Here is a 72,089-nt window from a genome sequence, read left to right on the forward strand (position 1 = left end):
GACATAGGCCTACCATCCCAATAACTAAATTCCAATTTTAAAAAAGTTCACAAAACTTAAGAGAAATCAGTCCAATAGTGTAGCATGAGGGCCTGCTTGTTGGGGTTTTTCTCCTGCCCAGTTCCCACAGCTGGTAAGCCCCAAAAGCTCAGGCTTCTTATTAGCTCTTGTAGCCTATATTAACCCATTATTCTTATCTGTGTAGGCCACATGGCTCAGTATCTTTTTCAGCAGGGTAGATCACATCCTGCTTCTTCAGTGATCTGGGCAGGACTGGGAAGAATGGGCTTCCTCCTTCCTAGAATTCTCCTGTTCTCATCTCCCCACCTCTACTTCCTGTCTGGTTGACCCACCTATACTTCCTGCCTGGCCAATCAGCATTTATTTAAAACATGATTGACAAAATACAGACAATTCTCCCACACCACAATAGAACAGTATGGACCTTATTTGGATTTTATTTGAACAAATATAAATCAATCTTTCCTTCCTTCCTTCCTTCCTTCCTTCCTTCCTTCCTTCCTTCCTTCCTTCCTTCCTTGACCCATGGTCTCTCTATATAACTCTGGTTATCTTGAAACTCAATATGTAGAACAAGCTTGCCTTGCACTAAAAGAGATCCGCCTCCTCTGCCTTTCGAAAGGTGGGATTAAAAGCATGTGCCACCACACTCAGCCTGAACAAATACAATTTCAAAACTACAGTTATGAAACAACCAAGAAACCTGAACTTTGATTGCATATTAAAAGAGAGTAAGGCAATTTTGCCATCATGATGGTATTTAAGGCTTTAAAAGATGTGTTAAGTACATTCTTTATTTGAATATGATGTTTGTTATCTCATATCTTATTCAAATCAAAGGAGTACAGGGGAATAGTTGTCTTGAAGAAGTAAGATTGCCCTCAGCGCCATTATTGCTGAAGCCAGGTGGTAATGTGAGCTGGGAACTAACTCATTATACCACCCTCTGTACGGCTGGGTATGTTGACTTTTTTTCATAATAGTTTTTAAAGTATTTACTATGTATAAACAATTGACAGAAAAAGAGAAATCTAGATCTGAACATGTGAGACCTACAAGCAGATGTCAAGAGGTCAGAGTTTGTGAAAGCCACAGCCTTAAGATTACAAGTGACAGTGGAATAGAGTGGCACACACCTTTAATCCCAGCACGTGGGAGGCAGAAGCAAGTAGGTGTCTGTAAGTTCGAGGCCAGCCTGGCCTACTAAGTCCCAGGACAGTCAGGGCTACATAGAGGGACCCTGTCACAAACAAAAGAAAAGAATCACAACTAAAATTAAAAAGAAAACCCCCACAACGGATAGCATGACAATAATATTTGGCAATTCCTGCTGGTGAGAAAAAATAAGAACATTTGAGAGGCCCAGGAGTCCCCTGGAGCAGGAAGAAGAAACACTTAGACCTTGAGCAAGCAAGTGCTCAACTAGGCCAGGACAGAACAGGCACCGCCTTCTGGAAGGAAGGGCTATCCAGTAAACACCAGTCAGAGGGATGACAGGGTCTGAAGCAGGGAGGGAGCAGGGGGAAGATGAGGTGGTGACTTCACGGTCACTGCTGACATCACAGGACAACGCTGAGCCGAAGAACAAGTCACTACAAAGTACTGACTGAGCATCTGGTACCCAAAATGGTCTCGAAGGCCTAGCAGACGAATGAAAATGAAAAAGAACTGACTGCGGCATAAATATGTCTCATAACAGAAATGAGCATGACTGCGGCATAAATATGTCTCATAACAGAAATGAGCATGACGGTTCCGGGCCAGAAAGGAACAGTGAAGTAGGTGGTAAGATCACTGAGTTGGGGGACATAACGCAAAGACATGTTTAGAAGGGGCTTGTGGGATTGGAGGCACTTGCCGGGCATCCACTGGACAAGCTTGCTAGAAGGTACGCTCAGAAGCGCAGCCCTACAGCCAGCAAACTGGCAGTCCCGCACAAAACAATGACTCTGTTAAGTTTGCTGGAAGAAATAAAAATTCTGTCTTTTCAGTATAATGTTTGATTGTATTGGCATCTTCATCAAGATTAAATTTTTGGTTTAAATTTTTCCTGAGTGCTAAAGTATCCCAATTTAATGCTACTGTAAAGATTTTCTGAAATCATCTAAACTCAATGTCAAATCCCCTGATGTATCATTCAAATGCACCGTTTAAGATAGGTTAAAATAATTTGTCTGTAAATGCATGTCTCAGTGCACTTATCAGGATGGCGATAATTATGATAGCATACTGACTGTGGCTACCTGCCATACGAATAAATATTATTTCAAAGATGGAAATGTAATAAATCTTTTTTAAGGGCCATGTAACGAGAGACAGCAGATGCAGCTTTGTTGATATAACAGAGTGGAAGTAACTTTGCCAAATAAAACAAATCATATTTCTCTTGAAAATTTTGTACTTGAGCTCCAAATGCCATGTTTTAGAATTTATAGTTTTCTTATAAACTCTGGGAAATTGAGAAACTCTCTCCAAAGGTCATTTATCAACTGGTCCAAATGTGTGCGACACAGCAATGGCTCAGATGCACTTCAAACATTTGCTCCGTATGGTTACACTGCAAAATGCAGTTCTCAACACCAATTGGCATCAACGGCTCAATAAGTAAAACATGCCATATGGCATTAAGTTCATACAATAGAAACAGGGACAACACAGTCTGCTGTCTAATCACTATTCACAGTTACAGTCGTAGGCTGAGAACATACGCAGTGATGCCACATACGAAAGTAAACGGGGGTTACGACATGATCATTGGATATTTGCATTCCAACTTTGTGAATTTATTAGAATATAGAGTTAAGAAATATCCTTGTGATGGACCATTTTCAATTCTGTGCACTTGGTAAATAGGAAGTTAACATTCACATAAATAACCTCACTGACCTGAGAAATGAACTAAAGTTGAGTGATGGTATCGATGGGAACCCCCTCACAGAGATAGGAAATGGAAGACTGCCTCAAGACGCCCATTGCATAGAATGTGTGCTTTTGTTCTTATCTAAGCAATGTGCATGATACAGTACATGCCTAAACACAATCCGCTATGATTGGTGTTGCCGTGGATCTGTGAAGAACAAATCTGTAAAATCATGGCATGTGAAAGCTTTAACACAGTGATAGAAAATGGCAGTGGCATGGTTCATATCTTCAACTGACAGACTGATGGTGATTATTGCAAGGACAATGCCCTGCATATGTCAAACGATTTGCAAATAATTTATGTCACCTTCCGTTCCATTATTGTTTTTGCGGAGGACATAAACTGTGTCACCAATATTAAACTGTCTGCAAAAAGAGCCGAGCTCAGCTTTCTCCTTTCTGGGAATACAGAGCCATCTGCACGCAGACAAACATGCATATGGCCATCATTTGTCCAACACCTTACACAGTGTGAAGGTTTTTTACTTGAAATGCCAACCTATGTGGCAGATGATGTATGTGTTTCCTCAGTCCTGTGATTACCGGGCCCGCGCCGCTGTGCAGCGCTCTCACCTCATCAGTTCCACAAGCCGCACTCCTAGGTGTGTGAGGCATTTGCAGCAATATGGCTTCTGACACGCGGGGAGGGGGAAACGTTCCGCTGTGGATATCTGACTCCAGATTTCGCTCCAATCAGGGTCAGAGTCTGACCCGCAGAAATTAGTGCGGGTAGAGATTTAGGACTCAAAAACAGCAATTTGAAAACTGGAATGAATATATTTTGATAAAGGGGAAAGCTTGTTGGCCCTGCTTGACTGCTGTGCCAAATGCCTTCGAAATGACCCGCATTTTGTTCCTCTGGAAGGGAAGGTACGGGGCATATTTGTAAGCAGAGCAGGCTATGGCTGCACCTACAGATGCCATTCATTTTAAGGGTTTGCTATCACTAGAGACCTGGTTCTTTCCTTTGAAGCGCCGTGACAAGGGAGCACCTCTGCAGGCCACTGTAGTTCCGGGAATACGTCAACAGAATTTTCATCTTTGTGTGTGTCACATCTGTGCACTACCATGAACACACACATGAGCGCGTGAGCACACACACACTAAATATTTTTGAGTTGTAAATACATTTAAACTATTGAGATTGCAAGTTTTATTTTTCCTTTTAAGGAATACCTCTATTTTCCTCTTAAATCCAGACATTCAAATCAAACAAAGCCCGGCTCCTCCCACATTATTGGTCCCCATCTCTATCAGGGTGGGAAAGGGAGTGACAGGGGTAGCTAACTAAGAATTAAAGACTGTCCCAAAGGAATCTGTATGGACACCAAATAATCCCACACAATCATTTTTATGGGTGGAGTGTAAATTAATCTGAAACAGGTAGGATTTATTTTACTATAAAATTTACATGAACAAATGTATCTCTCTAGATGAAGATGTGTGGCATTTTATTCTCCTCCTCCACCACTGAACATTAAAAGCTTGCAAATATGAATTTCGACGATTGGTCCAAGTCTCTAGTCTTAATTTAAAAATAAGTTCTAAAACGAACCTGGCCCCTCCAGCTCTTGACACAGCGAATATGGTAGCAAATGCAGACACTTCGTGGGTGTTCAGCATGCTTAGAATAAATTACGGCACAGTGCTCAGCCCTGAACAGGACATTTTTACCACCCGCTCTACAGAACTGCTCAGGGAACACTGGGGAAGAGGGGAGAAGGAATGTCAGAGCCAATAGACAGGGAGAAGGATCTCTGAGCACAATACAGTCATTGCAAAGCATGATCACACAGCAGCATAATCTGTCTACACTGGACCTGCGCCAGACTAGACGGGTAATCGTGATTGGTAGGGGCTCGTGCAATCCTCCCCCTCCCTAATAAACTACAGGCAACTGATGAATTCTAGGGGAGGGGCAATCATTGCTTTCAGTTGTAGAACAGCCCACCAGGCTCCAATGGATGGTTTCAGACACCCAGAACATCCTGGTTAAAAGCAGAGGGTCACAAAACAAACTAAGAAGACAGGGATGCAAAAGAAAAGTGGGGGATCGTAGGGAAGAAGTGAGATAACAAGGACGGGAGAGAGGCTAGAGAAGGGGGATGAGCATGGAACACGGAAGGAGACGGAGGGAGACTAGGAGGGTCTGGAGGGAAGAGATGGAAGGGGGAAAATGATGCAATTATATTCTTAATAGATTTTATAAAAATAGAAAAAAGGATAAGCAACTCACTATATATGTATGAAATTGTCAACAAATTTAATTAAAAAAAAACACTTAAGTATTCTAAAAACAAACATCACATATAAGATCAGTTGTTTTGGGATCCAAAGCCATCAAAGCTGTGTTGGTGGTGCTTCAACACGTCCAGAAAATAAACACAATTGAAAACAACAGGTGATGGGTACAGGCTGTAGTTAGATGGTAGGATGTCTGTCTGGCACACATAAAGAACTGAGTTCAATTAACAGTATTTTTTTTTAAGGCAGTTAACAAAATCTCCATCATTTGTCACTTGTGATGACCTGCTACTCTTTCAACTAACAGCAAGATGGGGAAAACAGAGCATACATATGTTAACAGTAAATTTAGAAGAAAAACGAGTGTGATGGATTTAGGGAATTTACGTTTAAGGAGTCTGTAAGATGTGGCCAGCAACACCCTGGGATCCTATTCTGACAAGTTCAATTTACTTGTAAAATGAGCATGGTCAAGGCTCTGTTTCTAGACCTTTTGTTCTCTTACCACCTTAACATACCAACTACATGGCTATTGAATATCTTATGTTGTCAAAGAATCCTGAGCAGTTTTCTTAAACTATGGAAATAATGCTGTTTAAAACTGCCTAGTGGAGACTTTCCCATTGCATGTGCATCTCAACACACCCAAAGCTGGTCTCCCAACTCCTAATCTCTCAAGAATGATGTTCAGTTTTCTAACACTGAGGCTCTGAGCCCACTTTACTTCATCACATCCAATGACCTATTGTCTTTGTTAGCTTTTCCATTCAGAATTTTCTCAAAACTGACCTCTCTGTGTCCTTTTTCTTTACATCTTCCTAACTCGGGTACTTTGCTACACAAGCTTAAGCTAATGACCGCCATTTTTTTAATCCCTTGGTTATGGGTGGTTTTAGGACAGTCAGTGCTGTTACACAGAGAAACCCCGTCTCGAAAAACAAACAAAAAAATATTTTCATTCATTTATTCATCCATTCATTGGTGCTGGGAATCAAGCTCAGGGTCCGAGGCACGCCTAGATGTATTCTATCACTGAGCTATAGCCCTGGCCCTGGCCCTGGCCCCATTTTTGTCTTATCTACATGTATAGATTGAGACTTGTCTGGTTTTGCCTGTCCTTCAAAATTCAACAAATAAAATAATGGGCACTACTATTACATTTCCAATCTTGCACCTGCAGCGCTTTGGCCATATTAATCTTTCATTTCTCGCTCAATCCCACTCTGATTCCCGTCCTTTCCCTAAAAGTCCCCCTTCTATTTTTCACACCCTCCTCCCAACACCCCACAGGTATTTATTTGTCTTCTGAGTCTGGCTTATTTTAACTGGATGATCTCCAGTTCAATCCATTTTCCACAAGCAACATAATTTTTTCCTTGTTTGTAGCTGATTTACAGTAATCCTCCATTATATCTGTTTGTCACGCCTCCCTGGCTGGTTCTGTAACTTGGTCCTTGCTAAGAGTGCGGTAGCAAACACAGATGTGTGGTATCTCCATTGTAACCTGACTTGGATTCCTTCGGCGATACACCTCAGAAAGGCAGAAATGGATCGCACGGCAATTCAATCTCCAGCTTTTGGAAGTGCTGGCTGAGTTGTCAGTGGTGACTTTCATATTTGTGATTTCCATCCTGCAGTGTAACAGGAGACCAAGTACAGATATCCTTGACTACCCTTCTATTAAAGATGCTTTCAATTTATTTTTAAAAGTTAGTTACTTTAAGTGCTATATATAATCCTCCTTATTAATCATTGTCAAAGTAGCTTAAAATAAAGTTACCCTTTTTCCTCAACTATTTCAGGAGTGAATTTCTCATTTGATACATTGCATTCAGATTAGGTGTACATGGAGATGTTCTTTAACTACTATTAAAGAAAGTAGAAATGTGTTATTAACTATAGTAATTATCAGATACATTATAAACCTTTGACAAAATCCCAAAAAGGAAATTGTTTATTCCTATACACACACACACACACACACTACCTCACAAGATAATTTCTAGTGCAACAATAACGTTTAGCAACTCAATCTGTCATGCAAGATTATTTTCTTCTCATTTGAAAATGGTATTTTTCAATACTTTTAATACTTGTTGAAATCCATTTTCTCAAAAGCAAACAATACAATCCTGTGTGTGTGTGTACACACACACTGGAGACGTATATATATGCCCTTAGCACATTTTCAAAGCCCACTGTCTAGAATGTGTTAATAGCCCTCCCCGTCTCCCTTCCTAACCATCTTAACTATGATCACTGCGTGCACACCTTTGTCTCATTCTTTCCGAGAGCCATTTCTAGGCCTACTTCTACCAATTGATTTTTCTACTGCTTTCCTTGTACTTCTTGCCCTTTCTCATTGAATTCCAGACAGTGACTTTTACATTATTGGGTGCTAGAGATTTTTGTGTTCCTTAACTAATTCAAGGCTTTGTTTTAAAATGTTACTTAGGATCTATTCCTTTCTCTCAAAGTTTTTCTCTTTAGTAGAGGCCTGATTTGGCCCTAACCGCCATGACCTGCACAGCTTTGGGACTGACCTGGAATGCCAGGGAATGAAGAAATAGACACACACAGAGAAGATGGGAGTGGCTGGGCCGTGGGCTCTGAGAGAGCCAATAAGAACCAGGAAACTCGGAGCATTAGCTGAACCAATTCTCTAGTCTCAGTAGAAGGTGTGTAGGGGAACAGTCTCGGGTTGCAGCTGTCTGGGAAGGTGAAGTTGTGGTTGATAGTTTCTGTACACACTGGTTTTAGCTCTTAACCTCTAGTAACATCTGTGTTTGGAGCAGAAGGCAGCTTTGCCATTCCTCTTAACCTGCCCTTGGGAAGACATTGCCACCCTCATGGGTCTGAGGCACTGGGGTCCTTGATATGTAATACACATTCACTCAGGATTCACTCAGGACTTCACCCTCCACATGGGCACTAAGGCACGCAACATCCTTCTGAGCCATCTCTCTGATGTGTGTAGGTGGCCTTTCTACACTCTAGCAGGGACTAAACCATGGGCAGCCTTCTATCAGCAGTTATTTAGCTGTTCTTTCTCGGGCCCCAGGGGGTTCTCTGTAAGCATAGCAGAGCCAACACTGGAAGACTAAAGACCTAGATCTTCAGAGTTCCCTATGCGGGTGTCTTCCCGTCCTTTCCCTAAAAGTCCCCCTTCTATTTTTCACACACCTCAGCACTCCACTGACTTCTCTACCAAGGAGACTGCTGGCTTCCACTTGGGTTCTCATCTTCTTTGGGTAGCCCGGAGATGCTCTTTCCTGCAGACAAGGCTCACTGTCCTTTATCTTGTCCCACGTCTGAATCCACCATTCCATGTATTTCATCTGGTTTAAGTTATTTAAGACAGGATGAGCCTGGTTATTATTCTACCATGAATAATATCCTTATTATTCCTATCATGAATGGGGGGGAAAGTTCTTAATGTCACAATAAAATATAATAAAACTTGAGGAATCAGAGTGAAACAAACTTCCTTATTTTGAAATTGTCAGAGAAAAAGACCCACAAATGAAAACGGACCCTTTTTGAAGTAAGCCCTTCATCAACAGCACCCGGCAGAAATACTGAAGATGCTGGTATTTTTACTTGACTGGACCTGGTGGCAGATGCCTGTGATCCTAGTTATGTAGGATGTGAGGCAGGAAGGTAGTAAGTTTAAATACAGCCTAGACTACACAGTGAGTTCAAGGCCATCCTGGGCAACTTACAAGCCCATGTCAAGACAAAAAAAGCAAGCTGAAGATATAGCTGAGTGGGAGAGACCTTGCCTACAATGCAGAAAGTCCCAAGTTTAAGCCCCAGGAATGGGGCAAGTGATAATTTATACGCATCAGAGGTCACTAAACATTCTAAAGGTGATTTACCTTTCCTATTTCAAAAATCATTTTAATATCTTATCATCATTTCAGGCCAGTTGTGGTGGTATACAACTCTCATCCAGCAGAGGCAAGTGGATTCTATGAAGTCAAGGTTAGCCTTGTTTACATAGAGGTCTTGGCCAACTAAAGATACACAGTGGAAAAAACAAAACAAAACTTGTTTCAATCACCATTTTAATATTTTCTAGTATAATATTAAAACGAGCTATTTTCCCAGGTCTCTGTGCTTTGGTAACAAAGAAAACCAAAACAATGGTGTGACTGCACAATTCTGTAGAGAGAATCAGAAGGGGAAAGTAATCAAACAAGCAAAAACTGGCCTGAGCAAGCTGGTCCGCTTTTCTCTTCCGGGCCCCACTTTGTACGGGTAAGACCAGATAATGAGTAGCACTTTTCCTTTGTAACAATTCATTAATCAGAGAAATGATCCTTGCTAGTGTTTAGATGTTTTACTTAATTTGGTACCTCTGGCCTGCTGCCCCACTCGTGCCAAAATTATTATTTCTCACCCAGCAGGTGATAAATAACAGCTTCACTCGTGATTAATACCGTGAATCCTTCAACCTGACTAATGCAAGGGGAAGAAAGCAACGTGAGGCCTGCAGAACAAGTGGGGGATGATTGTGAGGACTGTGGAAGCAAGCGCTGCTTCACTTGTGGGGGGGACGACCACAGGAAATGAGGCGTCCGCCAACAGTCCAGCTGATCCTTCGAGGCTTCATTAAGCCCATGGCAGCGATATGCACCTCTGCAGGCCCAGTGCTGGTGTTTTTACTCCTAACACTAAGTCCTAAGTACCTTCAAAGAAAAGAAGCCCCCAACTCACTTCTGCCTGCATTTAAATATATATTAAATGGATGACTGACCAAATAACAAATGAGAAAATGGAATTCTTACCCAAGTATTAGACACTGTAACATGGGTCATTTGAGAGCTACACACAGTCTCTGGTGAGTTCTGAAATACTGCAATGATGCACAAACCCACAGCAAAGTTAACATTTGCTGCTGGAGAAAAGGAAAGTTGTTTGCAATGGCCACTAACTAAAGCCACATGATGCCATCAACTTTACTCCTATTGATTAGCACTGGACACCAAGCAAGTACCAGTGGTCCTTAGCTAGGCAAGGGTAAGGAGACTGCACTGCAGAGGAAGCTCCCTTGCCTCCTCAATAACCCCCTTCACATAGCACATAGACTATATGTGAATACACATACATCACTAACAAACCTGGATGACCTGGCACACACCAAGGACACACAAACTCTGTGACCTTGAACTCACAGAGATTTGTCTGCCTCTGCCGCCTGGATGTTGGAATTAAAAGCATGCACACCATGGCCTCTGGTACTTCACAGTTCAATCCCAAGTCAAGTCAATGGGCTCATAAAGGGAGTTAATCAGCTGAACGTGGCAGACTAGTAGCTCTGTTGTATTTTTTTATTTTAATGCATTACACACGGATGAATTCTAGCATGGCACAGCTCACACCACTAACACCTGTCTCACTCTCCCCATCACTGGTCCACCGTTCTGACCCGTCTGTGGCTGCTGGCTAAACGGAGAGACATGGAGCAGTGACAACAATGCATGAAACTTGAACAGAGGAATATGACCATAAGCAGACGTCGCAAGAATCAGAGACTAAGTATCGATTCCTGCAACTAAAAAATGTTTTACCTCTCTTAGCCAAAGCAGTGTGGGGTATAGCATCCAATCACTTTAAAACTGCACAGTGGAACAAAAGACAAGGAAACAGAATAGGGGACTGAAACCCAGCCTGATATCAGATTTAACCAGAATCTAAAACAAAAATCACCTCTCTTAACAGCCAGGTATGGAGTAAAAGCCCAACAAAAAGTGAATAACGTCAGTACAGAGCTGACTTTCCAGACTCTTTCCTTACCTAGGAGGAAATACAGGACCTAGACAAATAACCAAATGTAAACCAGTACTCAAAAATCCAAAAATCTCAATGCAGGAGGCCAGCTGAGTTCAAGTTCAAGGCCAGCCTGGACTACCTCCCAAAGCTAGTGACTTTTAAATGAAAGTCTCTGCTTCTTAAGATGAAGAGAAGAGGAAGGGGAGAGGGAAGGGAGACAGTGGAATTATCAAATTTACTTTATTGGGCTGTAATTTACATACAATAAAAGTTTGATAAACATACATACCTTATAAACATTAGAATCAGAGTAATTTCCCATTACCCTTCAAAAAATGCCCCTCTACATACAGTCCATTAAGAATAAAAAATCTGACTCCAGAGCTGGGCGGTGGTGGTACACACCTTTATCCCAGCACTCGGGAGGAAGGGGCAGGTGGATCTCTGTGAGCGAGTTCCAGGGCAGAATCAAAAGCTACAGAGAAACCCTGTCTTGAAAAACCAAATAAATGAATAAATAAATAATCTCACTCCAGGCAACTACTCAACTGTTACTATGGATTTACTTCGATCTAAATTTTACATACTCATGCCACTCTCTTCGAGTACTTACTTTACACAACCTCGGCTGTTGAACAAATTAAAACAAGCACTTTAGGAGCTGAACTCAGTAGCTAAGAGTACTTGCTGTTCCCAGGTTCAGATTCGAGCACACACAGTGAGCTCACAACTGTCTGTAGCTTCAGTTCCAGGGGATCTGGCCCCTGAAGGCACCAGGTATACACTTGGTACACACAGAGTAGTATTCACATATACAAAACTTTTAAAACCTTTAAACAAACAGAACAAGTGTCAGCAAACACCTACAATCCAGTACTCTATTCTCATTCTCTCTCTGTCTCTGTCTCTCTGTGTGTGTGTGTGTATGTGTGTGTCTTGGTTTCTCAGCACTCTATGGAATAGAAAAATGAAGCTAAATTCCCCTTTGAAAGTGTTAGTCTGAAGCCTGGCAGTTGTGACACACACCTTTAATCCAAGCATTCAGGAGGCAGAAACAGGCAGATCTGAATTCAGGGCCAGTCTGGTCTACAGAGTGATTTCCAGGACAGCTAGGATTACACAGAAACCCTATGCAGAAAGGGAGAAAGGTGTTAGCTTGGAGATGAAATACAAATGAAGCAAGAAAGACTATGTGGTCATGGAGCGGGGAAGGGCTCCTCCCAATGGCCCGCTCATCCCGAGAAGCCCATGGCAGTCAATGACTGAGGAGGAAGGGAGAGAAACTTCTCTCTGGGGAGGGGGAAGCCATTGGTAGGCTGACCCACAACCCACACTGAAAGACCTCACAAACATGAGTAATTTGACTTAGGTTGCAAAAAAACGTTCTATTATTTTAAAGACAGGAAGTTATGGGGAGATGGGATATATGTGGGGAAAGGGGAAGTACTGGAGGGAGTGGGGGATGCACATGACTAAACTATTTGTACACATATATGAATATTTTAGAAAATTGTGACTCCTTTTCCTCTTTTGTAAACTGGTGATAATCATCATTAAGTGTTCTGTGAAGATGAACTGAGTTGGAAATGTCTGGTAAAGAATAAGAAGGTAGTATCAAGTAACTATCACTCCCGACATGTTAACAGATTTACATCTCGTTCTTTACATCACCACTACTATGAGGGATGACGATAGATAAGAAGTTCTCATCCTCATAAAATAGTTCTTTCAATCCATCCTGCCCTAACGAAACATCACTTCAATTCAGGAATGAAGACTGTTCAATGTGTGCCTCACTGGACGACCAACAGTCACCCCACTTTCTGGGCACACTGGTAGAGAATACTTTCCCAGGGCCACTTTCACCATGTGCTCCGTAGTCTCACTGCACACATCAGGCGCTTTCCTTAGAGAACTGTTTATTCCACGTGAGTAAGTTCAGTGAGTAGCCAAAGACAGTAAATGAAACAACCACAGAGCTTGAGTTTTATTTTTATATGCTCATAAAGAAATAAAATGTCAAGATATAGAATACAGTGTAACAAATCAAACAACTCAAAATGAAGGTAGACACAGACAGCACAAAGAGCATGTATATGACATTATGCAAATTTCTGAGGTTTCAAAAAAGTGGTTTTGGTTTTGAAATTCTGAAACTTTTATTATACTGTTCAAGTAATTCATATTTCAAAAGTTAGATTTTTTTTATAACTAATTGACATACAACTCACGACAACCTGCCTTTACCCCGATCTTCAAAATAGTGCTGTTCAATTCTTCTACAGAATGCAAGGAGGTTGCTATAGTTTTTCACCTTCTCAGAAAGTTCATCACTGGTCAGCTGTGTGGTGAGAATGGTGTACAAATGGCCAAACACCAAAGCATCAAGTTCAGTAGGTCTAAAACAATAATGATGAGAAAAGCTAAGGCACCTCATTTTTACATTAGAAAGTATTCTTTTTTAAAGAACATTTTATTCATCAATTTGAAAAGAAAAAGTCGCAGAAATAAATCCTACTACAACTTGATGGAAATTTTTTTTCATTTACAGAACATGAAAAAGATAACATTAATTGCATTCATTTTTAATTTATTTTTATTTCATAAACGTTGGTTCTTGCATGAATGTCTGTATGAGGGTGTCCAATCTCCTGGAACTGGAGTTAGAAGCTGTTGTGAGCTGTCATGTGGGTGCTGGGAATTGAACCCAGGTCCTCTGGAAGAGCAGCTAGTGCTCCTAACCACTGAGCCATCTCCCTAGTCCTAAATTCATTATTTTAATCATGAAATAAATATAGTATGTTTCCAGTGTGGCAGAAACTATGCTAGAGATTAAAAAAAAAAGATATTCTAAGACATGGAAAACAAGTGTGAATGTGTGCACTTGCACATGTGTGCAAACACACACACACAGAGCAGGTTCTCCACATACCCATTACAAGAGTCAATAAAAAGGTGATATGTGTCTTATACCACAGCAAAGCTGCACTCACTGAACTGTTTCCCTCCCCAGGGTCCGTAAGTTTTAAAAGCAGCAAGCACTGCCCGAATCTTTATAGCACTAGACCTCAGCCCACTGTCTGCAGTCTCCGGGTTGGCTGAGTACATGAAGGCAGGAAGGTAAGTACACTGTAGGATATGAGATGTACAACCTGGCACCTGCCTCTAACTGCAGTACTCAGGCTTAGTCAGTAACACTGTAAATTGAAGGTGATCTTGGGTTATACACCAATTCTTGTCTAAAAATAAAATGGAATGGAAATGTGTACTGTGTGCTCACATTTAAGTAGGGAGTCAAAGGGTAGCATTTCTTTTTAAATAAGAAGAGTCCTTGGACTTAATAGCACCATAATTTTTTCATCATAAATGAAGAAATCAATAACAAGCAGATCCTTACAAAGAGACAAGAACACGAGGAGATAAATGCAGAGTTAAGATCTTCACTAGAGTAATATAAACACTAACTGTCCTATATCCCTAATATGTCTTAAAAAGAGATATCTATCTTACAAGTGGGGACTGGCTTTCTTAATACACATTTATGAAAATCATCCCTCACTTCTTATATGGCTGGGCATTCTTTATCAATAAATGAAGGCTCTGAATAAGGTCAACAGTGAATCTGTGCTCAAGTTAAGGTGGGTCAGAAGTACTCTGAAGAGATCAAAATGTCAAATGCTAAAAGTATATACTCATATATGGAGATATATATGGATATAAATTTATATATAAAAATAAGCATACAAAAACTGTTACATAAGACAGTTACTTAAAGTTGCTTTTGAAAACCGTTGGGAAATAGGATACAACAGCTGAACCAAACAAAGCACATTTTTTATAATCCATAAAATTTAAGACAATGTCTACTTGTATGGTCCTGGCTGGCCCAGAATTTTCTATATAAACCAGTTCATCCTCAAACTCACAAATCCACCTGCCTCTACCTCCCAAATACTAAGATTAAAGGCATTCTCTGCAATCCTTACAAATTTCAGTGACTCATGTTAATTGATTCTGACTTTTACAAATTATCAATTCCCACAATTCCTTCCTTTTAAAAAGTACTTGTGAGGCTGGAAAGAAGGCTCAGCAGGGGTAAGGCACTTGCTGCCCAGCTTGATGACCTGAGTTCTATCCCAGGAACTCACATGGTAGAAGGAGAAAACCAGCTTCTCCAAGTTGTCCTCTGACCTCCACACTTGTACTATAGCATGCCCTCTACCAACACATACATAAATAATTTAAGTTTTGTAAAATAAAGTACACTTGTGGTTATGCAACAATATATATATTTCTTAAAACTCAAAACCATGCTCATAAAAGTACCAATTTTACAAAATGTAAATTATGCCAAAAGAAAAAAGATAAGCAACCAATTCAGAAAATCCTACAGCTCTTATGAAAGACAAGGACAAACCAACAACAACTGAATTACACAAGCCATCAAGATGGCTCAGCAGGTAAAGGCACTGGCTTCCTGATAATACAATCTCAATCCCTGGGCCCACATTGTAGGAAAGAACCAACTCCCAGAAGCTCCACCCATGTGTCATAGTACACATGATCCCTGTACACACATGAAATAGTGAGCTTTAAACTGCTACTAAAGTATGAAACTCAAGGCCCTTTCTGTCTTTTTTCTCAATTACTGTTCTTGTTACAAAACTTTTTTCCTCTTTTCCATTTGGTTTCTTTTAAAAGTTTTTTCTCAATATCTCCAGTAGGTAAGTAACAAACAAAGTTGGTTTTAATTTTAGGAAGTAAAAGTAGGATACAAAGGAAAAGAGAATCTGTCACTGTTTAGTATACGTGAGAGCCAAGGGTACAAGTCAAGGCTTCTAATAAGAATCTAACCTATGTATCTTAAGCCAGTACCTTACTAGTTAAGAAACCATGTCTCATGAAAAAATGACTTCTGCCACAGATAAATTAAAAAAAGTTTTGCCACAGCAAAATAAAAGTACAAGTTACCTTTTCCTAAATGTAGATTCTTTCCATTTAATACTGATTAAATGAAGGGCAGACAGACATGTGGCATACACCTGTAATCCTAGCACTTGGGAGACTAAGCAACAGCGAGCAGAGGTTTGAGGTCAGCCTGAGCTACATAGCAAATTCCAGGACTACACAGTAATAGCCTTATCTACAAAAATTAAATAAAAAGGATAGGCAAAATTATATTCTTCAATCTAATTATTAATAAAAAAAATTATCTGCCTAAGCATCACATTAGGTAAAATTTTTGAATGCTTATATCTTAAATACCAATTAAATATCAAAAGCAGGTCTTCTGTTTTACAACTGTCTAAATTTTCTTTTGTAAGTTTAAATACAACTTAACAAAAGTAATATCTTTAATTTTTCTCTAAATCACATGCCAAAAGGTCTATAGTTATTAACGCATTCATTGACAAGGACTTTAAAATATTCTCCTGCCCGTCCATGTATGTGTAACAAAAATCACTCATTGGTAAACAAGAATAATGCACTTCAAACAATGAAACATAGCCCCTCTCAACTTTAGCACTAGTAAGAATTCAATACCAAAAAGAAAAAGAACTACATAATACTAACATCTGGGTATATGTCTTTGCGTTAGGGACTAAAGAATAGAAAGACAACATAGTTGTAAAAGCTGTAACTTCCAGGATCTGATGAATCCTGTAGGCTTTTTGCTTCAGAGATTAACAAGTCCCAATTTTTAATTTTAAAATAATTTTATAGAATCTGAGATGTATATGATATATATGTAGTTTTATATTACTTCTGTTACAAAATGATATAGTTGAAGTATTTCTAAACTGTCATATTCATTTTTAATATAAAGTATGTTGGCATGGCTACAGAAGATGGTGTCTATGAAGAGCAGCAATCACAGCAAATGAAGTCCGTGGATGACTTGTGTTTGGCTCCCAGCACCCACGTCACAGCTCACAATCACCATTAACTCCAGCTCAGGACTCTGGCCTCCTCACATGTACATACCCAATCATATACACAGAATTTAAAATAGAATAGAGTAATTTTTTTTTTTTTAAATTATTGGAGCTGGAGAGATGGCTCAGTGATTTAGAGCACTGACTGCTCTTTCAAAGGACCTGGGTTTGGTTCCCAGCACCCACATCACAGCTCGTAATTGCCCTTACACTCCAGTTCCATGGATCCAATGGCCTCCTCTGGCTCTGCAGGAACCAGCCCTATCAACAGGCTCTGGATTTGATAATAGACCTTACAGACTCTTCTTCAAAAAAATAAAGCAATATAGGAAGTTCCTGACATCAACCTCAGGCTTCCACAGGCACACACCTATCCATGCATGTACAGCCATATACACATTTACATATGGCATGTATGCATACCATACACATGAAAAAGTATTATCAACCTAAAATACAGTGTTTCTAATAATAAGCCAAGAAAAAAAAATAGCCTTAAGAAAGCCATTGAAAGCTGGGCGGTGGTGGTGCATGCCTTTAATCCCAGCACTCGGGAGGCAGAGGCAGGGGGATCTCTGTGAGTTTGAGGTCTGGTCTATAAGAGTTAGTTCCAGGACAGGAACCAAAAAAGCTATGGAGAAACCCTGTCTCGAAAAATCAAAAAAAAAAAAAAAAAAAAAAAAAGTTATTGAGATGAAAATACTAATTTAAACTCATCTACACTGTAACACATAATTGAACAATCACTTTCAATATATGAAAATTATTATTTTTGCCAGGCAGTGATGACACATGCCTTTAATCACAGCACTCAGGAGATTGAGGCAGCTGGATCTGAGTTAAAAGCCAGTCTGGTCTACAGAATAAGTTCCAGGACAGTCAGGGATACACAGGAAACACTGTCTTAAACCTCCTTCCTAGTTATAATTTTTAATAAAGAAAAATCTTTGCCCTTTTAATGAACCTTATTAATTAAAAATGTAATTAGCATTAAAATTTTAAACTCTTGTTAATAAAATATGCATTGCTCAATTTACATATATACATATATTTTATCTATACTCCTTAATATCTGTATTTACGATATTTTCATTTTAAAAGGATAAACAGTTCTTGTCCTTCTGACAGTATTCTGCTTGTTATTAATGACTCTCCTGGTCTTCAAGCATCTTACATTACAGATTAGAGCTATATTAGCAGCATATTTGTGTTGTTGTACTTGAAAGTTTAAGATTTTAATATTTTGTACTTCTTACAGCACTTTAAACTATATCAAAATCTTTGTCAAATCATACAAAAACTGATTGATTTACATGACTGATCTTAAGAAAACTCAATGACAAGGACTAGACTTTAGAAATTTTAGTTCTATGTTAAGCAGCACTGTGCCTCACAGTCAAGAGGGGAATAAATGTTTAATGAGTACAAAAATGAATTTTAAAAAACAAATCTTTTCTATATATTTCTATATATTATATATACACATATACTATACATTATATGCATATTACCACATACATTACCATATATAGTATATAGTACTATATATATCTATATATCTATATCTATCTATTTCTATATATAGTAATGTATCTTGCTACTTGAAAATAAAATCTGTGGACAGAAAGCTGCAGCATCAATGACATGACCACAGGGGCTGGAGCCCTTTCCTGTACATAACAGGAAGAACAGCACAGCTGTCCCCACCAAGAAGAGCGGAGTTATATGTCCTTCTTGAAAAGAACAAGAGCTCTGCGATGAAAGACATCTGAAACCTCTATGTCAAGCAAAGCCATTCCCACAAGAAGAAAACATCTTACTGCTTATTGAAGAAGTAAGGTTGTGTTCCCAGTCTTTGGGAAAGGGCTTGACAGCACTGGTCCACATCTTCTAAGACCTATGCAGGCAGTGAACCAAAGAGAAAAGTAGCCAAATTAGCAAAACCATAAAAAGTATGTAAGACTCTATATCCCAGTTCATAACAAAAACAGACTCAGTTTAAATTTTTAAGACCATAGACCTTATACATGACATAAGTAATGCTTTTGATATTAATGGGAATTAGTGAAAACCCATTAAATACAATTTAAGTTACTGATAAAGCTCACTGTTTAACAAAAAGTTTTTTCTCTCAAAATTTAATTCTCTAAACAATGTTTTCCTGAGATCATATATTCAATGATTTTGCTTATATTTTAAGGGGTGAGGGGAGTCTACTCCATAAAAATGACATACTAGAAAGTGCTGGAGACTGACCTCACTTACTCTATCCAGTTACTTGATAACCCCCCTGTAGCACACATCAGTATGATGTCTAGCTAGGAATCAGGGAGAAAAAAAAAAATCACCAGTTAGCTTAAATGACTGATGTTCAACCTCAAGACCTTGAAAATTACACTTTAAAATTTTTTTGTTACTTTAGTAAACTTAAGACAACCCCCTTCAAGTAAAGCCAGTTAAGTACTGTACTTAATAAAGCTTTTTTAAGATCTGATGCTGCAGACAAAAGATTGCAATAATATGCTGTTTAGGAAGAGAAAAAAAAATCAAGTTATAGAACAGCAGGCAAAATATGATCCCATTTGAGGACAGTACTACTTAGACATCTAGAAAATATTCTGCAAACGAAGAGGAGCAAGTCTGAGGTGGCAGGATCTCAGAAATTACGTGTCATTTAGGCCTCATAGGCACAGGCAACTTTCATAAGAGAAATATAACTATGTCACAAGAGAGAAAGGATATCAAGTATTTTGCTGTTTATGTTACAATATTACACTGAGATTATTCTTTAAACTAAGGCCATTTTAATGCATAGGAAGAGATCCTTTTGTTAACTTCGATCTGTACTGACCTGGTCCAGAGTCTTGTTACCCCATCCGATAGCTTTCATCTTACGTTTGACTTCCCACTGCTTCTGATAGGCCAAAATGTGGTTCAGGGGCCAAGGGTAAGGGGAGCCATACCTAGCATGAGTGATCTAAAGCAAAAAAACTTTGTGAAACACAGAATCCTTCCTAAAAAACAATGCATTTTTACAAACAGAATTCTAAAATGTAGGCCCGGAGTGCATACATAAAGCAATCTTGAAAAAATATATATAGCTTACAACATAAAAAATTAAAATTTTAAACCATTCCCTTTAAAAATATATAAACTTTTATATACTTTACAACCAGTTCTATCAAACAATGACACATGGCTTCCCTAAAATGTATGTGCAAGCAAAATTAAAGTAAGTGAAAAACTGTATCACTAATGGTATAAACCACAATGTTTCATTTATGAGCAGGGACTTGCGATTCTGAGCAGAAGTGTTTTCTCATTAAATTTTAATTAAGATAAATGCTGCAAAACCACTCACCTCCCCGGCTGTAGCTTCATCACACCACTGGAGATATAGCTAGGAACAAAACAAGAGTCACTGAAACTACCAAAAAGAAAAGGGTCAAACTTATTTCTTGCCACAGTAATTCCTAATAAGACAACTTTGTAAATCAAATATATGAGCTTTTTCCTTCTTGGCTAATTCACTGGACAGAATTATCAAATTTACCAGCAGTCTTTACAGAAAACATTTCTTATGTACAGAACATATGTTTGTACATATGTACAGCAGTATTGTATGGGTATTATTAAAGTAAATTGCAAAAGGCTAACGTGACGCAGTGAGTAGACAAGACTCACTGCTTCTAAGGGCGACACCAGAGCTGAAGACATCTGGAAACTTGTTTATAGATAATGACCCCCAGCCTGAATCCAGCTCCTCAATGGCTTTACAGTAGACCGTAAGAGAAATTTATATGAGAATGCAAATTATACAAGACTACTTTATTTCAAGCATTATAATCTTATACCTCTGCAGTCAACAGCATATTGTTGACTAATTCCATGTAAGCTTTCATTTCTGCTTTTTGGACTTCATCCAATCCATCACTAAGAGAATGGCCCTAAAGGGAATTTAAAAAATTTTTTAAAGAGCATCATATTAAAATACAAAAATCTTTCAGTTATCTTTCTATCACAAGTAATATAGTATATAAATGTCCAATGGATTAATTTCCAAAATGCTTTCTAAAACAAAATTATTATGTATAAAAGTATACCTAATATTCAGTCACTACTAAGTAGTTTTAATTTGAAATACAAAAGATGCATTTTCAATAGACAAAATTACAGAATGAATTATTTCATAAAGGAGAAAACAAAATGGTTAGTAGTAAACCTTGTATTTTTCAGGCATAAACCTTAAAAACAAAATAAATGTTAAACATGTGCTACTTATAAAATGGGCAAAGACGGGGGAAATAGCTAACGATATGACAAAGTCAAGGTCAAAAGTAACAACGAAGAGACATAAAACCAGAACAGCTCCTAGCTCAATGCGATGATCTGCTCTAATTATTAAAAGATATATGTCAAAGCATCCTAATAACACGTTCAGGAATTTATCTTTTTGTTTGCTTTGTTTGAGACAGAGTCTTAATATGTAGCCCCGGCTGGTCTGGAACTCACTCTGTAGACCAAGCTGGCCTCAAGCTCACAGATACCCGCCTGCCTCTGCCTTCAGAGGTCTGGGATTAAAGGTGTGCATCACCACGCCTGCCTTAGGAATTTATCTTAATGAAACAAGTATACAGAGTTTTCTGCAAAAGAAAATTCATTTTAATACTTATAAATAGCAATATAAAAGATCAATGTCCAAATGCTCACTTAAAAACTATATAATGCATGAAACACAACAGAAAACCATGCAACCATTTTTAAGATATGTATCTGTGTATAGTCATTAATATGGAATCATTTTAAAGGATAAAATAACACATAATAGTATGATCTGGTTTTCTGTCTATATAAAGGTCTGCAAGAATGCTGCCCTAAGAATGAAAGTGCTGCTTTTTTGTTATTGTTCTTACAGAATTTCTCTGTAGCTTTTGGTTCCTGTCCTGGAACTAGCTCTTAGACCATGCTAGCCTCGAACTCACAGAGATCCACCTGCCTCTGCCTCCTGAGTGCTGGGATTAAAGGCGTGCACCACCACTGCCTGGCTAATAACAGTGTTTCTAAACGGTTAAAATCCAAATTAAACAAATGAACAGAACTATTGACTGCCAAGTAAGAAACTTAATACTTTCGACTTCAAAAACATATCCTATATCTATCTTCCTTCTCAAAGTTCTTAAGAACTTAAAAGGTTCATTTAAGACAGAAATTCTCATTTCCCTATATTAGAAAAAAAAAAAAATCAACCTACATCTTTGCTATTGATTCATATTATGAAACAGCACCCAACTTATAGTTCAGAAATATTTTCTAATAATTTACATCAGCATTTCATTAAGCTAGGTTCAAATCAATGAAAATGGTCACATGCATTTTCTATTTTTTCCATTACCTTGGCTTTAACGAACTGGACTATAGGACCAAGTTCTGACACTACTTGATTTCCCACATGAATAAAAGGTACTTTTCCTGTTGAGGAGAAAAGATGTAAGAAAACAGTTTCAGTAAATTAAAGTTTGTGCTAGCAAAAAAAAAAAAAGTTAACAAGAAACTCAGGTTTGTTTTATTCATAAAGAAATGTTATAAAATTGTAATTTTCCAAATGACAGCCACAAGCATCTGCTAAAGTCTACAAATTTTAAGCAATGATTGCCAATAAATTTTAAAATAAAAGAGCCAAGTATAAGCAGCACATGCTGAAATCCCAGAACTCAGGAGGCCGAGGCAGGAATTGAAGATCAAACACAGCCCCCAAAGTAAAACTCACAGAAATCAAATTACTGCAAAGGAGGGAGGGAAAGAACAAGCAGATTCATTTTCAGAGTTCTTGCCTAGATATATCAACTAGTCATCACGTTCTCATTTCAGAACACTAAATAAGATTAATAATAAATCACATGGCCCAAGTCAGGACACTAATTCAAGATCACTGAAAACTTCCAAAGAAATATAACGGGGATTTCTCTTCGGGGTACAGCACAAAACCTAAATCTATACTGAAAAGTGGTTTTGGTGGTGGTGGTGGGTTTTTTGTTTTTGTTTGTTTTTTGAAACAGGGTCTCAGTGTGTGTAATCTTGGCTGACCTGAAACTCACTTTGTAGACCATGCTGGTTTCAAACGCCCAGAGATTCACCTGTCTCTGCCTCCTGAGTGCTGGGAAAGGCAGTCTTCAAATGTTTTCTTTTATGCTTTCTAATTTTAAATCCGATACCCATTGAAGTCAGTATTCTTAGTGAGTAGTGATGATGAATAAATGGCGTGGACTCAAAGAATGTACCACCTTAGAGGGTGTTCTACTTTGAGTTATGTTCCCAACACACAAGAGGAAAAAGAACAGAACAGTAAGCTTTTGAAATGGTAACACTAAGAGACATAGCTAACTTATAGCTCCAGTGCTTGAACAGCGCGAGGCTGTGGGTTCACACCTCAGTAGGAAGAGTAAGGGAAAGAGAGAGAGAAAAAGAAACTGGTGTCTTTAAATAAATGCCACATTAGAGAGTAATATTCCATTTTAATAAACATTAATGCTTAATACAACTATGAGAGATAAAGGAAAACAGTCTCTGAATAGCAAGCTCGCCCACTCCAAATGTGAAAGGATGATTTAGTTCAACCAGAGTTCACACTAACAGCAGGCTTCTGCCTACTACTTTTCCGTTTATTCACTTCTAATTCAGTCAGCCTGAGGGTAATGGATGAGGTGCCTGGCACCAATAAAAGCTTCATCTGCGTCTGTGAGATAACACTACAAAGAAAAGAGAGCCTTTGGGAACACCACACTCAAGAGATGTATTTTTATTTCCCTACTACCAATGGTGCATTCCTTTTACTGCTTTATAAATCTCAAAAAACAAACAAGCTAAACTGGATAAACATTAGGTTATATTGTTATTTGGTTTTAACTTGAAAAAAAAACTTTATTACAGTAAATACAGGTCATCTGAGATATTGAAAAAAAAATGTTTCATGCCTAGACTAATGGGTATTGTGAGATATGACATTTAAGAGTTTATTTGATGTGTGTGAGGTAACTCCAGTTCCGTGTGCACATGTGCATGCACTCTCACATAGGAGCTCTGTTCCTTAGCACTAAATGAAGGAAACACAAAGATCCCGGGGGCTGGCTACTTAGTCTAGCCAAATGGTGAACTACTGGTTCAGCGAGATCTTATTTCAAAAGAAAATAAACCAACAAAAGGTGGAGAGCCACAAAGAAAGACATATTAACTACTGGCCTCCACATGTGATATACCATACCTACTCCCCCCCCATGCAAATTAAGCATTGTAGGTAAAAAGCATAGAAATAATGTGGCTAGTCAGCTGAATATGCAAATATGTTCAATAAAGAGATAGAGTAAGATGAAGCAGCAATGAGAAGTGAATGATCCTTCCCTTCTCACCAGGTTAACTACAGTCATTGTGCAGTCTTTACTGCAGCTATCAGGCAAAAGCACAGAGAGAGACAATTCTCTGCATCAAATAGAACTGTGTGTTCTGATTCTCATTTTACACAGAAGTTACTCCAGATCATATTTTTTATGTGTGTGTGCCAAGTGCACACGCGCACTCATGCACACTTGTGTACAGGTGCATTCACCCATGCAGAGGTATGGGTATGCGGCAGCCAGAAGTTGATATGACATTAGTGTCCTTTGTCATTCTTCCATCAGTCTGTCTCCATCTTACTTTGATTTTGGAAACAGAGTCTCTCACTGGACTTAGAGCTCAAGGATTAGCTAGACTGGCATGTCTCTGTTTCCTGGCCCTGGGACTGCAGGCATGTAGCGCACCACGCCTGTCCGTGCTCTATGCACCACCATACAGTTCGTGAGCTGGGCAAGGGGCTGGAGATTGAAACACACAAAGACTCACAGACAGAGACACGGGTCATCCTTGAAGCCAGAATGCCCCAAGAATGCCTCCTTTATTGTGTTCAGGGGCAGCTTACATAGGGATAGCCACGCCCCAGCCAAACACACCAGAAACCATTCCCCTGCCATCAGGAACGCCTGAGGGTCTCGTGCTCAGAGCAGATGCAGGCACTCAGATCAGGGGAAAACAAGTTGTGTACAAGAGGATTCAGGATCTGGGTGTTCACAGCTCCCTACACAGGCAGATACTGGCATGCTCAGATTTTTGTGTGGGTGCTAAAGATCTGAACACTGGGCCTCATGCGTGGACTGTAAATAGAGAACCATCTCCCTAGCCCTATTTTTCTTTTTTTTTTCTAAAGAAAGCAATAACATATTGACAAGTAAGTCTGTATATTCAGAGACTGTCAGCTAGAAACTTAGATGTCATCTTGTCTGAGCAGCTCGTGTAAAGAAGTTAAAAGAAGAGAAGTAGTACTGCCCAAGGAAACAGTCAATAACAGACAAAGGAACAGGATTAATGACTTCCTAACTATTAGCCAAAATGTTTTCTAACTGTCCTATGTTCTGTTTCAGAAACCCATTACAAGCTGAGTATGGTGGCACATTCTTTTAATCCAGCACTCAGAAGGCAGAGACAGGTGTCTCTACGAGTTCGTGGCCAGCCTGGTCTACATAGAGAGTGCCAGAACAGCCAAAGAAATACAGTGAGTGTGATGGTTTGAATGAAAATGGGCTTTACTGGAGGAAGTGGGTCCCTGGGGGTGAGCTTTGGGGTTTCAGCCGGGTAAGCCATGCCTAGCGGCTCACTGCCTCTTCCTGCTACCTATATATCCAAATGTAGAACTCTCTGCCTGGTACGCCACCATGTCCTGCCATGATGATAATGGATAAATCTCTGAAATTGCAAGCCAGCCCCAATAAAAGTTCTCCTTTATAAGAGTTGCCATGGTCATGGTGTCTCTTCATAGCAATAGAAACCCTAAAACTCTGAGCCCTTGTCTCAAAAAAAAATTAAGTAGGCAGATTTTTAAGGAAACTTTGCACTTATCACTCCCAATCATGATAAAGGAAATACTAATTTGAGACAAGATGAAGTATAAATATCTTAGTAAAAAGGCCAGAGCATGGCAATAAATGTGAACATACTACATATTTTTCTAACATTTTAGAGAAAGCTGTTTGCTTTTCAGAGTGTGTAAAATGAAGCTAATCCATAATTATATAAGCACAATAACTTAAATACGTGACAAACTACATCACTTCTTGCCACTTATCCTAACTTCAGTGTTAAATTACTAATCATTTTATAAGTAGGTGTGTTAGTTTGGATGTAATTTGCCCCCAAAAGCTCATAGCGAATGACACTATTAGGAAGTGTGGTTTTGTCAGTGTTGGAATGGCCTTCAAAGGGAGGAAGTGTATCACTGTGGTGTGGGCTCTGAGGTCTCAGATAAATTCCTGCTGCCTGCTGATCAAGAAGCACCTCCTTCTCAGCGCCTCCAGCACCATGCCTGCATGCCATCATGTCCCACCATGATGATAATGGACTAAACCTCTGAAACTTAAGTCACCCAATTAAATGTTTCCCTTTATAAGAGTTGCTATGGTCACGGAGTCTCTTCACTGCCAGAGAAACCCTAAGACAGTAGATAAACCAAATCCCTTATATGACAAAGAAAAAGACAGTGAAGATACAATGTATCTCAACAGAATTCCATAGTTTACATTAGCATCTGAGCCAGCTAGTTTTTATGTCAACTTGTCGCAAGCTGGAATCATATGAGGCAAGAGAATCTCAACTGAGAAACTGAATGCATAACAGTGGTTTCTCAACCTTCCTAAATGCAACCCTTTAATATAGTAGTTCTTCGTGTTGTGGTGACCACCAACCATAAAATTACTTTTGTTTCTACTTCATAACTACAATTTTGCTATTTTATGAATTGTAATGTAAATTACCTGTGTTTTCTGTGAAAGGGTTGTTTGATTTCCCATGAAAGGGGTCATGACACTCAGGGTTAAGATTGCTCCGAAAGACTGGGCTATAGACAAGCCTGCAAGGCATTTTCTTAATTAGTGACTGATGTGGAAGGGCCAAGTACATTATGGATGATGCAACCCCTGAGGGCTGGTGGTCCTATAAAAAAGCAGGCTGAGCAAGCTATGAGGAGAAAGCTAGTAAGCACTGTTCCTCCATGGTCTGCATCAGCTCCTGCCTCCAGGTTCCTGTCCAGTTTGAGTTACTACCTTGGTTTCCCTTAGTGGACTGAGATTCAGAACTATGTAAGCAAAATAAACTTTTTCCTCCCCAAGTTGCTTCTGGTCATGGTGTTTCATCACAGCAACAGCAACCTCTAAAAATCCAAAATATATTTGATTTCTAAGTCTAGAAAATTTTTCTTGGAAATGTTTTCTAAAAGTTTATTCAGAAATCCAATAAATGTACATTTATACGGAATTTTCAGTGTTATGGGATGGGTATCTACAGATAGTCTAACAATTATTATCACCCTTAAAAACTTAAGGGTGAAAAGAAAATGCTAAACACAGCTAATTGCTAAATAATTACCATATCAAAATGAAGAGATTAACAAATTTTATATGCATAAAAAGCTATATAGCATACCTACACTAATCAATTATACACAAACATTTATTCATGAAAGGATGATTCTATGTAGTTATTGCTTTAGCAAAACCAAAATGAAAATAATCTGTGACATTATATTTAACATTTAATTAGCTTTGAGACATTTGAATGCATTATTTGAATCTCATTGATTTAAGACTAGTTAGATCTATTGGCATCTAACACACAAATCATCCTCATCACTACGTCCGCTAGCATGTAACACAGATCACTGTCATCATTTAGAAGAGCCAAAGTGAAGCTTTACTAAAAGTACTTTAAAATACTAGAAAAAAAAAAGTTGACAATTTAATTATTTCACATGCTTTTTTCTTCTGCCTATTATATAGGAAATATTAACTCAGGGATGCTGAAAAATTCATTAACATTAAAATTTGCTTTCAGGTAAGGAAAGTCCTATATAAATAAGACTGGGGAAATGTGGTATCACATATGTACTGAACATCCAGTTAAAAACCTCAGACCAGAGGTGACATAAATAGACATAGGCCTTCATGATTAAGCTTATAACTGCTACTTTAAAAAACAATCGGAAGATAAGTCTTCAAAGGGGGAAAGACAAACTAAGGACTTGACAACAGGGGCTAGAAATACCGCCAGTGGTAAGGAACTGACCTAGCAGGTTCAAAGCCTTAGGTTCAATCCTCAGTACAAAAGAATAAACAGTATGAACAGAAAACACACACTTACCAGATGGAGACATGTATTCTGCATTTGCCCTACACACCACTTTGACAGGCAGATTACACATTTGCAGAAAGGCCTGTAAATGAAGAGAAACATAATAAGCCTGGTAAGAATACATGCATATTTGAAAAGAACTCTTCCTTCTTCATTTCTTTCCTAAATAGTCCATACAATAATACTTCACTGGAAAATGATGAACAGTTTAAAGTTTCCAAACAAAATTATTATTTTACTTAAAAAAAAATCTGTCATTAGTAAATATATAAACTTAAGACAATTATATATATATACTTAAGAAAAAATTATTCATATTTATATTACTTTATGTAAGTAAGCAATATTATATATGGCTTTAACTTTCTTTAATGGATGACTAGTGTCAAAATTTTATTAAGATACCGATAGTTTAATTTTTTTATTCACTGAAGGACTGCCATCTTTCTCGTCATACTGGAAAATTCAAAATGTTATTTCTGCTACTCAATGTTCTTTTCAGTAATCCTCAAAATCCTGACATGTGGTTTTTATGTTAACTAATTCATCATTTAAGATTTAAATTGGGCTAGTCAGTGGTGGTGCACACCTTTAATCCCAGCACTCAGGAGGCAGAGGCAGGCGGATCTCTGAGTTCTAGGCCAGCCTGGCCTACAGAGCTAGTTCCAGGACAGCCAAGGCTACACAACAAAACCCTGTCTCAAAAAAAAATCTTTAAAAAAAAAAAAAAAGAAAATTTAAAATTGGGAGCCAGAGCCCAGTAAATAAAGGTGTTTGTCTCCAATCCTGACAACCTGAGTTTGAGCACCCTCCAAAACCCATATGGTGAAAAGAACCGGCTCCCAAAAGTTGTTCTCTGTCTTCTCTACACATATGGTGACACATGCTCATGCTCGTGAGCTCTCTCTCTCTCTCTTCTCTCTCTCTCTCCCACAGAACAACTCATAAATAAACATAAAATTAAATAAAATTTTAAAGAGACATATGATTTTCCCCTGGTTTACAGAAGGAACTGTGAAGGATTAAATGTCTACCAATAAAAGAGTAGGGAGACGATATAGTATATCCAAAACCAGAATGTTCTACAGCTGTCTTCTCTTAAAAGCTTATGCTCTGGAAGAATTTTTTATGATTAAAAAATATATAACCTGGGTGTGGTGGCACACGCCTTTAGTTCCAGTACTCGGCGGGCAGGTGGATCTCTGAGTTTGAGGCCAGCATGGTCTACATGGTGAGTTCCAAAACAGTCAGGGTCACATAGAGACCCTGTCTCAAGTGGGGTTAAAAAAAAAGAAAGAAAGAAAGAAAGAAAGAAAGAAAGAAAGAAAGAAAGAAAGAAAGAAAGAAAGAAAGAAAGAAAGAAAGAAAAGAAAAGAAAAGAAAAGAAAAGAAAAGAAAAGAAGAAAGAAACAGAAAAAATATTCACATATACAAAATGCTACCTAACCTACTACTTCCCGGGACCCTCCAGGTTTGCGTCCCTGTCCTCTTTCATGACTTTGTGACTTCTCCTCTTACACAATCTTCCAATGTTCTTTCTACACGATAATTCATTACATTGGGAAACCTTAAGTTACTGTAGTTCTAATTCCCACACACACTTTAGAAGGGGAAAAAACTTTTCTTATTTTCACAAGTTGATAAATTATAATAAAAATAGTCAAATGTGAGTTGCCATAAATTACTTCATTAGCAAGGCTATTTTTATCATATATTGAAACTAAGGATAGAACAGCCAGCTTATACACAATACAAATTTCTCAAGAGCTGTTTCCTAGGCTTCCTTTTCCATTTTGGATTGAAAATCAATACTGAACATGAACAACATTCTAAACAAAACTCTGACTTACCCATTTGTAAACTAAGATAAGACTGTTCCAGGCCACTCTGGGTTACAGTACAAGAGCCAATCTTGTCACAAGACCCTGTCTCAATAAAATAAAAATAAAACTCTGTATTTTAATTTAAAAGTATGTCAATTAAGCTGGGTGATGGTGGCACATGCCTTTAATCCCAGCACTAGGGAGGAAGTAGGAGGGGATCTCTGTGAGTTCGAAGCCAGCCTGATCTATAAGAGCTAGTTCCAGGACAGGCTCCAAAGCTACACAGAGAAACCCTGTCTCAAAACACCAAAATAAAATAAAATAATAAAAAAGTACATCAACTAAAATTTTAGTCCTCTAGAAATGTAGAAATGCTTCCCTGAAAAAAGAAATCCTCTTTACTCACAGCGTGAGTAAAGTTTTGTAATTTATGTATATCTGATCTCCCCAAGCAAAAGAAATGCTTTAGAAAGCCAAAGAAAGTAATTTTGCTTTTTTTGTATTTCTGCTGGTCTCCTTACAATCTCCTTCATTTTCCCTACAACTGACTTATAATATTGTAGTATTTGATGCCAAGCACTCGACGTTGCTTATTTTGCATTGTTATCTGGGTACTCCAATCAAAGTGGGCAAGTTACTGTGGCAGATACCGATAGCTGCCCTACCCTCACCCATCCATATTCCCCGTCTCCTGGAAGCGGGAGAAGTCTCAGCAGCAGATACTAAATGCAAGTTCCGGGACTCCACACAGTAGACGGAAACAGACAAGGTGGAGAGGAGCACCTATCAGCAACCCTTCATAACTGTAACACAAAGAAGGGAGAGATCAATGATAGTGACTGCAAACTGATTTCAGGAACAGGAAAAAGACTAGGGTCAAGGAGACAGCTCAGTGAGTGAAAGTTCAGCTCAAACTTGAGGGCCTGATGTGGGATGCGGGGGATCCACATAAAAAGCCAGGCAGAGGGTAACTCCACCTCAGGGTAGGAGGAAGAGGGAAAGCAGAGCCCGCGAACTTCCTGGCCACTGGTCCAGCCACTCACTGAGTTTCAGGTTCAGTGAGAAACCCTCTCTCAAAAAATAAGATGGAGATGGCCACAATGGCCCATGATTTTAATTTCAGAACTCAAGATGCAGAAGTATCTCTGAATTTAAGATCAGCCTAGTCTACGTAAGACATTTCAGGCTTGCTAGGATTACTACAGTGAGCCCCTGAATCAAAATAAAGTAAAATAAAAAAAATAAAAAAGTGGGGCCGGGCGGTGGTGGCGCACGCCTTTAATCCCAGCACTCGGGAGGCAGAGGCAGGCGGATCTCTGTGAGTTCTAGGCCAGCCTGGTCTACAAGAGCTAGTTCCAGGACAGGAACCAAAAGCTATGGAGAAACCCTGTCTTGAAAAATCCAAAATAAAATAAAATAAAATAAAATAAAATAGTGGAAAGTGACACCTGACATCAACCTCTGATCTTCACACACATGCATACATACATGAACATGTAAACACACAAATACACAAAATGAGAATGTACTCATATTAACTGTGAAATATGAAGATAAATTTATTGAGAACAAAAGTCTAGGAGAGACTAAGGCCTTCAACAAAGCAAGAGTTTGAAATAATTTAGTTCTTTTCAAAGACCTGAATAATATTCAACTGTTAATTAGCAACCACCAATACCATACAGAATGGTACATATGGTATGAAATTGTACTACATACATAGTAGAATTATATATATAGTAAAATCGATATTCCATAGAACTTTAGTTCACTTTTTTTTAAAGGCAGAATATATTGTTGTACAATCAGAACTATACTTCAAATTTTTGCTTCTTTTTAATAAAAAAAAACTGAATTAATTTTGACCAATTTAATGACACTCAACATACAAACCTCAACTGAGGGCATGATTCTTCTTAGACAAAGATTAATTTTGTAACATAAACACATTTATTCTTCATCACTAGTTCAGAAGTAATTTCTGAATTCATCTGGAGTTTACAAAGAAGCTTAATATTACAGAGAACTTCCACTCAAATATTAAAAATGTAAATACAAGCATTACCATGATTATCTTCAACATGCAAAAACTTCAAAGGGAAAGGAAACTCTGACTTAACTAGTTCTTTTGTACTCTCTCTGTAAAATGGAAGGGACCTGACGTTCCAAAACAGTACTTTCGCCTTCTACATTTCTATAATATGTTTAATGGGGGGGCAGTGCACACATGAGGGTACCCATGGAGGTCAGAGGTTATAGATCCAGATCCCAATAGAGCTTGCGTCACAGGGAGCTGTGAACACCCAACACTAAGAACTTCCCTAAAGAGCAGCACGAGCTCTTAACCACACGCATCTCCAGCCCCTCATTTTTATTTTTAATCTAAAACTCCAAATAATAGTTATGAAACATCAACCAAAAATACATTTTGTTTTTTATTTGAAGTAGAAATATTTATCTTTATCCTTAGCTGAGAAAAATGTAGTCTTGGTTATAACATGAATAAGCAAACTTAACCTCTTATTCTTCAGTTGGACACTTGATTCAGAAGCAACTCAAAGACAGCACAACATGAAACAACTTCCTCAGCATACTCTATGCCAGTGTTTTATAGCCAGGCTGTCCAATATGGTAATCACTAGTGACAAGTCGCTAATTAGGTTAAATTTAATAATATTGTACAAAATTTTAAAATCAGTTTCTCAGGCAATCTAGTCTTTTTTTTTTCATATTCAAGAGGCACCTGTGCCTTAGGTCTATTTATTACATTTATTATACAGCACAAACATCACACTTCTGTGGGATAGGGTAATGGGTGCCGGAGATCTACTGGATAGCATGAGTTTATAACAACATGGGTAGCCAGTATATAAGAGAATGAGACCAAAAGCTGACATTATCTGGAAGTGACTAACATTATAAAGACAACCTACAAAACTGGGAGAGATGCCTCAGCAGCATCCAGATAATATGTACATCACATTTCAAGTCTTTATTGCCAAAAATACTAGCAATATTCCAGAAGGGAACATGAGAAAAAAATGGTTAAATTAAATTTAAAACCACTGGGCCGTGGTGGTGCACACCTTTAGTCCCAGCACTCAGGGAGGCAGAGGTAGGCGGATCTCTGTGAGTTCAAGGTCAGTCTGTTCTACAGAATTAGTCTTTTCTACGTTTCACTGCTTTATACTTCTTTTGCTTAATTTTCCCCTAAGTTTTGTTTTCACCTATATGTAATTTTAATAGGCAAATGCTGTATCTTTTTCTATTCTAATTTTGGTTGCTTTTATAAAGGATCTAATTTTTCAAAGCTCTCAGATGTTGATGTATCTAAAATTGAGCTAAATATTCCAGTAATAGTTTTTATCAGAGTGTGTACTAAGGATGGTTCTATTCTCTCATGTAATCTGTCTTCATATGTGCTCTTAAATGTCATTTTCATACTTTGATAACAGATTTGCTCTATATAAAGCATATTTCTTATTATATTTTATTATTTGCTTATTGAGTTATGATTTCTGATTACAAATAGCTAAATTTTCTGTTTGTTTTCTAAACCAATGCCTGCTTATTAATAGGTATAAGTATTGATTTCTTAAAACACTAATTAATAGGTGGGTTTACTTAAAGCACTGAACTTTGGATTCATAGAATTAAAAGATGCTAATCCTTATTGTAGCTTGTCAGTACTTTTCAAGAACTTACTGTATGTAAAGGATAGGTAGTAAAGACAGTCATGGTCTGAAGGTACTGATGGAACTTACACTCTGAAGGGAGAGGTCTTTTATCTGCATGATTTTGATAAACTATGAAGTAAAAATTTGTCAGTACCGTATGCTTATTTACTTGTTTTTGTTTTGTTAGAAAAGATTATATAGTAATGTGTGTTGAAAATCAATCATTCCCTTTCTCCTTCAGCTCGTTACTAGTATTAGTATTTTAGACAAACTGTGTCCAAGGACTCACTGCTGCTGAGGTGTCAAGATCCACAATGACTTCTTGGGACAGAAGAAGGCAAAGGTTAATGAATTCCCATTTTGTGGCCGCATAGTGCCAGATGAATATGAGCACCACTCTTCCACAGCCCCAGAGGCTGCCTGTATTTGTGCCAACAAACACAAGGTAAAGAGTTGTAGTGAGGGAGGATGGCTTTCATATTTGAGGGAGGCCCCGCCCTTTACTTGTCATCCAAATGAACAAGATGTTGTCCTGTCCTGGGTCTGACTGGCTCCGGACAGGTATGTATAGTGCCTTGGGAAGTCCCAGGTCACAGTGACCAGGGTTCATCTTGGCCAGGTCATCATGTCCATCTGCACCAGGCTACAGAATAAGGACACATGTGACTGAGGCTCTGCCAAGTTTACGTTCCCTGGCTGCCAGAAGATCCACATCTTAGAGATGTGGGGCTTCACCAAGCTTAATGCAGTGAGTTTGAAGACATGGTTGCTGAGAAACAGCTCGTTCCTGATAACATCTAATATACCAGCAATATATTGGTCCCTTGCATTTCTGAGGGAGTCCACAGTACTCTCCTGTACCCTCCCAAACCACCAGCAGCATAGCTGGCACTCCCTGGAGACGGGGTAAAGGGAAGACAAGTGTTTTCTACAGTCTAAGAAGAGATGCAAAGTTTTGTTACAGTTCCAACTGAAAAAAATAACTGTAACAAAAAATTCTAATTTTTATTAGCTAAACAGATTAAGTAGGGACAGATAATATACTCACTTCATTTCGGCTAAGTAATTCTAGCCCTGGATGTTTAGCAGCTACCTCTTTCCTCTCCCAGACCTGAAGATGTTAACATCTTGTCTTAGACATTAAACACTAACGCTCTCTAATGTACATTTCAGCAGTAAATCAGCCAAGTGACAGGAAAATGTTAAAGTAATCCAAAATTTTAAATAATTTTCTTTAATTAAACTTTTAAGATTGAGGACAGCTTAATACGACTTTTTCCATCACACAGAGCACATTCACAAAGCTGCTCAATGACAGCGATCACAGCCTGTACTGCCCACCTCAGGACCACACTTCTCTTCAGGTCATAATTACAGCTGAAACACTTCACCTGAAAACTTTATAAAGCTTATTCTCAATCATGCAATGCCATTTTTGGGCACAAAGTGAAAATCTGATTTTAATTTCTATCGTGTTTCACCGGAACACAAAGGAAAATCAGTACCGACAACTGAAGAATTATTTTCCACTTTACTGAAGAGAGATGTTTTAAAATTAAAAACCATGAAGAAATCTACCCATAAAATTCGTTTTACATCAAACAGCTGCAGACCCCATAATTGAAATAATGTATCTAAGGTTAAAAATGAGAAGTGTTAGGTATCATTCTTAAAGAGACATATTAAATTCCTAATACAGTTACAGTAATAGCGCTATTTGTAGTTTAACATAAATTAAGACCGTAATTATATTTGTGACTATTTTAAACAAAATAACAAATTCCTTTGTACCTGTGAATGTAATTTATAGCAAAGCCAAGTTCATTTTCCAAACCAATCTATTTCACACTGCAGAGGTACTCTGGTATAACAGTATAATGTAATTCTTGTGGAATGTTGAAAGAGTAGATTCACTAAAAGCACAGAAGAGGTTTGAAGATAAATGAAGATGCTATTCATTCAAGGGTAATTTCATCTTAGAACTATATGAAAGATGTTTCACTCACACTGGATAGTGTATGGTCTCAATTTTAAGTGTGTTTTCAGCTCAAATACAATACTGCTAGATCGATTATGCTGATACTGTACATCTAATAATGAAGAATGCTAGCATTTTTCTACTAAAAAAAGATTGTCTTCTTCTTACCACTATGTCTTCATTGTTCTATTTAACTGCAACAAATGTTAACATAGAGTTTTCTATTTACCTTTTAAAGAAACAAGCAAAAAAGTGATGATACTTTAAACTTAGAATTTCTCAGAGACTTATAGAAACATGGACTTTTAATAGGTTAAATAAATATCTGCATTAGAAAATATTAGCTGGTATAAACTATTTCACAAATTACTAAAAATAACAACTTACCCACCTACTTTATTTTGAATATGCAATACTTCATGGCTGCAAATCCTACAAGACTAGTTCAGATGTTTTACACATCATATCATTCATGTGCTAAAGAACTAATATGATATTGAAACTGTTTCACTCTGTTAAGTTCTGTTTACTATATAAATTTAGTTTTATTTTAGAAACATATTTTATACTTATTCATACTTTATATTTATACTTCGTAATTCATGCCAGGTGTTTTAAGTGTAACTTACCATAATCACCTAATTAATGTAATATAAAGCAACAAATCTGAAAAAAATTAAATTCAGTGATAGCAAGGAAACATCTACAGCCTTCATCTTGTTCATCTTGAAATACTGAAAAGGGCAGCTGTTGCTATGTTCTCTTCCTTAGTTGTTACTGCCTTCTCCTAACTCTGAAAGTAAATACAAAACCTCATTTTACAGAGTATGATCAAAGTGAGGACAGACTTTGAAATCTTTAAATTCATATTTTATGAAACTATAAAGCAGCTTTAATTTTTAAATATTTTCCATAAATAGTATTTTATTCGTTCTCTATTAAAATACATCAAATGCCAGCATCCTAGCAGTATTCCCATCATGTTTAAGTTGGCACTTCATACTGAATATAATAACTTGTTTAAAACAAAAATGTATGCAACCCAATCAAATACTCAAGATTATTCCACCTAAAATTCTGCAGGCAAGCTGTCTACCCTTACCATTTACCTAAATGACTTGACAAGGAGCTATTTTCATACATTTTCCAATTCAACAACTGACTTGCAATCCAAAGAAAAAAGGTACTTACTCCTCACTGCTCAACCCCAAAGATTACATTAGGATATGACCATTTAATCACTAATAAATACTTCCACCTATAAAGCTTCTTTTGTTAAAAGGCAAAAGCAAGGGTCAGTTTAAGTAAATATCAGTCCATCTGATATGTTAGTGTTCACAGCATTAATGATGCCTATAAAAACTCTGAATTTTTTGACAATATAATCAACAGAAAAAATAGTTTTTGTTATTATTTTTATTTTCTCATTTTTAGAGTTATTTACTCACAAAACCCAAGGAAAATAAAAAAGATTAAATGAAACGTAGACATTCTCTTTAATCTGAGCTTAAATGTCATTCTTAATGTTTTAGTGCTACTTTTTCATGCAGAATTCTAATAATGATTATTTGTCTGTGACACTAAAAAAAATTCCAATTTTATAGACTCTATATTCAGACACACAAAAAAAGAAAAGCCACATCTTGATTTGTTTGTTTCTTTTTTTCATGTGTGTGGGTGTTTTGCATGTATATCTTTGCACCATGTGATGCATGGAACTAGAGCTACAGCTGTGAGCCACCATGTGGATGCTGGCAACTGAGAGCAGCCAGTGCTCTGAACCTCTAAGACATCTCTCTAGTACCACATTTTAAAAAAGGGTAATAGTAGCACCCTGCATTGGGCTATGGTAAGAACTGATCATAATACTTTACATAAAAGCTTTCGTAGAGTTGGTTATACACAAACATATTTAATATTAAATTTTAAAACAAATCTGAATATTCTTAAATAACATTAGGTTTATGCATTGAATATTAACATATTTAGCATAGCATGAAAATATGCTCCAGTGCACAGCTTCATGCCCAGCAGAAACTGGACTTGGTGGGTAACAAAAAGAAGACAAAAGGACAAGAGGTTGGGAAAGTGTGAGGATGGGAAATGGATCTAGAAGGTTGGGGAAGGAGTAGTAGGGTAAACATGAACAAAATCCATGTATGAAATTATCAAAGAATTTATAAAATCCTGCATTTAATGTGGTTATAAAAATTATTGATGTTAATGTTCCCTTTAAAACCTTATATATAATATTTATTCCCAGTGGTGTTCTTTAGGCATTATCAAGCTTGTAAGCTTCTAATTATCTTGTTGAAACTGATTAAATGTATTACTGCCAAGAATCAGAACATAAGGAAATAATCAGCATCCCCTGCATATTTATAACACTCCAAGTATCTTTCTAAATGTTTAAATATGTTAATCCATCCGATTCCCATTTGCCAACGGGACAGTAACTACCTTATGTCTATTTTACAAAGGAAGAAACTTGAAACAGAGTTCTTGAAGCGTACCGTCCTTGGAACAGGGGTAAACTGCCCATTTCTCTTTGTGGAATTTGTTATAAAATAATATATATATTACATATAAATATTTATATCTACTGCTTCTAACTGAAACAGCACAGACGTTGAGACAAGGTCTCTCTATGTAGCACTGACAGTCCTGGATCTCAGCATGTAGCCCAGACTGCCTCAGACAAAATGTGCCCGCCTCTGCCTCCTGAGTGCTAAGAATAAAGGGATAAAGTGCACACCCAGAACTTCTTACTTTTAAAAAGCAGGGTTTTTCTTTTGTGAAAAGCTTAAGAATTCCTATGTATTCACAGTCACTTGTTCATGCTGTATTTCTAAACTAGCACTGTACAAGTGCCAGCACTCACATATGCCTGAGCATATGACTAGCACAAACAGACATATTCTAGGTGTACACATCAGATTTTGAATTTAATTTGAAGAAAGTAAAACAAATTTTCTATTGATTTTATGATATTTTGATATACTGGGCTAAGTAAAACATTACTAAAATTAACTACTTTTTAAATGAGGCTACTAGAAATTTTGAATTACTTAGTAGCTAGCAGTATATTATCTACTAGATAGTTGCTCTAAGTTTAGAGAGTAAGAGACAATAGTAACGGAATTATCAGGTTTGTTTTACGAATCACTATAAGCCTAAATCCCTCAAAGAAGCACTTTAAAATGAGAATTGTGTCTACACGTGTGTGTACAGTGTTACATAAACACTGAGCCCATGAGAATATATCAGGCTAACTTTTCACCACAGTCAGCAATCAAGAGCACATTACGACCAAGCAGCACTCAGGTAAGCCTAAACTTGTAGACAGATGATACAGAGACAGCAAATCACAGGGGAACTGATCACCGGGAGGAAAATTGTTTTCTTTAGTCAAGAAGTTAGCTTTCAGAATATAATAAACACCTGCCTATGTGATTAAGTAAATTTGAATTTCCTGATGGCATAATTAGTGGACTATTAAAATGTCTAATGTTTTATATGTGGTATCTTCTAGAAAATAAACAATTTATAGATACTTGTCACGTTGTTTTGATCAATTTTATACATCAGACATAAAGCCCTTAGCTCATTCTTCTAAACAGATGCTGTTGCTCTATATAGAAGAAAATTACTCCATAAAGTTTATATCAGATATGTGAGAAAGCCGCATTTATAGTCATGGCTACTATCAGCTGTCAAGTCAAAGAATATTGAAGAAAACCAAGAATTTTTAATATATGCTGGTTAATTTATCATCGAAGTGACATATGTAGGATAAATTTGAAATGGTTAAGCAAAATTCAATTATTTTAAAAGGTCTTTTTTGGTGTTACTTTCAGCTGCAACTGTGATTTGAGAAACTATGGTGAGAAAACAAATTAAAAGGAAACACAACAACAATAATATTTACCAAGCTGGGTCTTTTTATCTCCCCTTCCACGGAAAACTTAAACATCAATTTTTAAAATGGTAATATTCTGCTATTTTGCTTTGTATAGAAACTGATTAAACCACCTAGACTTTGGCTGATCAAATCTGGCACCCTTTATATCTGGAACTGGGAGCTCATGGTAGAACTGACCTATCCACTGTGGAACGGCGAGTGTGCGGCAGATCTGGAGTCAACCAAATAGGGACATCCAATGGATTCCTACAACAGCTCTGACAACCCACGTGCTTAACCACTGTCATGTCTTCAAGGAGCCAAATTCTCCCTAGCTGAGAATCATTAGTCTATTCCTACCCAAAATTCTGTCCTATTTGTTCAAAATTAATTCCTGCAGTACTCTCTACGATATTATTCCATCTTAAGGGCTCTTTGTAAGGGATCCCAGATGACTTCAGGAAGGAGTAAACATACTGAAATACATACACAATAGCCTGGGCACATTTCTCTTTCTACATGCACTAAGAGATTTTTCTGAGGAAAAAAAATGTTAATTAGCTTTGTTAAATCCTTAAAGTGCTACTGCCCAAACAGCAATTAAAAGGGGTCAAGAAACAATGCTTCAATTAAAATATTCACTATGCTCTGAGGCTATCTTTTCAAAGATATAAAGACTGAAAATATTATTTTATATACAGCAAATAATTTATTTGTGCAGTCATTTATCAGGCAAGATTGCTTCACCACACTAAGAAACCATTTACACAATATACATCTATTGGGTGCATTCTCTATTCCAGGCAGCTATGCTTTGTGTGTGTGTGTGTGTGTGTGTGTGTGTGTGTGTGTGTGTGAAATGTTAAATTCCATGTATCTCACAAAAGCTGTACAAAGGCTATATGTATTACACATAACTGAAAATTTATTTATCAAAAGTTAAGATAAAAATAAATAAAAATTAGTTAAATAGAACTTAAAGACAAAATAAAGGCAAAAATTATAATTTATATTCTTGGTAAAAGATAGACATAAGACAAATGTAAAAGAAACATAATAGATGCACCAACTAATACATTTCTGTCCAAGCACATTTCTTCCCATCTTTTCTTTCCTTCTCTGCCTTAAAACAAAGATGAACTGAATACCATACTATCTACAGCCTCACTGAATGACAATACCAGACAGTGATATTAAACCCAGTGGTTATCAAATTAAATAAAAAATATAAAAGAGATGACCTAAAATTAAATGCTTAGCATTATGCCTCCAATACGACAAAAGCTTGATAAATACTTTCTCTCCTCCCTTTCTCTTTGTCCTCCAGGAGCCCAGTCTCACCTCCAATAAATGTCACACATTACAGACCCCTTTTACATGCTGTAGAGTCAATCTCCTTTGTGCTGCAAACTACAGAAGCTAAGTACCTCAGCAGTTAAATATATAAAATATTTATTTAATTTTATAACCTACAGAAACATTTACTTTTTTTCAAGTAAACAATTCTCCATGTATTCCATAGCACAGTTTTAAGTTCACACTGCCAAAAATCTTTTTTGGATTATACAACGTAACATTAAATTTAAAAAGCAATTGCACTCAATAAGTGGACTGGGAATAATAAACACACATACAATCAATAAATATATGAGGAATAGCTAGAAAGAATCTATCTGCTTCAAAACTAACAGACAGAATTAAGTTAGCATGTGTATAACAAGCAGAATGATGATTAAAATATGTAGCGAATAACTCTTTACAAATAACTTAGAAAATAATTCTGAGTATGTAAGTAAAATTATTACCCCAAATAAAATAGTGTATCTAACAAAAAAACAAAACAACTGCTAAGATAGAATGTGTCGTCCTCTTAAAAGTAACTTTGCTTAAAGGAAAGGATAATGAAGTCTATTTTACATACTGACAACTGAAAATCCTGTTAAAATTATACTTCACAGAAGAGTAAGATTATACTAATAATGGTTAAGTCATACAGAAAAACTCTAAACATACAATACCAGACTTTCAGTAGGGGGTGGAGTGCAACTCAAAATGATATACATCCTCTAGCACAGAGAACAAAATTACATTATTTACATATTTACCTGCACAGCAAGAGATGCTGCATTGTCAGAAAGCAAAATTTGCTCCCCTGTGGAAACATAAAGAAAGGTCTGAGTCCGAAGTTTAACTGCTAAATAAGCAAAATATATTAAATATTATAAAAGTTATTTCTATTTTAAAAAAGGATATCCGACACTAAAGCAATTATGAAGCTTTATATCAATGCTGCCATGTAACAGTTTCAATTAAATTATCATGTGTAAGTTATGATAAAATAGGGACGTTCTAAAATTATCTGATCATTTATCTCATTTTTTCAACAATTAAAATTGCTTATTTAGAAACATCCATTTTTACAATTTAAAACAGTATTTTTCTTTTCATTAAAATGAACTAAAATAGTATCTGTTCAAATCTCTCTAGTTCAAAGTAAAAGTATTCACAACCACATAAACCAGCTTACAGTTAATATTGCTCTGTGTGTCTAGGTCTGTCACACAAAAGAAAGATGACAAGTTCGCTGCAATAAAAATTCCATGCTTAGAAGACGGGGGCTGCTGCCTATTAGTCTTCATTACTTTGCAGTCTTCTGACAACTGTAGCAGGCTGCTGAGCCCCAAATGGGGTCCATAATGTGATCTGATGATATATGAAGAGCTGCTAAAGGGAGCCTGAACCATCCTAGCCTATACATTTTAACAGTTCCTTTTTACTGAGAGCCCACTTTACCACAGGACTTGGAAAATCTGCTGTCTCAGCTATTGGTGCAGTAAATCTGCCAAGTGCTCCTGCAACCACATCATTTTACACTGCCTATAGCAGCCAATATAACGAGTCAATAATAAACTAAGGACCTTATAGGCTATGAATAGTTGGTTTACCTGGCAGATACAAGTTTAGGCAAAACCTCATAGACAAATTATACAAGGGAATCCTTCTTTGTATTTTACATTCTCATTGCAAAAAATTGGATTAGTACATTTGGGGGATGCAGTGAGTTTCGTTTGTTTATTTGGCTGGTCAGCTGGTTCAGTTTAGCTTGGGGGTTTATTGTTGGTTATATTTTAACACAAAGCCATTTTAATTGTGAATAAGAACCTACCTCTCAGTTGCTGATATAAGGTGGCATTTTCAGGCCAAGGTTCTGTGGCTGCAAAAACAAGGCAACGATAATCAGGCACATGGGCAAAAGCATATCAGCCAAATCCATCAGTGTGGCGCACTGGAAGGCATTTCAAAGCTAAGGTGACACTTAACTACAGCAATGAATCATACTACCGTAGACCATAGGATAGCCTACTTAAGGAGGCTAGACTGTTTTAATGTTTATTGTGTGGTGATAAGGTTTTTCATGGAAAAAGAGGGACTATCTTGCCCAATTAACATAAAATTAGCTTCCTTAAAAATAGTTATATGCAAAATAATGTTTATACACACAAAATACTGGTATTTTATTCAGCACAAAAAATAAATAATGCTGAGAACATTTTACTGTAAGCTTTTCAAAATGTAAACTTTCCCTCACTAGATGAAAGAAAACACACATCTGTTAACAACCTATCCACCTTTCCTTTTTTTAAAAGTAGTACTGCAAAAACACAGGAATCCCAGTGAACATTAGAAGGCTGCACTGCCTTGACTCCAGGACCGCCACCCTACAAAATGATAAGCATTAATGCATCATACGCATGAAGAACTACAAGGTGAAACAAAGTCAGTAAAACTAATTGTAAGCCTGATAAGGAAGCTTGACCTTGACCCTTATTCTCCTGTCTACACAAGACTGCAGCTGTAAGAAGCAGCTAGCTATAAATCCACCAGTGCTAAGCACTCAATTCTAAAAGGACTCTGATCAACTGTGCTTAAGAAGCAAAATGATTTTTGTCCTATGGTGGTGGCTGTGCCTGCCTTTAATCCCAGCACTCAGGAGGCACAGGCAGGAGACTGTGAATTCCAGGCTAGCCTGATCTACAAAAGCAAGTTCCTGGACAACCAAAACTACACAGAGAAACCCTGTCTTGGAAAAGGAAAACACACAGGCACACATACACACAACAAAACAAACACACAAACAGAAGAAGCAAAAATGAAGAGTGGACCTGGGGGAGAGGAGAGGTGGAAATGGAAGGGGTGGAGGGAGGAGAAACTTCGCACCAGATGTACTGAAAACAAAAACTTTTAAAAAATATTTTAAAAATAAAAAGTAAAAAAGAAGCAATAGTTGCATTAACAGAATATACAGGATTATCAAGATCTCATTTACTAACTTCACCTCTGTAAAGGACATAAAGCATAAACTAATCCTATAAAGCAACTATAATTGCTATTAGCAACAAAGTGGGTTATGGTAGTTAATAAATGATAGTCTTCTGTTTATGTTAATCTAGTCTCCGACACAGCAACAAATCATTTTAATATATAATTATAGTTGATTTTTATTTTTTTTTTTATTTTTTTATTTTATTTTATTTTTTTTTTTGGTTTTTCGAGACAGGGTTTCTCTGTGGCTTTGGAGCCTGTCCTGGAACTAGCTCTGTAGACCAGGCTGGTCTCGAACTCACAGAGATCTGCCTGCCTCTGCCTCCCGAGTGCTGGGATTAAAGGCGTGCGCCACCATCGCCCAGCTATAGTTGATTTTTAAAAGAAACTTATATATGTAATTCATTTTAAGATGAATCATTTAAGAGTCAATAGGTAAAAAACACTTAAATTTCTTACACTTTAGAATGATTATAAAAAACATAGTATTATCAAAAGGGGCAAATGTTACATTTAACCTAATTAATATACATAAAATTAAGTAGACACTTACTGATAATACTAGAAAATAATTAAGCATATAATGGACCAGGAATAGTTTTCTATACTGTTAGCTACAATATTGTGCATCTATGTAAAGGCTACTGGCCTTCGGCACACATACCAAAAAAATGTAGTGATGCTAAATATTTATATTTTACTGTAAACATTTTAACAAAATAAAACTTCAGTAAGAACCCAATTAGCCTACATAGTACAATTCTTAAAAACCAAAGCAACAAAAATAAGCTGCCATTAGCAAATTACTCAAAAGTAACTTTTTAGGATAGATTATATAGTCAACATACCTATACTATTAACTTCTCTAAACAATACAATGAGGCTCATTTATTATAAGGTTCATAATCATCAAATATTTAATTTTATGCACCACATAAAATGTGGCTAAAGCAATAGTACCAAAATAACATTTATAAAATTTCCAAAAGATAAATAAATATTAAACTCAGTTCCTGAGAGAATACATGTGTTCTATACCTTTCTGTGAGCCATAATGTACATACCTTGCATACAGTTGCTACTCATTGTGTAAAAAAGAAAATGAACATTTAATTAAAATCTATCATACTTCATTCTTTAAAAATGGATAAGCAGCTTAATATTATTGTAGTGGGTTATAAAATATTTTGGTAATTTCAATTTGTTTAACTATTTTGTCTCTATACTAGACATAGACTGCAAATTTTCAAAACAATTTATCATTAAATATTGCTATCTGCAGTGTGTTTATTGATAAATTAGAAGTTACTCTATTGGTTTATGATATGAGCTATAATGTGAACATTAACTCAAGCTTCAGTAATTCAGGGCAGAGTGCTCACCTAGCAAACATAAAGCACTGGGTTCAAACTCAACACACACACACACACACACACACACACACACACACACAGAGTTAATTTAATTTATCACCACCTCCACTATGATGGATTCTCCAGACCTAATTCAATAGAGTATATAAAAGCAATAGAATTTTTGCAACATTCTACCTGAGTGAAAGTAAGCTACCTATAAATCTGGTATGAAAAACCTACAGCTGGAAACTAAGGTAGAAGGGGGTAACGTTTTGCTTGGTACAATATATAAATTATATTTCAACTCATAAGTTATTGAAAATAAAGTCTCAGGAAGAAACTACCAAACATTTGATACTTTCTTCACAAACAGAACACACCAATTTAAAAAAGGCAAGTAGACTGATGAAACTCTATAGCAATTTTATTTTAGCACCTGAGAACTCAGTGCCATCGATCAACAGATACGAAACTGTATGCAGAAAATGAGCTGTTACCTAATTCACCCCTGAGCATCTCAGAGCATATAAACAACACTAATTTTTTTGGCATAGTCTACGTGGCCTAGTTTAAACAATTATAATGTGAAAAAAGAAATCACTAGTGCTATTCTATAAGTGTGCCAAAAGAGAAAACCCCATGTTGGGGGGGGGGCATGTTGCTAGATCTCTAACCCACGGAGGTGCCAGTCTATCCAAGTCAGCAGTTCTCAAGCTGTGAGTCTCAAACATCTCAGACATTTACATTACAATTCCTAACAGCAGCAAAATTACAGTTATGAAGTAGCAATGAAATAATTTTAGAGTTGGGGGTCACAATATGAGGAACTGTATTAAAGGTCACATAAGGAAGGATGAAAAACACTGATCTAAGTAGACCCAAGAATCATGAACAATTATCTCCCACACATGGCAAAATATAAAGATTATTTCTTGTTGTGAATAACAATAATTAAAGACTTTTATTGTGGACACCTGACTAAAGGGGCCATCCAAAAGGACAACATTTTCTCTTTCCGAATGTTGAGCAAACCAATACCCACTCCACCACTTGCTCTGAGTTATGCTGTGTACCAAATAAAGGGAAGTGAACACTTTTAAAGCACAGTGGTGACAATAAACATAATACCTGTAGCATTTTAAAATTATTTTTAAAACAATAAAACAGCCGGGTGTTGGTGGCACACGCCTTTAATCCCAGCACTCAGGAGGAAGTGGCATGTGGATCTCTGTAAGTTCGAGGCCAGCCTGGTCTACAAAATGAATTCCAGGACAGCCAGAGCTGTTACACGAAGAGACCCTGTCTTGAAAACCCAATAGATAAATAAATAAATAAATAAATAAATAAATAAATAAATAAATAAATAGCCTATTCAGTTTTAAATAACTATTCTTCAGTTGACTTGCAATGTTTTAGATAATAAAACTACTTCAGTAGGAAATAATATTTCATATCACTTACCCATATGTACTTTCAACTTAAACTAAGTCACTCCCAGTATGTATGAAAGGCCATTTTAAATATCCTTAGAGAAGGAGCGGCCTCAGAATAACTAGAAAAGTTAAAACTAAAAGTTTTCTTAAAAGGGAGCTGGTAAAAACCGGAAGTTGTGAGAAAGGGTTGTTCAATACTGTCAAGTTATTTCTGCCTAAACCAAACTGAGAGTTTCATGTAGTAGTTGGAATGAAGACCCAAACCCTCACATGATGTCCCGGATCCTTCTTGGCCTTTGGAAAGTCAGCTTCTCAGTCTGCACGCCATCCAGTTTCTCCCTCCCCAGCCTCTTCTGTGTGGTTTCCTCCACCTAGAATGTTCTCTTGTGTCATCACCTGCTCAGGTAGTCTGGTGTGTGAACTTATGACCCCTGCAGCTGAACAGAGATGGCATTCTGCTGCCCCAGTCCCGGAGTCTTTACAGTCTGTAAGCAAAAGCCTCACATTTTCATTTTGTATCCTACAAATGCTGAAGATGAACTTTATCCCCAGCAAGTCTTTATTGATCTCCCTAAACTGCTCAAACGCTCCCTTACACAGACACCCTTTATACCACTTATCATAGTCGATATTTTCACAATCTGAGTGTTTAGTTATGTCTCCAAGCAGAAAACAAACTGTGAATCTAGAATTCAGGTCATCTTTAGAACCTAACACATAGGAAATATTTCACTGGATAATGTTGTGTTTTATTATTATCACTTCTTTTATTATTACTGTGGATCATTTTATGATAATAAGAGCTGCAGGAAAGCCGGGCGGTGGTGGCGCACGCCTTTAATCCCAGCACTCGGGAGGCAGAGGCAGGCAGATCTCTGTGAGTTCGAGGCCAGCCTGGTCTACAAGAGCTAGTTCCAGGACAGGAACCAAAAGCTACGGAGAAACCCTTTCTCAAAAAAATCCAAAAAAAAGAAAAAAAAGAAAAATTAAGACAACTCTTAAAATTTTAAAAGTTAAAATATAATGCATAAATTGCTAGCAATATATATGATAAACTAACAAGACCAAACAAATATTTGCTCAACATTATTTTAATTGTACTTAAGCTATACTTAAGTTTTATCAATAAATATAATCAAAAAATCAATGTTTTCTACTAGTAGTAAACTATAATACTACTGAAATGACTGGGAGCAAATAAATCCACATATGTATATCATAGGTCTTTTAGAGAATTTACATATTACTTGAATGTTCTCAATGTCAAGTTAAGTGATAAGTTGTTCTGGTGGCAGATGGTTCTTCCATCCAAGGTTATTTCACACTATCAAAGTGATAACCTAATAAAGTCTAGATTCTAAGGACTACTTCTTGAGCTAATCTAAGAGGACAAGAGACAAGCTATGAAAAGAGATGCCCTCTGCCGTTGGTGTCTCTTTTCTTAAATTCTGCATTTCTGATGCACAACATGACTCCTATGGCATATGAACACAGGTGAAGACATAATTTGTAGAATAATAGGCACTAATATTACACGCTGCTTCAATTCTGTCATTTTTCCAATCCATCAAATTGATTAATGCTATAATAACTCCTCACAAACCTAGCATTTGCGCACTAATGAAGTCAAACTCAGTTTCTCTTTAGGCAATTATATTCTAAAAGCTCATAGATGCCGTTTCTTCAGCCCGGCAACAGGACTACAGTGTTACAGAAAAGGAATAAGGCATATGTCAGTCTATCTCCAGATTCAGATGACTTTCTGACAAAGGTGTAAATTCAAATACTAGCAACGTTAACAAAATGCTCGAAGAAGCACTTAGACAATCTTAATCAAAAGTTACTGTACAACATACAGAGAAAACAAGAAACAAACTTGCTAATTTGATATAGACACCAGACTGATGACCCCAGTGATATCAACAAATACACTAAAAGTTGAAAACTCATGATCTGTCAGGCAAATGTAATTAAATGGGTTTTTAAGATAATGAGACTTAAAATATAAGATTATCAAAATGGGAATTTAAGAAATGCTGTTTTAGATTATCAAATTCGATATTAATTCAATCCTGCAAGCTTATAGAAAAGAAGGCAACGACAGATCCCAGCTAATAATTACAAGATTACTAAATAACATCCCCAAGGTGCAGGAGAAGAGATGACCTGTAAAGAAGTACTACAATTTGGCATGAAGGCCAAGCCCATTGTGGGTGATGCCATCCCTGAGCAAGTGGTCCTGGGCTGTATCAGAAAGTAGGGTGAGGAAGTCATGAGTAACAAGCCTGTTGAGAGCCAGGCCAATCCAAGGCTTTTCTGGAGGCCTTGATGAAAGAGCTAATGGAACTTTAGCTCTGTGTCCTTGCCCAGAAGCAGACTTGGCAAGAGCTGGTCTGGGAATAGAGATATGGTCTAGAACAATGTTTCAACTTTCCTAATGTTGCAACCTTTTAATACAATTTCTCAAGTTGTGGTGACCCCCAACCATAAAATTATTTTCATTGCTACTTCATAACTGTATTTTTGCTACTTTATGAATTGTAACATAAATATCTGATATGCAAGATATTTGATATGCAAACCCTGCGAAAGGGTCATTCAACCGCCAAAGGGGTCACAACCAATGGGTTGAGAACGGCTGGCCTAGAAAGAATAATGGTTTCAGTTCCTGGGAATCTGGTTTTCCCCACTGAAGGATGTGGTTATCAGGCCTAAGGCAGCTGTGTCTCAGGCTGTGCTCTCTTGGTCAACATTGATTTAGCTGTCTGCTGACTTCAGCTCACTTCTCCCCTACAAACGGCATTTAAGATATGCTTTTAAATAAACTTCCATAAGCTGTTAACTTGTGCAAGACCTCATGATCCCAGTTTTCTGTCTTCTTTATCTTCTCATCCCCGGCCCTCCCCCTCAACACCTGACCATTAGGGACCCTTATTCCTATGGGTTTGGGTCACAAGCCAGTAAGCATCATTCCTCCATGACTTCTGCATCAGTTCCTGCCTCCTGGTTCCTACCTTGACTTTTCCCTTGACTTCCCCTGATGACAAACTATAAAGTGTAAGATGAAGCAAACATTCCCCCACCACTAAAAATAAGTGAATGAATGAATGAAGCAGAAGAGAAGATTCATGTTCCCTTCCTCCCTCTTCCTTCTCTTGTTGGCTTCCTTTCCTCCCTGGGACAACAGAACTACAATCTCTGGACTCTTGAGACTTAACATCAGTCATTCCCTGGGTTCTCTCGGGCCTTCAGTCTTAGACTGAGACATCAGCTTCTCTGGCTCTGAGAACTTAATAGATTGGGACTGAGCCCAATTACCAGCATTCCAAAGTCTCCAAGTTATAGACAGCCTGTGTGGAACATCTCATCCTCCATAATCAAATAAGCAATTCTGCAAATAAATTTCGTCTCATATAGTCATGTCTATACTTATGCCCTTTTAACTTTCCTCCTCTGTAGAAGCCTAATACAGAGGAAAATATAAAGAACAATTCATAATTCCAATTGAAGAAGAAAAAATCAATTACCAGTTAAATAGCATATTATAACTAGTTCTCATTCTAGCCAAATCAGAGTCTTAAACTGATAAACGACAATGGTTAAAACAATGAGAACATAACAACCCTTTAAATTAATAAAACAGGCAAGTCAAAAACATTTCTTATAGTTCAAGATGTCCATACACTTTTGTTCACATGGTTTTTGCTTGTTTGTTTGTTTTTGTGGTGCTGAGGACTGAAACCAGGGCCTCAAGCACGCTAGGAAAGCACACTAGGCAATTCTACTGGGCTATGTTCCCACCCCCAAAACATTTTCATTTACCATAAAGATTGGTAGGCAAACTAACAAATGGCCAGTAATAATGGCCTCTTAAAGCCTAACAGATGATAAAATTCATTTACATAAATTTCTAGTCAATGCTTAGGTTGACCACATAATGAAATTAATATATATGTGAAAAGAAATTCTATTACAGTGAAGAATGCTGTATTCAATATATATCAGAAATCTTTTTTTTATCCAAGGGCGGACTAAGTTATAAAAAAAATTTCTGTGGTTTAGAAAAGTTCTTAATGATTAAAAATAAGCAATTAGCACAAAAACACACAATGAAATGTATTTTATGGCTTCTATTTTGCTAACACAGTTACAGTTAATGGAAATTGTCATGATAAAATGATTGTTTTTGTGAAAAGAGCCTTCATTACTACCCCATCAAATTTCATTTTATTACTGATGTAAAAAAGTTCAAAACCATGATTCATTTATAGACTATACAAAAATAAGAGTTCAAGAATAGAGGGTCATTTACAAAGCAATAAAAAATTAAAAGTATGCATTTTTCTTACTGGCAAGGCGAATACTTCTCTTCCACATGTAAATGAGTTTAGCTAAATTTACTGAATATTATAATTTCTGTCTTTAAAAAAAATGAAAAGTCTGAATTTTCAACATCTTATCTATTTGATTATCTTCAGCCTATCTAATAACTACTTCTCAAGAAATTTTTTAAATGTTTGAAAAATGTTAAGAGATCTGATGATGTTTTCTTTCAATTTCCACTCAAATGTGGAAAGCTTAAGCTAACATTAATAACTCAAAAGCCTTCACAGAGATAATAGTGACATATTTTACAGGGTACCCATCACCAAAATCTTTTAAGCTAATCATTAAAAATCATGGAGCGTGGGTAAAGCGGAGTGGCAGAGTATTTGACTAACATACTAAAGGCAATGGGTTCCATCCTATACACATATCAGAGAGAGGACATGTTATTTAAGAGTATCAAATTGTAATGGAACTTACAAGTAAATTAAAATTGACATTATCGCTCAACTGTGGACTATTTCAGTAAACATGTCTTTCAAAAAACCATAGCAATATTAAAGTTTTCAAAGGAAGCAAAGCACCTTGCCTTTTAGAATCTGGTTTGCAATATATTCATTAATACAGTAAGATCAAATAATAGGTCATCCTCCTGTAAATCAACTATACATTGCCTCTCATCTGAAGTATAACCCTGTTTGTTTGATTTCACCACCTGCCCCTTCAACATCAACTTCACATCTACTAACATGAGAAGTTCCGGGGCTGGAGAGATGGCTCAGTGGTTAAGAGCATTGCCTGCTCTTCCAAAGGTCCTGAGTTCAATTCCCAGCAACCACATGGTGGCTCACAACCATCAGTGATGAGGCCTGGTGCCCTCTTCTGGCCTTCAGGCATACAAGCAGAAAGAATATTGTATACATAATAAATAAATAAAAAAAAAAAAAAAAAACATGAGAAGTTCCACAATATAATACTATCCATGACTGATAATGAAAAAGAAAAAAAAGATTATCTGAAATGCAACGGCCAGTTCAATAACTTCTCAAGAATTCCTTGGTGCCTTCTCAATACTACTAGGAAATCTTCAGAACACCACATTAAAAACAACTAAGAAGCCGGGCGATGGTGGCACACGCCTTTAATCCCAGCACTCGGGAGGCAGAGGCAGGCGGATCTGTGTGAGTTCGAGACCAGCCTGGTCTACAGCGCTAGTCCAGGACAGGCTCCAAAGCCACAGAGAAACCCTGTCTCGAAAAACAAAAAATAAATAAATAAATAAAAATAATAAAAAATAAAAACAACTAAGAAAATATCTTATTTCCAAGAGCAAAAGAATTGAATGTATTGTCCTCGATACATTTTTAAAATGAATGCATTTCTTCAATTCTGTTGTAGTTTTCATCATTAAATACTCTGAGAGCTCAATATAGCCTTGTGAACAGCAGCAGCACTGCCCCTTCACACCAAAAAATAAAAATAAACAAAACCCACCCCACTTTTTTGGTGGTGCTGAAGATCAAACAGAGGACCCTGAATATGAAAACGTTCTTCGCCGGAGCTATAGTCCACCTCTACCAATATTAAGGTTCTTTTAGCCTCTATTTTTTCATTTATTTCAGTCCCCTAGAACCTGTCTTGGTGCTATATAAATTGGCATTGCCCTGTACTAATGTGGGGGAAAAACAGAAGGAAGCATACTTTATTATCAGTATAAAACCATTTTTAAAATATGCCTATTTTGGGGGGGGCGCATGTCTGTGTGATGCAAAGGATCAAAACCAGGGTCTCCCACGTGATAAGTAAGAGTCTTACCACTGAGCTACATTCTCAACCAAAACATACTTGTCTTAACCCCACTTATTTTCAAGATACTTATGTCTAGGGACATATTCACGCTCAACTAACTAAAAATAAGTTCATAAACCAGAAATTTATGTATTAGTAAAGCTACCATTAAAAAAAAATAAAAATTTAGAATACAGAGACTATCTATGTAAGTTTTTTAGACAATTCAATATCCAGGACCATTTTTATCCTTTCAAAACTCCAAATCTAGCCTATAATCTAGAAAAGCAAACTGTTCATTCAAAGTCATAAATTGTTATTCTTCCCATATTACTTGGGTAAAAAAAAAAGTAATTCAAATTCTTCTTCCATTTTAAGAAATTTATCTCTCCCAAAAAACCACAAACATAAGCACCACTGCAAAGAGAAAAATCGTATACACCTTCAATGGCTTTGACACAACAACTTGACCAAACTGACTTGCCAAATTCCCTTTCTACTCAGTTAATATGGACTGCCAGACTATTACACAGAAAGTAGTAGGAATGCAAAACAAGACAACAGCCACCGTGAGGCATACAAAAACACCTTCACCTGGTTATTCTAATACTAATATAGATGTTGCTGTAAAGGAATTTAACTGATACAATTAAAATTCATAGTCATATGACTTTTAAAAAGGAGATATACTGGGGAAGCCTGGCTTAAAAACTTGAAAGTCCTTTAAAAGAGGGACTAAGTCTTGCCTGATATCAACCATTCCAAACATTAGTCCCAAATGCTTTCTTTCCTTCCTAGATCCCCTGTTCATGTCTGCTTTTCAAGTTTTCAATTTGTCTGGTCAGTCACATAACAGGAGCATGAGCTGGTGTGGATATTCCTATGTAGGCACAGAGCTCCTGCTGCTGCCACTCTTTCATTAAACTGATAAAATAGAGTAAAACTCCAGCATTCAGGAGGCAGAGGCAGGTGGAGCTCTATGAGTCTGAGGCCAGCCTGGTCTATACATAGCAAGATCCAGGCCAATAAGGCAAGGCTACATAATGAGACCCTGTCTCATAAAAACAGAACAAAACAAAACAAAACAAAACAAAACAAAAACCTAAAACCCCATTAGAATATGATTTCACTAAGGCCGGGCGGTGGTGCACACACTTTTAATCCCAAAACTTGGGAGGCAGAGGCAGGCAGAGCTCTGTGAGTTTTAGGCCAGCATAATCTACAGAGTTGCAGGCCAGCTAGATCTACACAGAGAAACCCTGTATCAAAAAACAAACAAACAAAAATGATCACAAGTAAATTATGGTTTCTTTACTACAATGATATACTACATAGCTATTCAAATATGACAGCATATAATTTCATCGTAGACGTGAGAAGAGACCCATTATATCATATAACAAAAGAAATGTGCCCTCTACATTATCTATGTCTGTATTTTTAATTTAAGAGAAATAAATTATAAGGAAATAAATGATAGATTTGGTTTTGAATATGAGATGGGATTTTTTTTTCAATCTTAATCTTGGCAGTAGGTTGTCAGGTGATTTTTCACTTTATTCTTACCGTTCTCTGGATTATTTTCACTCTATAATGACCATGGATCATTACTATTATTATATTTTAAAAAATATCATTGGACAAGGAAAAAAATGTCAGGGCACTTACACATTCAAATGGTGTTCAGTCTTGAGAAGAGTCCAACCGGAAAGCTGTGCCCTCTGGTCAACATGGCCCCTTTCTACCTCTTCCCCCCTCCTACCCACCACCCACACTGCCCCAGCCTCTGGTAATCACCTGTCTACTCGGTTTCTAGAAGATTAACACAAAAGTGAGATCATACAGTATCTGTGACTCTATTCCTAGCTGACGTCACTTGATAAGGTCCTCTAGTTCTATCCACATCATCATGAATGAAAGAATGACCTTCTTGCTACCGCTGTGCAGTATTCTTTTTGTATATATGCCCTTCCTTTTGATCCATTCATCTGCTGACAAATACCTAGTCTGCTTCCATGTCTTGGCTATTAAGAATAATATTAATAATGGAGTAAAGATATAATCTGACAACTCACTTATTTTAGGTACCAAAATGAAATTGTTGGGTTGGTATATCAAAAATCTGACATACATCTGGAACACTTTTATTTTTTGCTATCAGAAATAATGCTATGCTAAAGATGACTATATAGTTCTTTTAAGAACTGGTCCTCAAATTTCTATCAGATAAATCTACATACAGATGATTTCTGGGTTAAAGTATAACATTTTAGTAAATATTGCTGTGTTTGGCTCTTAAAGGGAGCCTAATTTACAGACCCACTAGGTGAGAAAGTAATGTATCTATGCCCCTGCCAATACTGGAGATTATCATGTCCACTTTTCCCTAGCTACAGAGACAGTGTGCCAGTTATTCATGGAGCACATCTTTCCGCCTGTCCACTGTCTACGTGTATCTATCCTTTTATGAAAGACCCAGGTAGATTCTTTACCTTTCTTTGAGGGTTTTTTTTATTAATATGTACAACTTTATTTATGGTGGGGGTTTTCCCTGTTGTTGATATTTGTTTTGTTTAAAACATGTTCCTTTAAAGCCCAGGCTAGCTAGCCTCAAGCCTGCAATCCTTGGGTCTCAGCCTCCCAAGTTGTTCCTGATTACAGGCAAAAGCCACCACACCCAGCACCACACCCAGCTATTCACGGTGTCTTTTATCATCAAAGGTTTTCAATATTTTTATACAACCAACTCTGCCAATATTTTCTATTATGGCGTGAATAGTCTGTGTTTTGCCAAGGAACCTCTTCTGCTATTCAATATTATTAAACTAATATCCTGCATTGGTCCTTGTAATTTTGTTCTAATTGTTTTATTGTAAATTGGTTTGTGTTAAATTTAAATCTTTAATTCATCTAAAATTTATTCATGCAGCATTTTGACTTAGGAGCTGTTCCAATGTATTTACTCAATTATCTAAATTGAAATGCTTCCTCCTACTACAACAGATTACTACAAACAGCTAAGACAACAGACAGAGATAACCGTTACTTGAAATCGCAGTATTCCTCACTTACTCAAGTCGAGTATTTACAGAGAACCAAGTGACCGACAGGTACTAGGATGGGGGGGGCGGCACACAAAACAAGCATTGCCCTGCTTTCATGAAGCTTACAATCTATCTAGCTTCTTCCCTCTCCTATAAAATGATATTTTAAAGGAAAAAAAAGAAGTCTATGTTCAGGCAAATTCAATACAGTTGGCAAAGTTATGACACATTATACTTTTCATTTCCAAAACACTACTTTATGTCAAATGTTCCTAGTTTATCCTAGTGAGTAACTCCTTATGGTACTCATGTTGAAAACACTGCTGGAGTTAACGTTCATTCCGTTAACCTAAACCCTTCACTTTCTCCAAAATAAAAACCTCAGGAAGAAAAAAACTTTTGTGAATCTATTTACCAATCAAGTTCGACCACCAAGTCAAAGCTGTTTACTTTCTTTAAACTTCAAGCAAATTAAGACTAGTTCAAAAGATCCTACAGATTATGCAAATGGCTGGGAGAAGCAAGAATTTCAACAACAGGTAAAGAAGGGGCGCTCATTAGTGACGGAGAACCCAGCACCCCAAGAGAGAGCCCCCTTGGGGAGGGAAGGCCCTGTGGCCACGCCCCCACCGCAACCCCAACCCCCGGCCTCCTCCACCCACCCAAACCGCCGTGAAGCGGAACAAAGCGCCGCGGGGGCAGCGTGGACAGCACTTTGCCCCTGCAGGGTGACCTTGGCCACGAATCCTCAGTTTCCTCATCCGGAAAGTGAGGCCAGGCCTGCATGGCCGCCTCCACCCGGGCTGTGGGCTCGGGACTCTCGTCCCCCGCAGTTCCAGGGAAACTACGGCCCTCTCCCCACGCGGTTCCCCGTCGCCCGCCCCCACCCCCGCCCGTCCGCGCCCACGCGGGCTACCTGCGATCTGGGAGACGAACGCTTCCGCCACCAGAGACATGGCAGCTGCGAGGCCCTGGACGCGCGCCTGCGCTCCGCGGCCCTCGGCTCCCTCCCGCGCGACCTCGGCGGCTCCCACGCAGCTCACGAGCCTCGCTGACTCAACGCTCGGACACGCCGAAACCACCTCACGAGACGCGGCCCAGCCCGCAAGGTTACCGCCAGGCCGGCCCAAGACTTCCGGCGTCGCTGACAGCGCGCGCCAGCACTTCCGGCTGCTCCGCCCCGCACGCTCCAGACCCGCGTGAGCCCTGGAAGATCAGCATCTGCACTGTCTCTAGCTACGTGAATACACGTACATGTATCGGCGCTTTAGAATTTTATTGCATCCTTTCAGCAACCTACCAAGATGGGAACAAGCTGTAAGAGGTTAAAGTGCCTGGTCTGGTACTGCCGAGGCCCAGAAACTCAGAATTCCCTCAGTTCCACCACCTGCCTTCAGGATTTGAGGTCCCTGGACAGATATTAGTGTCAAGTATTTATTCAGGTTTGAACAGCTCGTGAGCTGAAACATTGTCTTTCAACTCCGTGCACTCAAAATGAAGCTTGGAGAATAAAACATTTCAATTTCTTGTTTCTGAGTGTAAAGGGGTCAGGGAAGGAAGGGCACTAACTCCCATGAGTCTTTTCTCTTAGCCTAATCGTGTTGTTTTTAATTATAGGTTATAATTGGGAAGTCATAAATATTACAGAATAAGAAACATGAAGTTACACTTGTAATAGACTTCAAAAATCTCTGGGTGAGCCAAAGCATGTGAAGTTTGTACATAGATAAACTGCTGTTCTAAGAATTACTGTCCATGATATTTTTGGAAAGGTATGTCTCCTTTCTTTATGTTCATAGATCTCTAACCCTCCATTACAATTATTGTTCATATTTCTGCTTCCTTAACTAGTAGTTAAGTAGTATACTGCTTTCTTAAAAGTGCCATACAGATTACCACAGAATGGGTCGTTTAAACAACAGATGTATATATATTCTCTAAGTCTGGAAGCTTGAAGTCTAAGATGAAAGTATTGGCAAGACTGAAAGAGACTGCTCGTTCATTTCCTGACTGCCCAGACCCGAATAATCACACAGAAACTATATTAATTATAGCACTGTTTGGCCAATAGCTTAGGCATATTCCTAGCTAGCTCTTGCATCTTAACCCATTTTTATTAGTCTGTGTATTACTATGAGGCTGTGGCCTACTGGTAAGGTTCTGGTGTCTTTCTCCTTCATCAGCTATGTGGCATCTCCCTGACTCTGCCTTCTTTCTCCCTGAATTCAGTTTAGTTTTCCTGCCTAGCTCTATTCTGCCCTGCCATAGGCCAAGTCAGCTTCTTTATTAAGCAATGGTAATAAACCATATCACAGCATACAGAGGGGAATCCTCCATCGCTCTGCTTTCTCTCAAGGACATAGACATCCTTCCTGATTCTTCATAACTTCTAGGATTGCCAGTGTTCCTTGGCATTCCATGACTTTAGTCGTGTCACTTCAACCTCTGCTTCTATCGTGACATTCTCCGTGTGTCACTTTGTCCAAAATTTCCTCTTCTAATGTGGCACCAGTCATTGGATTAAGGCCCACTCTATTGAAAAATGACCTCTTGTTAATTATATCTGCAATGAGCTGATTTCCAGATACAGTCTCATCCGTAGATGCCAGAGGCTAGGATGTAGAAATCTTCTCAGAGAATGTAAAATGTTAGAAAATTTTAAAGACTAAAATATAGCAGTATTTGTAGCCCCCACAACAAGTAAGAAGTTTATTAAACCAAATTTAAACTTACCCATTAATTTAAATAGACACAAAGTATTTCTAAAGGCAACTTTTCTCTGACTGAAATTAGAGGTTAATGAGAAGCTCATAGCAATACAAGGAATGTAGTGGATTGTTCTTGTTTGTGCTGAGGGAAGAAGCACACTAATAATGGAGTGTATGGTGTCCAGTTCTCTCCTCATTGTGTTGTTGACATTGACCCAGAGAAATGAGCTGTTCCGGTATCTTCCTGCCAACCAAGTTTTCCATTCTTTTCCTCTGCATAGGGAATATTTTGTATGGCCTTGAAAAAATGAAAAGTCTATTATCAGTTCAAGTTGTGATGGCCTCCTCTGTTTGTTATCTTTCTAAAGCTACAGATACTATGTTTTGACTATTTTGGATGGATTTAGTGTTCTATTTCGTAGCTTGAGCCAAAGTCCTTAGATGACGGTCCTGACCATGGGACTATGAAACCAATAAACAAATAGAAGGGGTAGAAGTGAACCTCAAAATGGAAAAGAATGCTAGAGCCAGAGCCTGGGAATATATGTGGGAACAACAGAGCATGAGTGAGGCAAAGAGGACGTTTGTGCATAATTATAGCCAAGCAGCCATAGCTTACCAGACACAACAAACCAGGACGCATCAAGAGTACTGGGTTAGGGCATACCTACCTTGCTAGTATAATAAGTGTCTTAGCCAGTCATAGGTGCTAGGAGAAAATACCTTAGACTGATTCATTTATATTTTTGGTTGTTTGGGGCTTTTTTTGGGGAGGAGTGGGATTTTTTTCTTTTGTTTTTTGTTCTGTTTTATTTTGAGACTGGGTCTCTCTACAAAGCCCTAGCTATCCTGGAGCTATGTATATCTGGCTGGCCTCAAACTCACAGCTATGCCTGCCTCTGCTGGGATGAAAGGTGTGTGCCACCACATCCAGCCAGACTGGGTCATTTATTTATTTATTTATTTATTTATTTATTTATTTTTATTTTATTTATTTATTTATTTTTTTTGGTTTTTTGAGACAGGGTTTCTCTGTGTAGCTTTGGAGCCTGTCCTGGAACTAGCTCTGTAGACCAGGCTGGTCTCGAACTCACAGAGATCCGCCTGCCTCTGCCTCCCAAGTGCTGGGATTAAAGGCGTGCGCCACCACCGCCCGGCCAGACTGGGTCATTTATAAACAGCAGATTTATTGCTAATCTTGGAAAGCTCTGAAATCCAAAATCAAGGCTTCAGTAGACCCAGGGTCTTGCAAGAGAAACCGCTCCCCACAGATGGCTCCTTCTTGTGCCTTCAGATGGTCCAAGGGGAAGGAGGACAAACAAGCCCCCCAGACCTCTTCAATAAGTGTTTTAACTCCATAGAAGAACCCTCCTAAAGGCCTCTCTCTCCCTCTTAAATACTGTTATATTGCTGATTGAGTTTCAGCATTTGAATTTGAAGGGGTACCAGCATTCAGATCACAGCAGCTAGCCTTTTGAGAAAAAAAAAATTAATACTGAGATCTGCTGGGGCACTGTCTATATACACAACTCTTTTTCATTGTAGTCAAGGAAGCTGAATCCCTCCACAGCATATGGATTTACTTTTTTCTCTCTGACTGACAGTTCTTTTTCTTCCCACACAGGCAAATTTAGGCTGGAAAGAATGTATAATGTGGGAGGTCTTTATTACTAAAAATTAAATCCAATAAGATGCAGATGTCTCAACGGTGCCCACAAACAAGCTTTCTTTGTAATAAAGAGCCAACTGGAGAAAATATATTTATGCATCTGTATTAGAACAACTGGCAGACTTAAAACTGAAGATCTGTTTAAGATCACCACAATTAAGGGAAATACAAGAAAACAAGCCACTGGAATTTTTAAGAATGAGGTTATAAAACAAAAGTACTGTGGAATCCATATGTTACTAAAAGGATAGTCACACAATAATTTAAAATAAATTATTAATGCATGACATTGACAGTCTTATTGTTTGCCCTAATAAAATCACTTACTTACCAAATTGTTCTATCATAGGATATCTGCAGGTCTCTAACCTAGACTTTGTGTTATTGTATTACACAGTAAAAAAATGTTCAATTATTGTTTTGAATATATGTTAACATTAAAATATTTGGACATTTTATTTATATTTCACTTTCTCTGACAAAATATTAATACTTTAATGCAAATATTTTTGAAAGATGTCTGCAAGAGGAAACTCTTATCTATGATTCTTTAAAAGATACTGTTGCTTTGATAATAAAATGGTAAATTACAGACTTCTTAAGTTGATCCCCTCCTCCACAATCAACAACTTTGACTATGGCTAATTCATTCAACACAAACGGTGTGTTATTCAGTTAAGAGACAATAAACTGTAGCTAACTCTAAGCAATTTTTCCTCTTTAGTTTTTTCTTCCCTTTTTTTCTTTTTTGCTTTTTTTTTCTTTTTCTTTTTTAGTTGGGGTGAGGGAGGTCTTGCTGCGTATCCCAGACTGTTCTCAAACTCATCTCTCCAGGTTCTAGGATTAAAGAAATGTGCCATCATGCCTGGCTTTGCAAAGATGCTTTAAGGGTCCGAAAATGTCATGGCAGTTCATCCTAACATCTCTTCATTCCTTTTCTTCCCTTTTGAATACCTAAGGAAGCATAATTGACCAGGACAATCAAGCTTATGCCTTTCGTTCCCACTTTCTGACTGTAACGCCTTCTTTATTAAACTGTAGACTGGCACGCCACTACATGAACCACAAGCGTATTTGACTAATTTTTGAGAAATAGCTACATAATTGATTGTCGTGGGCAAAGGTTTTTCAAATATTAATGGCTTTTCAAAATAAATTAAAATGCTATTTCTGACTTGATCTTCTAATTATCTTCTTGCTCACTTTCATGAGTCGTTATTAGGAACTGAGTATCATTGTTTCATTGACTACCATTCTTTGGCAATTATGTCTCATCCACAGTCACAGGACCTATGTTATTAGGACTTCTGTGCTTGTAAGTTACAAAAACACACTAACCATGTTTAAGTTTAGTGTCCCATTTTGATAGAAAAGATAAAGCAATGATACACAGAATTAATAAAGGCCTGTAGGAACCAGAAGTTTAGACTTGGCAACCTGTCTTTCTGTGTCTTCATCTCTCTCTGTCTCTGTCTCCCCACCCCAGGTCTCTATAGCTCTGTTCCGTTTTCTTCTTATCTTAAAAATGCACTTTCTCCAGATAACTTGAGAAATAGCTGCTACAAGCACCAATTTGACATAACCCCAACTTCTAAGTTACCCTAGAAGAACTGTAATTATCTTCTATTGCATGCTCTCACCCCCCACTTTTAGTACTTTGTCCAAGTGAGTGGATTGGATAGCTGAGCAGGCTTGGGGATGGGGTGGTGGGGCCTGTCACAATAAGGGAAACAGAGAAAACATGCAGGCCAGCCAAAACAATAGAACCACTGTGCTCATTCAGAAGGAGAGGAGTGCTATACTGTGGCTATCTCTTGTTTTGGAACTTAGACAAGCTCTTTAATATTTTTCGTTTCCATAAGGGGAGTTGTAAAATGTGACGATGCCTTAATTGCAGCCCTAGCACAGGGTGGGGGAAGAGAAATTCAGACGATTGTTTTAACTAAAAGGAACAGAGCTAAGAATGTCTGCAATAGAATAACAGGCCTCATCCTTGGATGTGTGTATGACTAGACCCCCACAAAGCAGAGAAAAGAAAGCCAGTTTATTTATCTATAAAGAGTAATTAGTTACCAACCCAGAGCAGTGGTCAGCACGTAATCCCAGCACTCAGGAGACTGGGGCAGTAGAATACTGAGTTCAAGACCAGTTTAGAATGCATAGTAAGACTATCTTTAAAAATATAAAGCAAAACAAAAAGATAGTTGCACTTAACATAAATATGAGAATAACCATGGTCTTGAAGTCAGAATAAGTAAAGAGAATATCTGTAAGAATAAATTCTATTTTAAAAATTACTTTAATCTTGATAGCAAAATAAAGACCACATAATTAGCCTATATATACTTCTTTTGATAAACATATATGTATGTATCAGGCTTTCTCAGACTCCCAGCCCCCGAATCATGACACAGAGACTTGTCTTAGTTATGTCTTATGCTTGTCCCACCAGCTCCTGTAACCAAATTTAACTTGTTTCACTTCATGTACGTTTTGCCTTGTTTTTTTTTTTTTTTCATTTTTCCCTTTCTTTCATTCTGTATGTCCTGCTTCTACTGCCTGGCTGGCTGGTCCTAGATGTGTCTCTCTCTCTTTTTCTCCCTCATTCTTTCTCTTTCTCTTTCCAAGCCTAAATTCTTCATTTTATTTATTCTCTCTGCCTGCCAGCCTATCCCTCCTCTGCCTAGCTGTTGGCCTTTCAGCTTCTTATTAGACCAATCAGGTGCCTTAGACAAACAAGGTGAAACAGCAACACACCTTTACACAATTAAACAAATGTAGCATAAACAAGTGTAACACACTTTTACACCGTTAAAGTAACATTCTGCAACATAAGCAAAAGTAACACATCTTTACGTAGTTAAATTAATATTCTATTCTACAACATATATATATATAGTAAATATTATTTTATGTCTAGTATCATAAAACATAACAACAAGGCTTTAAGAAAAACTTTTGCCTATTGAAAATGGTAAAGTGATGGGCGCGGTGCCACAACAACAATAAAAACACCAGTGAGTATACCAGGCCTGTCAGGGTATGTTGCAGTAAGAAAATACATATTCTAAGTGTGACTCATTAAAACCACAGTGAGTAAAGTACTTGAGTATCACCCTTTTTCTCATAATTTTTACCTTAATTCTTGATTATTTATGTACTTACTACTGATAACTAAGGTTATCTAATTAGTTTTCTGAGTGTATTTTGATGGTTGGTTGTTGTTTTTTTATATATGTATGAGTGTTTTGCCTACATGTATGTCTGCATCATCTGCATGCCTGGTGCCCTCAGAGGCCAGAAAAGGGCATCTGATTCCTTACATCTGGTGTTACGGACAGTTGAGCCACCAGGAAGGTGCCAGAACTGAAGCCCAGGTCCTCTAGGAGAGCCAGGGCTCTTCAGTGTTGAGCTGTCTCTCCAACTCCTATTCTTAACTTTTGAATTGTGTGTTTGTACATCTCTGTGTGTGTATGTATGTGTGTGTGTGTGCGCGTGCATGCGCATGTGTGCAGATGCTCTCAGAGTCAAGAAGAGGGTGTCGGATCCCCTGAAACTGGAGTAGTAGGTGGTTGAGAGCTGCCTGAGCTGTGTGAGGGGAACTGACGTTGGGTCCTCTACAAGAGCAGCCTATGCTCTTAACTGCTGAGCCGTCTCTCCAGGTTCTGTGCGAGAATATGTGCTGGCTTGTCTAACGTTTATCATTCTGCTATCGTCTTCCAGGTTAGCACTTCCTCCCTTATCTGCTTCGGTGTTATATATTGCTCACTTAATATACTTAGGCTCATTTCTCACTCTTCATAGTCTACCTCTGGTTTCCCTCCCATCCTGGCTGGAGTTAACTTCATTTGTCAGGGAGGAGGATAGGTGTCTCATTACCATAGTTCCAGGAACCAGTTATAGGAAAGATCTATTCATAACAACATGTATGTGTGAAAATACCACGATGAAACCCTTCATTCTGTATGCTAACTTTTAAGGTTCATTTAAAATAAAATTAAAAAACCAAAACAAACAAAATCCAAAAAAGATTGATACAGAAGTATGATTGCCTTCTCAGTCTTGCTACGTTTTCTCCCCACCCCCAGCCCTCTCTACTCCCACCAGTAAACCTGTCTCCTTTTCTGCTTTATCTTTGTGTATCTTTAATACAAATGAGTAGATAAATGTTTGTTTCCTTTAAACCCCTTTCCTTTGTACCTGAGGTATTTCATCTTCTTCAATGTCTTTTTGCCTCTCAGTGTTGTCCTGACGATTCTTGCATGTTTATTCTTCCACATGAACTTTGCATCAACTTCTATAGCTCTGTTTTAAAAGGCGCCTTGGCATTTTTATTGGAGCTGCGTTAACTCTATAAACTGACTTAAGGAAAACTGGCATCTTTATAATGTCGACTTGTCTGAGGCAAGAACAGAGGACGACTTTCCATTTGCTGGTCTCTGCCTGGCAGGACGCTTTAAGATGTTCACATCTAGGGTTTGTGTGCTTGTTACTATGTTTACTTCCAAGTATTTAATCTTCTTTATTGCTGCTAAAATGGGTTTTTCTCTAACTTTATGGGCTAAAAGTGGTTATTGTTCATATATAGGAAGGGTATTCATGTTTGGCATTTTATTTTACATTTAAAATGTTAGTGACTTTGGTGACCAAATAGTAGTGACTCTTGGTGATAAAAGCAGACATTATGTGTGCCGCCACAGTCTTGTACCTTGTGGAACACCATATAGGCTAGACACAACTGAGTTTTAAACAACTCTTTTCCTTAGTGTTCCGATCAATAAAAATGTGGTAAAAAGACAGGTTTCTATTTGAGTGAAGTTTTTATTAACATTTTAAAACTGCATTTTTCTACCCAAACCCAAAATCCTAGCAACGAATCCTTAAGGGAATTTCAAAAGGGGTGGGTTTTGTGGCAAGAGAAGCATAAATTTGCCAAATTTGAGGAGGCCACAGAATGCAGAAGAGAAAACTATTTAGAGCCATTTTAGGACGCAAGTCTAGAGCTTAAAGAGGGAGTCCTCATTTCCAGCCGCTATGACAGAAGCAGCTTCGGGGGAAAAGGTTGGCTTCAGCTCACAGGTCCAGTCACGGCCCATCACAGCACGGAAGTCCAGGCGTCAGAACTAGCCACAAGGCTAACCACATCCATAGTCCAACGCAGAGAGAAAATGAATGCATACAGGCCTGTTCATTAGCTCGCCATTTCCTTTTTCATGTTGTCTACAACCCAAACCAAAAGAACGGCACCACCTGCTTCTATCCTGGGTCTCCCTGCACCAGTCAGCATAGCCAAGATCATCCCCACAGGCCGGCAACCTGAGCTCCACTCCGTTGAGACTCTCCCCAGGTGACTGTGGGCTGTGCAAAGCTGTTTATAAAACTAACCAGCACTCAGCAGGGCTCTCCCAAGTCTGTATATGAAGGATAGTAGAAACAAGATGTGATTCCTGAGGACGAAAGAAAGAAAAACAAACAGAACTGAAACATGAATGACAGAGAACACTTGGGCCAGGAACACCGAGTGGACGCAGGAGAGAATCAGAAGACAAGAAGGAAGGGAAGTCCGAGAATAAAAACAGGCCTTTATGGCAAAAGACTTCAGTAACAGCAAAGCAAATGAGTATAGGCAATGCCAAGACTTGTTGACCTGGTATTTCCCTATGTGTAGCTCTGAGCGTTCTAGTTCTTTGGAGATGATATGTAGCATTCAAACAATGTGGGATAGGGAAATGGCTCAGTGGTACAGACTTTTGCCTACCACATATGCCCGATGATCTGGGTTTGGATCCCCAGAGCCCACATCAAAGCTGGACTCAGTAGTGCAAGCATGAGAAATCACTGCTCACTACGGAAATGGGAGGTAGAGACAGGAGTGTCTTCAAAACTAAAGGGCCAGCTGACCCAACTCACCCAGAAAGGAACAGAACCTGTCTCAAAACAAGATGGAAAAGTGAGAACCAACACCTGGGGCTGTCCTCTGGTCCCACACACACAATTGCGTCTTGCGTGGACACACTTGAGCGTGTACTCTCACACATTATACACAGAGAAATATTACAATGATTTTTTTAAAAAACAAGTTTGGGAAACACTGAATTATTTTCTTTCCATCCTCTGGTGCTGGCGTCGAACTCAGGACTTTGAATACGTTAAATCCACACTCTACCACTGAGCTCCAACCTCCACCCTGAATAGGTTTCTTTCTATGGGACTTTTCATAGCAGCTACTACTACTGGGTTTCTTTGCATTATGAATTTCTTTCTTTCTTTTTTTAATTGGTTCTTTGAGACAGGGTTTCTCTGTAGGTTTGGAGCCTGTCCTGGAACTCACCCTGTAGACCAGGCTGGCCTTGAACTCACAGAGATGCTCCTGCCTCTGCCTCCCGAGTACTGAGATTAAAGGGGTGCACCACCACCGCCCAGGTGCATTATGAATTTCTATACGTAAGAGCAGTATGCACTCCTACTTTCTTCTTATATGTGTAAGAGGAGTCTTTTCCTGAATTTATGTTTTGCACTAAATGGTGCATTCCTGTGCCTGTGGAGGCCAGAAGGTGCCTGATCCCTTGGAACTGTAATTATCGTCAGCTGTGATTGGCCACGTGGGTGCTGGGAATTGAACCTGAGCTCTGCTCTCTAACTCCTATTGTCTTGTATTCAAGGGAGGGGGAGAAACAAGAACAGGGTCTCTCTGTGTACGCTGACTGGCCTGGAACTCACTATGTGCACCATACTGGTCTCAGATGCAGAGATTCACCCTCATCCTGAGGGCTGGGATCAAAGGCATGGGGCACCACACCTGGTCAAACTTCTTTAATCAACTGATCTAAAAATTGCTTAACAAACCTTTTCTTTCAAAAGAATTTCTAGAGATGAGAGTGTCTTGGAACACATTTTGGAAATTTTAGAAAACACCAAAAACTAATTCTCCTTAGCCTCTTCTCTGACTTCAAAGGCAAACGCAGCAATAAGAATGTCCTTTTTGTTTTACAGGAAGATGTCTCCAGCCTTATTCACACCATGGCCTGAGCTAAGCACCAGACATGGGAGACAGCAAGAGGGAGGCAGTGAGGAGCCCTGCTGGGTCGGGAGAAAACAGTCAGCCATTGTGTCAAAAGTCCAGAGGCTTCTGAGGTCTCGATGCGACCCACAGTGTCTGGTCCCAAGAGATCTGGTCCTGGAGGCCAGAAAGACCCTGAGGTTTCCAGAAGCATCCTGTCCTCCTGGAGAATGAGTCACTTGCCACAAGCTCTTCCAGAGTGGAGAAACTGTGTCTAGACAGAGCCTGCAAATGGGTAATAACCTGACAGGCACACAAGGTGGGGAAGAGCCGACCACTTCTCAAACAGAAAACACCCTAAACTCGGAGTAAAGAGCTCTCTAAAAAATGCTTTTTCTAAGATGAAAAATCGCTTTCCTTTATCAACAAAGGAGAGGGTGCTTTTCTTCATAACTGCCTTAAAGGAAAGTATAGTGACAGTGGAGGCGAGATAGCAAAGAACTGCATGGATTTATCATAAATGTGTTCCCTGAGACACAGCATTCTCTGAAATTGGTGGTTCTCAACCTTCCTAATCCTGCGACCCTTTAATACAGTTCCCCATGTTGTGGTGACCCCAACCACAAAATTATTTTTGTTGTTACTTTATAATTTTGACATTTTTTTAGAAACAAATGAATATTTCTAATTTTCCATGGTCTTAGACGATCTCTGTGAAAGGGTTGTTGGATCCCAAATGGGGTTGCAATCCACAGGCTGAGAACCATTGGCTTAAACAAAGTTTTGGTGGTACAGCAAGAAATAATTTGCATAATACTTTGTAGCAAATTAAAGGGGTGATAATTGTTTTATCATCCAAAACTTATTTAAGGTTCTTTATTTTTTTAAGGCTGGAAGGCTTTGCAGTCTAGAGATAAGTGGGTATACAACTATAGGTAGCTGCATCAATGCCTGCTCAATGGAAATCCTTCCTATTTTAGGATGTAAGTTTGTTCAAAATCTAGGAAATCCTAAACAAGCCCAGAACATATTGGAAGTTCCATTCTCATGGGTATAAGGAAGCAGAATTGGTCTAGTTATTCTTAATCATAATTAAGAATTGGTCTTAGTGATCATAATTAAAAATATAAATTGTAGCTGGGCGTTGGTGGCACACCCCTTTATTCCCAGCATTCAGGAGGTAGAGGCATTTGAATTTGAAGCCAGCCTAGTCTGCAGAGCGAGTTCCAGAACAGCCACAGCTACACAGAGAAACTCTTGTCTCAAAAACAAAACAAAAAACACCTAAACTTTCTTCTTTTGCTGCTTGTTTTCTTTTTACATGCCTAATCTGCATATATATCCTACAGACAAGACTTCTTAGATGGATCTTGACAATCAACCTACTCATTGTCAGGTTCAATTTCTAACTCTCTGCCTTCCTCTTGGTTCACCAAAGATCTCGCCTCAAAAGAATAAAGTGGAAAGCAACAAAACAGGACACCTCATATTCTCCTCTGGTGACCATTTCCACCCTTGGGCAAATTTCTGCTAGATTTTGCAAACATTTATTGAGAATTACTCAATACTGGGTACTGTGGCAGACTTAGCAGAAGTACAGTGGAGAAGTAGACATGTCTCTTGACCTCACAGTAACCCTTTCTCCCAAGCTGCCTCCTGTTTACAATCTTCCCCCATCTCATTGTTCTCCTCTCTTGGCTCAGGCTCCAACATCTGACCTGGTGACTGGGGTGTTTACCACTCACCAAAGTAGGATTTGCAAGAGAAAGGATGATTTTGTTTGAGATTTTATATGTTTGTTTTTTGTTGCAGTTTTGATGGGTGTGCATACATATTCATGTGCATAGACTGTGTGTGTGTGTGTGTGTGTGTGTGTGTGTGTGTGTGAAGGAAGTAGCAATGAAAGTTATTTCTGAGACTTATACTTGCTTGTAGAGGGTGGAGAAAGAAAGACAGTATACTGGCACTTGAAGTTCAACATATTTGGGGATACGGGGTAAAGATGTGTTTGTAGCAGACAAGAAAAGAAGGAACACTGTCCTACAGCTTGTGGGGATAAAGGACCTAGAGGTTCAGGGTCTTCATTGCACCCAGATAATCTTTCTCATTATGGATATGGGTAAGATCACTTTTTAAAGTGTGTCTCACTGAACCTTCCTTTAAAGCATTGAATCAGCTATATGATCCTATGCGATTTTTGCTTAAGGCCATTTTAAAAACATTTTCACTTATTTTTCATCAGGGGATACACACATGCCATGCATGCATGTGGAAGTCAGAGGATAATCTGTGGGAGTTGTCCCTCTCCTTCTACCATGTGGATCCCAGGGATGGAACTCAGGTCATCAGACTTGACAGCAAGCACCTTTACCTGCTGACTCATCTTGTTGCCTCCTTCCCTTGCAGCCATTTGCAAGAGCAACTACTTTGTTCCCTAAAAGAATCTTTCCAATGCGACTCTATGCCCATAGAGCTGTGCACTACATAGATTAAATAAGTAGCTGCCCATTGTTCTACTGTGTCAGTGTTACATTCTGAGACACATCAGTAATTTCCCTAGGGATAATATAAGTAATTGTAAACACTTGAATAGTCTGATGTACCAAAGGCTAGCTAAATATAGCAATAATAGTTACCACATTTGCTAAAATAACAGCTACGCTGCCGTACACAACTTGGGATTAAAGGCTCATTAAATAATAATACAGTCTTTCCAACCAAACTGCCCTGCTCATTATTCTAAGACAGGCATTGACTGGTGCAGCTCCTGCATTTCTAGTTACATAACTTATTCCCTCTGTCCAGCTCTTAGACCCTGTTGGGCCCTGTTCACGCCTTGCGAGTGCTATCTGTGAAGGGCTTCTCAAACACCCTAGGCATACATTGGCTTTATCAGTTTTGGTCTATTGAACCCATCTTCTCAGATTGGAGAGGAATCTAAGCTTTCTGGAACTGCTCTCTCTTGCCTAACACAGCATGGTAAAGTAGCAGATACCTAATGACTCATTGTTGATGGCTAACGGATAAGCACTAAATAACTCACATGAGCATAGATTACTGGACGTGGAATCCCTGGGAATTCAGCACTCTCAGCCTAACGCCTGAAAGACGCTGTATTGTTTGTCCTCAAATTAGGGTTACACAGTGGCTCCCAATCCCAGAAAACTGTTGAAATATATAATGTGATATATGTGTGGATATATGTGTGTATGTGTATTTATTTATGAGTATTACTTGGCCATAGAGAGAGAAAATGGATAAAATTGGAAACCACCATACTAAGTAAGATAAGTCAGACAGACAGATATTCATGTTTGCTATTATATGCAAAATCTAGGGGATTTTTTAAGGATATAAAATATACAGGGGACTATTAGGTAGGACTAAAATGAAGGGTAGAGAGAAAAGAGAGGATGATGGCACTGAGTATAATCTAAGTATGTGGTATACATAGGGAAAAGTCACAAGGCAGCTCGTGTTTGATACAATTCATATATATACCGCTAATGCAACAATTAAACCATTTGCACTGCTCTGTCCTTACCACCAGCTTTCACAGGACAAAGTTGTTACGAATTGCTAAATCCTCCAAAGTACTTTTTCAGTGGAATTATGGCTTAATATTGTAAAATTATCTTGCTTCATTTTGTTCCAAACACTCTATATAGAATTCAACCAATTATCTTAAAACATAAGGTTTTTTTTTTGTTTTTTGTATTTTTCAAGACAGGGCTTTGATGTGGGATTCCCCTCTGTATGCTGTGAATATCACTGGTTAATAAAGAAGCTGCTTTGGGCTTATTGCAGAGCAGAATAGGGCAAGGCAGGAATTCCAGGCAGATACAGAAGAGTAGGCGGAGTCACGGAGATGCCATGTAGCCGCAGGAGGAGAAAGATGCCTGCGGGAGCCTGTTGGGACCTTGCCAGTAGGCCACAACCCCATGGTGATACACAGATTATTAGAGATGGGTTAATTTAAGATATAAGAGCTAGCTAGCAACACACCTAAGTGATTGGCCAGGCAGTGTTTTGATTAATACAGTTTCTATGTGATCATTTCGGGTCTGGGTGACTGGAAATGAAAGAGCAGCCTCTGCCTACAGGGCCTCATTGTGTAATTCTGGCTGTCCTGGAACTCACTTTATAGACCCAACTGACCTGGAGCTCACAAAAGTCTTCTTGCCTCTGCCTCCCAGTGCTGGGGTTGAAGGCGTGCACCACTGTGCCCAGTTTTGGATGTTTTTAGAACGGACTGTGTTATAAGATTCTCTCAGAAAGGAGAGTTTACTGGGGAATTAAGCAAATCTCACTTCTATTGTATTCATTTAGGTGTCTGGTAATGAGGATTGCAACCAAACAGATGAAGGGCTGCTCATTTTAGATGTGCATGTGTTTTCTAAATTCGCACAGGTAGAAGCTCAATTTTCCAAGTTCTATCTAACAGTGAAATTAGCTTTCTTGCTTTCTCCCTTCCCCCATATTCTAAGCTAAGAATGAAAAAGAAATATGAATTTTACTTTCCAGACAATTTATTCAGCCTTGCGCTTGTTATATCTTCAGGGAGTAGATTTACATTTTGAAAAAAAAACACTGTGATGTACAAATGTGCATACCCTGCTCAGCCAACATATCATAGATACTGTATAATAACATCTGGGAATATTAAACTCTGCCTTTACTGGCAACCCGATTGGCATCTTTAACTCACAATGCAGATGTTTTATGCTGATGTGTTTTGAAAATATTTGAAGTATTCTCAAGACAATATTCTGAGGTTTCTGCAGTGGTCCACTTTAGGCTTTTGAAGTTCTCTATACAATAGGATGCATACATAGATTTTCCAAAACATGTTTCAGTGGGAAAAGAAGAAAAGTTCAAGCTGGCAGCAAGCACAGCTTCCCCGAGTCGTCTGCACCTAATTCCTTTTTGGCACCATTGTTTTGGCAGTCAGTGAGCTT

At 38.1% G+C, this 72,089-nt stretch overlaps 1 protein-coding gene and 1 non-coding gene across 2 annotated transcripts; both read right to left on the reverse strand.

Moving 5' to 3' along the window:
• Nucleotides 1-12,920: 12,920 nt before the first annotated feature.
• Nucleotides 12,921-56,887, reverse strand: Mtx2 (metaxin 2). Its single transcript, XM_057755572.1, has 10 exons — nucleotides 56,671-56,887; nucleotides 42,652-42,699; nucleotides 41,591-41,637; nucleotides 28,116-28,188; nucleotides 22,291-22,367; nucleotides 20,753-20,845; nucleotides 20,260-20,298; nucleotides 19,750-19,875; nucleotides 18,719-18,795; nucleotides 12,921-13,361 (listed from the first exon to the last, which is right to left on the reverse strand). The coding sequence occupies exons 1-10, from the start codon at nucleotides 56,708-56,710 to the stop codon at nucleotides 13,190-13,192; spliced, it is 792 nt and encodes a 263-aa protein (XP_057611555.1). The 5' UTR covers nucleotides 56,711-56,887; the 3' UTR covers nucleotides 12,921-13,189.
• Nucleotides 18,486-18,614, reverse strand: LOC130864997 (small nucleolar RNA SNORA57). The gene has a single exon (XR_009056041.1). It is a non-coding gene; the product is annotated as a small nucleolar RNA SNORA57 (small nucleolar RNA).
• Nucleotides 56,888-72,089: the final 15,202 nt, after the last annotated feature.

The sequence above is a fragment of the Chionomys nivalis genome, chromosome 22 (assembly GCF_950005125.1).
Source record: "Chionomys nivalis chromosome 22, mChiNiv1.1, whole genome shotgun sequence".
NCBI lineage: Eukaryota > Metazoa > Chordata > Mammalia > Rodentia > Cricetidae > Chionomys > Chionomys nivalis.

What these genes read in the sequence shown, in the direction of transcription:
- Mtx2 (XM_057755572.1), bottom strand. Translation starts at nt 56,710, where the DNA reads ATGTCTCTGGTGGCGGAAGCGTTCGTCTCCCAGATCGCAG. An exon ending in ATATGCTGTTGACTGCAGAG is followed by an intron (nt 20,299 to 20,752) that starts GTATAAGATTAT and finishes TTTTGTTCCTAG; the next exon opens with CTATATCTCCAGTGGTGTGA. An exon ending in CCTTACTTCTTCAATAAGCA is followed by an intron (nt 13,362 to 18,718) that starts GTAAGATGTTTT and finishes TTATTGTTTTAG; the next exon opens with ACCTACTGAACTTGATGCTT.